Source organism: Gossypium arboreum, chromosome 11 (assembly GCF_025698485.1).
Source record: "Gossypium arboreum isolate Shixiya-1 chromosome 11, ASM2569848v2, whole genome shotgun sequence".
Lineage (NCBI taxonomy): Eukaryota > Viridiplantae > Streptophyta > Magnoliopsida > Malvales > Malvaceae > Gossypium > Gossypium arboreum.
In genome coordinates this window covers 13,738,653-13,810,741 of record NC_069080.1, presented here as the reverse complement: position 1 = coordinate 13,810,741, position 72,089 = coordinate 13,738,653, and the positions used below count along the sequence as shown (strand labels likewise).

General features: G+C 32.1%; 5 protein-coding genes and 1 long non-coding RNA gene across 9 annotated transcripts; 3 read left to right on the top strand and 3 right to left on the bottom strand.

The window, feature by feature from the left end:
• Positions 1 to 16,378: 16,378 nt before the first annotated feature.
• On the bottom strand, positions 16,379 to 19,109 carry LOC128284288 (uncharacterized). Of its 2 annotated transcripts, XR_008274676.1 has the most exons (5): positions 18,761 to 19,109; positions 18,299 to 18,422; positions 17,859 to 17,940; positions 17,616 to 17,665; positions 16,379 to 16,769 (listed from the first exon to the last, which is right to left on the bottom strand). It is a non-coding gene; the product is annotated as an uncharacterized LOC128284288 (long non-coding RNA). The 2 variants fall into 2 exon arrangements; XR_008274677.1 differs by lacking the exon at positions 17,616 to 17,665 and having other exon boundaries at positions 18,761 to 19,107.
• Positions 19,110 to 44,363: 25,254 nt separating this feature from the next.
• LOC108472772 (mavicyanin-like) lies at positions 44,364 to 45,362 on the top strand. The gene is made up of 2 exons (XM_017774329.2): positions 44,364 to 44,710; positions 44,828 to 45,362. Exons 1-2 carry the CDS (start codon positions 44,542 to 44,544, stop codon positions 45,220 to 45,222), a joined length of 564 nt encoding a protein of 187 aa, XP_017629818.1. The 5' UTR covers positions 44,364 to 44,541; the 3' UTR covers positions 45,223 to 45,362.
• A 3,469-nt stretch (positions 45,363 to 48,831) lies between these two features.
• On the top strand, positions 48,832 to 51,065 carry LOC108472690 (probable inactive patatin-like protein 9). Its single transcript, XM_017774241.2, is given in 2 exon segments — positions 48,832 to 50,351; positions 50,545 to 51,065. Coding segments are annotated over 2 exon segments (1,170 nt in total). The 5' UTR covers positions 48,832 to 49,416; the 3' UTR covers positions 50,780 to 51,065.
• Positions 51,066 to 60,053: 8,988 nt separating this feature from the next.
• Positions 60,054 to 64,040, top strand: LOC108473699 (DAR GTPase 3, chloroplastic). Of its 2 annotated transcripts, XM_017775407.2 has the most exons (9): positions 60,055 to 60,367; positions 60,473 to 60,601; positions 60,688 to 60,804; positions 60,915 to 61,058; positions 61,153 to 61,239; positions 61,589 to 61,704; positions 62,123 to 62,304; positions 63,248 to 63,305; positions 63,570 to 64,040. In XM_017775407.2, the coding sequence occupies exons 1-9, from the start codon at positions 60,209 to 60,211 to the stop codon at positions 63,688 to 63,690; spliced, it is 1,113 nt and encodes a 370-aa protein (XP_017630896.1). In that variant the 5' UTR covers positions 60,055 to 60,208; the 3' UTR covers positions 63,691 to 64,040. The 2 variants fall into 2 exon arrangements, with proteins under 2 accessions (XP_052877809.1, XP_017630896.1); XM_053021849.1 differs by lacking the exons at positions 63,248 to 63,305; positions 63,570 to 64,040 and adding an exon at positions 62,632 to 62,711 and having other exon boundaries at positions 60,054 to 60,367.
• A 138-nt stretch (positions 64,041 to 64,178) lies between these two features.
• On the bottom strand, positions 64,179 to 66,071 carry LOC108473701 (cyclin-P3-1-like). The gene is made up of 3 exons (XM_017775408.2): positions 66,057 to 66,071; positions 64,985 to 65,392; positions 64,179 to 64,714 (listed from the first exon to the last, which is right to left on the bottom strand). The coding sequence occupies exons 2-3, from the start codon at positions 65,383 to 65,385 to the stop codon at positions 64,468 to 64,470; spliced, it is 648 nt and encodes a 215-aa protein (XP_017630897.1). The 5' UTR covers positions 65,386 to 65,392; positions 66,057 to 66,071; the 3' UTR covers positions 64,179 to 64,467.
• Positions 66,072 to 69,459: 3,388 nt separating this feature from the next.
• Positions 69,460 to 71,854, bottom strand: LOC108472713 (uncharacterized). 2 transcript variants are annotated; one of them, XM_017774265.2, is made up of 5 exons: positions 71,504 to 71,854; positions 70,562 to 70,993; positions 70,365 to 70,448; positions 70,206 to 70,277; positions 69,460 to 69,792 (listed from the first exon to the last, which is right to left on the bottom strand). In XM_017774265.2, the coding sequence occupies exons 1-5, from the start codon at positions 71,555 to 71,557 to the stop codon at positions 69,607 to 69,609; spliced, it is 828 nt and encodes a 275-aa protein (XP_017629754.1). In that variant the 5' UTR covers positions 71,558 to 71,854; the 3' UTR covers positions 69,460 to 69,606. The 2 variants fall into 2 exon arrangements, with proteins under 2 accessions (XP_017629754.1, XP_017629755.1); XM_017774266.2 differs by having other exon boundaries at positions 70,562 to 70,987; positions 71,504 to 71,851.
• Positions 71,855 to 72,089: the final 235 nt, after the last annotated feature.

Genomic DNA, 72,089 nt, shown 5'->3' with positions numbered 1-72,089 from the left:
TATGTTGAGAAAATAGGTATATCAATGTTGAATTTATATGAAATATGTGCAAGTATACTAACAATGTTGTTGTTTGACGCTTAGACAAGTGTCAAGCTATTAATTGAATGGTAACATGTTTAATTATAAGAAGCATTGAAATGGTAAGTACTTAGATGAAAATATAATTTAAGATTTTGCAAAATTTTTTTTTATGATCCCGATTTTATTCCGGTTGGTTTCTAATGTATGTTTTGGGCTTCGAGGGCCCAATAGAGAGACATTATGATTATTTTCAAAAGATGAATAATAAATGACTCAGAATTATCTGAAAATGTTCATTAAACTCCGGTAATGCCTTTTACCCTATTTCAACAATGGATACGGGTAGGGGGTGTTACAATAATTACAGGGAACCCTCTTGCTGTCCTTGTAGGGAAAGGCTACAGGTTTCTGGATTATGACCCTCTATGCAATTTGTACTCCGGCTTCATTGCTCATTGGCTGTGAAATAATAATCACTGAATGGTTGACCTTATGGACATTCTCCGTTGATCTTTCCTCTGAGGCGCATATATCTCATTCTTCTGAGCCCTTAACCTCCTCAGAAAATTCAATTTTCTTATTATTTATCAGATTTTGTACTAGGGTCCTGAATTCAATGCACTCTTGAATTTCATGACCCTGCTTAGCATAGAACTCATAGTAGTTTCTTATCCCTTCGAGTCTCTTTTCTGAATCTTATTGTATTAATCCTCCTTCTACCAACTTTTTCCAAACCCATCTCAGTGGGGGTTTTTACGTCTGCCACATCAATTTTGGTTTTTTTCCCTCCATTCTCAATTATCGCATTTAGCCCTTTATCAAAATGACTGGGTAATGGATTTCATGCCACATTAGGTCCTGATGGGTCGTCAAACTTTACAATTCCCATCTTAATGAACCTTTCAATTACCTTTTGGCATAACTGTAAAGAAAAACCTCAACGTTTGGGGGCTTTTGGTTTTATGCCCTTAACCATTTTATTTTTTGATTAACACCCTCAACGTTACGATTTTTTTAGAAATCAGTCCACTTTTAACTGTCAACGTGAGTTGACCATTAATTAAATTGTAGGTTAAAATAGTGGCCCATTTGGCATGCCACATAAGCACACGACGTCATATATGACGTCATCTATTTAACTTTTTTTTATATTTTGTTTTCATTTTCTTTCTTCTTCCTCTTTCTCTCTTCCCCTGCAAATCACATCATCGAATGATTCTTCTAAAACCTAAAGCTTTAAATTTACTCTTTATCACCACCACTACAATGGCAAATTTCAAAGAAATGAAAAATTTCTTCTTCATATCACCAAAAGAAAAGTAAAAAAAAAAAAAAACCCAAGGAATGAAGATCATCAACATTTTTAAAGTTTTCAATCTCGTCCCATGTTTTCCTATCAACCCTTTCATTAACCATAGCGGCTTCTTGTCCAATGGATCTTAACTATGTAAGGAGAATCTCATGCAACTCAACTCTTTGCCATGATTTTCACCCTTCAAATTCAACACCCAAAGCTGAAATCTCGAAACAAAACTGTTGTGTTTCACTGTTATCGATTTTCGGCATTGGATTAGCCAAACACATTAAAAAAACCAGTCTTTTTCAGCTCCCTGGTTTGCCCACTTTCGTTTCATACCTCCATGATTTCCAATCCAAGCTCTATTTGCTTTCTCTCCTTAACGACGCCGTTTCCCTATGTTTCGAGTCGACCTTGATCTTTGTGGCGAGATACAAATGACTAAAGATTGGGTCGCTAAATTTGGTTAATCCACGGTGTTAGACCAATGTTGCAAAGCTGATCTCGATGATTTAATGGCATGTGATACTTGCTTCTATGCTGGTAACGAGGTTCATTCATGGTTACACGGTACTGATTGTTTTAATGGCTATTGATGGTAATCGCTTACATCGTACTGATTGTTTTGATTTTATTGTTCTTTATGCTGTTGGGATTGTAATACCCCGAAAATTTCTATAGTAAGATATTATCATTGATATAGAAAAATAAGGAAACAAGTGACAAAAAGGGAAGATTTGAGTTATGACGACATTGGGAAGTAAATTATGATATCTTGATTTAGGAAAGGACTAAATTGTAAAAGTGTAAAAAGTTTTATTGCCTACGAGTAAATACTCAAAACTTGAGGGGTTAAAATGTAAATATGAAAAAGTTAAAAGGCCAATAGTGTAAATATTTTAAGGGTGGAATGATCTAGAAACTAAGGAAAATGGATGAATTAGGACCAAATTGAATAGGTGAAGAGTGATGAGGGACTAAATTACAATTTTACCAAATTAAATGATGACTTAAGGATGAAATTTTAAAAGATAATAAAGGGAAAAATGGTCAATTAGAAGAGAGAGAAATCTAGAAAGTAATGATGATGTTGATGATATTTTATAATTATTTAATTAAGATAAATATTATTTTAATATTTTAATGAGATATTTTACTATTTATTATTAATTTATTTAATATATAAGGAAGGAAAGATAAAGAATTTCTATCATCTTTCTATCCATGCAATTCACATTAGAAGAAAATAGAAGAAAGAAAGTTTTCTTTTCTTTACAATTTGGTCATTCCACCAAAAAATCCACTATTTTCACTTAGAAATCAAAACAATTTCCTTAGTTATCAAGAGAGAAAGATGACAATGAGACTATGAGAAGCTAGAATATCAAGTTCAATTCAAGAAATAGAAGATGGAGGAGAGAGAAATCAAGTTAAAGATTGAAATCAATGAGACAAGGTAAGAACATCAAGATTTCAATATATTTTTAAGTTTGATACTATTGAAAAAGCATGGAAATGATGTTAATGTAGAGTTTTATTATATAAGGTTCTATGTTTTTGATATGTTGTGAAGAGAAAATAAGAGAAAGTAATGTGAAATAGTGCAGAGAAAGAAAATAAAGGTGTTATAAACATGGTAAATAAACATCTTGCACTAAAACAATTTTGCATAACAGCAGTAGGCTAAATTTGAAAAATCACCATAAATTTTGGAAATCGAATTAGAAGATGAAAAAAATATGAAATTAAAGCTTATTGAGTCTAGTCTCTTATAGAAGAAATGAAATTGTGGATTATGAGATATAATAAATTGGAAAATCATTAAAAATTGGAGAAAAATAATTAAGGGCTTAAATTTATATGTTTAAAATCCTTAATAAGTTTATTTTCAAGAAAAATAAGCAGGAACATCATCTGAATTTTGTACGAGGAGATAATTAATTCTTAGTGAAGAACGGTCGGAAATGTCAAACAGTAGAATAGGGGTAACTTTAAAGAATAAACTGTACTTATTCGCTCAACCAAAATTTTTTAAAATTTTATGGTAAGAATATATGTGAATCTAGTTATAGGAAAAGTTAGCATATATTAATTTGAAGTTCTTTATCTTAAGATAAAAATAATTTAGTGACTATGACACGGATGGACAACTTTGAATATACATATAAGTAAATAGTGAAATTATAGGTAATGTTACTTATGAGCATGTTATATACATTAAGGATGTGGAATGGAGAGGAGGAGGAGGAAAATATATATGAATATTCAGCTAGTATGGTTAATTTGCATGTTTTAGGCTCAAGGACTAAATTGAATAAAAGTAAAACTTTAGGGGCAATTTTGTAAAAATATCAAAAATAACCAAATTGAAGGGAATGAATTATTTTATTATCTAAATTAATAAATTGAATGAAATTATTAATTTAAGATTGGGTGAAAATTGGGAAAATGATAAATTACCAAAATGCCCCTAAATCTTAGTATTTTTGCAATTTAGTCAGGTAGGTTCATATAACTTGAATGAGCATGTAAATATGTCAATTTAATTATTGTATTGTATTTTATATGATGTTTGAATTGAATATATGAAATGTATGGATGTTGAAATGAAAGAAATAATACATGTTTTGAAAATACTTGGAAGGGATAAAATCTGTTTGAATATTGGGTTCCGGATGGATATAGGTGATTTCCCAAATGAAAGAGTTCCTACATGTGTTGCAGAAATAGATAACCTGGATAGTTAATCTAACAAAAGCCTTCTCGAGAATATAAAGTGGATAGGATTCGTTCCTGATTCACTATAATACCTCAAAGTGGATAGGATTTGTTCCTGATTCACTATGGTAATTTAAAGTGAATAGGATTTATTCCTGATTCACTATGGTAACTTAAGGTGGATAGGATTTGACCTGAAAAGGTAATCCTGATTCGCTACGATTACACGATATATGATTCTTTATGATAACTTAAAGTGGGTAGAATTTGACCTGAAAAGGTAATCCTGATTCACTACAGTTACATGAGATGTGACTCGAGAGAGTGCTTGATGATTAAACGTCCTAAGGGCTATTTCTGAATATGAATTGATGGAATATGGAAATGTACGCTTTGAGTGTACTATTGAAAAATTATCGGAACTCCAATGATTTAACGGATAGAATATTTGATATGATACGAGAATTATAATATGAAAAGGATGTTACATGAAACATGAAAATGAATACTAAATGATATAAATTAATTGAAATTCTTCTAAAAATTTCGGTAATGCCTCGTATCCTATCTCGGTCTCGGGTACGGGTACAGGGTGTTACAGAGATTACTTGTGCTTTTTCTTAAACATTGAATCAAAAATCTGGTCCTAATAACAAGCATTCAGCTCTTCAATGATGTGATTTGCAGGGGAAGAGAGAAAGAGGGAAGAAGAAAGAAAATGGAAACAAAATGAAAAAAAAAGTTAAATAGATGACGTCATATATGATGTCGTGTGCTTATGTGGCATGCCACATGGGCCATTATGTTGACTTATAATTTGATTAACGGTCAACTCACGTTAACAGTTAAAAGTGGACTGATTTTTGAAAAAATCGTAACATTGAGGGTGTTAATCAAAAAATAAAAAGGTTAAGGGCACAAAACCAAAAGCCCTCAAATGTTGAGAGTTTTTTTTACAATTATGCCTTAACTTTTTAAAAGCGGTGCAGTTCTCGGTTGAGTGTCCCGTGATTCTCGTGTGGTACTTGCATTGATAATTCACATTGTACCATTTAGGGAATGGAAGTTGCTTAGGTTTCAAGTAGAAAGGGGATACTACATGTGCATCAAATAGACCTTGATACAGCTCCCTATATGTCATCGGGATGGGTGTGAATTGAAGCCTTTTTGTATTTTTCCCCGGGTTCAATTCTTGCCTTGGGGGCCTTAATAGCTAGTGGTTACTGTCATTGGTAGGCCTACAATGATTAGTTTTGAATAACCCTTATTATATCTGTCTGCATTATTCATCTCATTTTCCTTCTTCCTCGGGGCTGATCTTTTGGCACTTTCCCCCACATTTATCTTACCACTTATCACCGTGTTTTCAATCATTTCACCAGACATCACTCCGAGAAGCTCTTAGTAGCACTTCTCAACATATGGTTGATGAACGGGGCTTTTAAAGTGTTGATGAAAAACATTGTGGTTTCTTTCTTTAGAAGAGGTGGCTGGACTTGCGTTGCCACCTCTCTTCATCTTTGGGTATATTGCCTGAAGCTCTCACTTGCCTTATTCTCCATGTTCTGCATTGTGATTTTGTCGGGTGTCATGTCCATCACATGACTATATTGCTTCATAAAAGCTTGCGCTAAATCTTTCCATGAATTAATTTTGGTATAACTCAGTTGGTTGTCCCATTTAGCTGTTGACCCAATCAGACTGTCCTGAAAGTAGTGGATTAACAGTTGGTCATTATTGACGTATCCTGTCATCCTTCGGCAGAATATAATGATGTGAGCTTCAGGACAACTAGTCCCATTATACTTTTCAAACTCTAGAGTTTTGAACTTCGGAGGGAGCACTAAATCTAGGACCAAGCTCAGGTCCTTAGAATCAATTCCACAATGATAATCAACGTTTTTCATTGCTCTGAATTTTTCTTCTAACCATCTGCACCTATCTTCCAGTTGCTTTGGCAGTTCCACTCTTGCTTTTTCCATTTCTGCGGTATCATCTAGATCAGGGACAACAAAATTGGTTAGATTATCCCCCGGATTGGAGCCTGAGCCTGTTTGGTAGTTCATTGGCATCGAGGTACCAGTTTGATACTGTTAGGGTCTGATTGTAACGGATACCCTACGTGGGTACGCCTCTGGTTTTGCCTGGGTGTTTATCAGGGAAAAACCCAAGGAGTAAATAGGGTCCTCATTATCATCCCCTGAGTTGACCGTAGTGCTCTTCCCTTTTTCACATTCTCTAGCCAGCAACTGCGCCAATGGGTTTATCATACTTCTTTGGGATTCCTGTATCTGATCCTTCATATCCTATTGTACTTTTGCTAGTTGTTCTTGCAGTTGCACTTGAAACTGATCTTGCATATCTTTTTGAATCTGTTCTAGCCTTTCCAATCTTTAGTCTATTACTTTGGTTTTGGCGCGAATACTGTAACGATGTTCGGTTGGTTGACTCTTGTTGGTTTCTAGATTAACTGAAATGAATTTGTTTAATTAGGGTCTTTTTGTGAAATTTAATGCATATGATGCAATGTAATGCAAATGCATGAAATGAATGCAAAAGGAGGCATTGACTCTGATTCAATTCTATTAGAACAACTTTATTAGAAAACAAATTTCTTTACATAAAACGGATTACATATACGGCTCTACCCTAATACTCAAAGCCTTAACCTTCCTAAGAAGCCAAGCTAACTCCTGACCCCTATCCGATTCTGATTCATACTTCAAGCTTAACATGTCAGCCTGAACTGCTAGAGTTTGCAAATGATCAGCCACCTCTTTTATTTGAGCCACAGCGTCACCCATGATATAATTTCTGTCCCTAACCTGACCTTGAGAACGGTGGATTTGCTCCTTCCAATGTTTGTTATTTGCTTTAAGGAGTTCAACTCGGAGTTTACAATTTTGTAATACAGTCTCGAGCTCTCCAATCTTCCTTTTCAGCTCTTCAATCTTATCTAGGCTCGCTTTCATTTCAATTACGGAGTTGAGACTACGATACTGATGAAGTGACTTTTCTAGTTCTGCTACCCATGTAATACACCGAAAATTTTTATAGTAAAATATTATTCTTGATATAGTAAAAAAAGGAAATAAAGTGATAAAAAGGGAAATTTTGAGTTATGTCAATATTGGGAAGTATATTATGATATATTAATTCAAGAAAGGACTAAATTGTAAAAGTGAGAAAAGTTTTGTTGCACAAGAGTAAATATTCAAAATTTGAAGGGTTAAAGTGTAAATATGAAAAAGTTGAAGGACCAATAGTGTAAATATTTGAAGGGTGGAATGATCTAGAAACTAAGGAAAATGGATGAATTAGGACCAAATTGAATAGGTGAAGAACTATAAGGGACTAAATTGTAATTTTACCAAATTGAATGATGACTCAATGATGGAATTTTAAACGATAATAAAGGGCAAAAGGGCAATTGGAAGAGAGAGAAAATCTAGAAAGTAATGATGATGTTGATGATATTTTATAATTAATTAATTAGATAAATATTATTTTAATGAGATATGTTATTATTTTATTATTATTTATTTAGTATAAAAGGAAGGAAAGATGAAGAATTTTCATCATCTTTCCCATGCACTAACGTGAGAGGAAGAGAGAAAGAAAGAAAGTTTTGCTTTCTTTACAATTTGGTCATTCTATCAAAAATTCACCATTTTCACCAAAAAATTAAAAGAATTTCCATAGCTACCAAGAGAGAAAAATGTTAAGTAGTCTATGGGAAGTTACTATATCAAGTTGGATTCAAGAAAAGGAAGTTGAAGGAGAGAGAAAATAAAGATAAATATTGAAATCAATAGAACAAGGTAAGAACATCATGATTTCAATATATTTTTAAGTTTGATATTATTGAAAAAAATATGGGATTGATGTTAATGTAGAGTTTCCTTACATATGGTCCTATGTTCTTGATATGTTAGTGAAAAGAAAATAAGAGAAAGTGATGAGAAATAGTGTAGAAAAAGAAAATAAGGATGTTACAAATATGGTAATTAATATCTTACACTAAAATAGTTTTGGACGGCAATAGTGGTCTAACTTTGAAAAATCACAAAAAAATTTTGAAAATCGAATTAGAAGTTGAATAAAATATGAAATTAAATTTTATTGAGTCTAGTTTTTCATAGAAGAAACGGTTCCAAGCAATTAAATTATAAATTGTGAGATATAACAAATTTAGTTAGACAAGGTCAGAATGATTTCGGGTTCCACTGTTCTAAATTTGGAAAATCATAAAAAATCAGAGAAAAAAAATTAGGGACTTAAATTTATATTATTAGAATTCTTAATGAGTATATTTTCAAGATAAATAAATGGGAACATCATTTGAATTCTGTACGAGGAGATAATTAATTTTTAGTGAAGAAGGGTCGAAATTGTCAGACAGCAGAACATTGGTGAATTTAAAGAATAAATTATACTTATTGGCTAAATAAAAAATTCTGAAAATTTTATGGTAAGAATATATATGAGTTTAGTTTCAGGGAAAATTAGTGGATCCAAAGTTGGAGCTCTGTAGCTCAAGATAAAAATAATTTAGTGACTATGACACGGATGGATAGCTTTGAATAAATTTATAAGTAAATAGTAAAATCATAGATAATGTTACTTATAAGAATGATATATACATTAAAATGGATAATTTGTATGTTTTAGACTCAGGGACTAAATTGAATAAAAGAATAACTGTAAGGACAATTTTGTAAAAATGTCAAAAATGACCAAAATGAAGGAAATGAATTGTTTTATTGGTTAAATTAATAAATTGAATGAAATTATTAATTTGGATCAAGATTGGGTGAAAATCGGGGAAAATGAAAAATTTACCAAAATGCCCCTGACTCTTGATATTTCTGCAATTTTGTCAGGTAAGTCCGTGTAACTTGAATTATATTCTTAAGTACTTGAAATGTATGTTATTGATGTGAATATGATTTAAATATCTCTTGTATGAAAATTGATGAAATATTGATATATTTGATAAAAAGGGGAGGAAATCCCGGTTGAACGAAAAGGAATTGACCGTAAAAAGGATCTAGCCCGGACGGGTGATCCTATCCTGATATAGCCCTCTCGAAGAATACGTGTAAAATGGATTTAGCCTAGACGGGTAATCCGAATTATGGTCTGAATTTAGCCTGAACTGATAATTCAGATCCAAGCTCATTAGAGTAATTGTCGTTGCAGGGGATTTAGCTTTGGTGGTAATCCCGACAATACTCTATGAGTTTATATTAAAGGGATTTAGCTCGATGGTAATCCATTGTAAGGATGAGGTTCGCGGGAGTGTGCTTTCTGAAATGAAATATGTAAGACCATGGTTGAAAGATACCATGGAAACATGATATGAAATGTGTAAGACCATGGTTGAAAGATACCATGGCAACGTGACATGAAATGAATAAGACCATGGTTGAAAAATACCATGGCAACATGACGGGAAATGAATAAGACCATGGTTGAAAGATACCATGGCAACATGACGGGAAATGAATAAGACCATGGTTGAAAGATACTATGGCAACATGACATGAAATGAACAAGACCATGGTTGAAAGATACCATGGGAACATGACAAGAAATGAGTAAGACCATAGTCGAAAGACACTATGGCATCATATCAAAGATAAATAAGACCGTCGATGGGAGACGCTGTGACATCTGTTAAACAATTGATATTTAGGTAATATGTATCAGATGACGAATAGTTATACGAAATGGTTGTGTGAAATGTTTACAAGAACTGGTCATATGGAAATATATGTACAAAATAGTTGCATGAAATAATTATGAAGACAGATAAATGAAATAAGTATAGGTACATGAAATATAATTTATGTTTGATATAAACTATTACCGGAATAAATATACATAAAATATATAGAAATGGTGGAGCATGAAATATTGATATAATGAAAAGAATGATATATAATTATGAAGAAAGCGGTAAGAGAATGAGATGTTTCATGACATTTACATATATGATTATCTTTGATATGTTGATACAAGGAAATTATGTAAGTTAAGACAATTATTAAATTGAAGTGTGACATGTTGAGAAAATAAGTATATCAATGTTGAGTTTATATGAAGTACGTACTAGTATACTAACAATGTTGTTGTTTGATGCTTAGACAAGTGCCAAGCTATTGATTGAATGGTAATATATTTATTTATATGATGCATTGAATCGGTAAGTATTTAATTGAAATTTTTTTAAGTGATCTGCAAATTTTAGTAATGCTCTGAAACCTATTTCTGCAACGGATTGGGTTAGGGGTGTTACAACCCTGGTTTTTAATTTGACATTTTCATTTTGGCTTTCCGATAGGTCTCTTTCTAAAGTGTTTTCTCAAACCTGAGCATCTTGGAACTTTCTTTCCTATTGATCGGCTTTAATCTTTTCTTCTTTGATCTCTTGTCGCCATTACTCTGATATTTTTCCTAGCCCAACAGTCCTCATCGACAAGCGCAACTTTTTGTAATCCGTTTTTAGACTGTCTAAATCTTCTTCGGCCTTATTCTTTCCTTTTCTCAGTTTATAGGTGTCTAGCTTCTAGATGTCAACATCTAGTCATAATTGCATCTTTTCCTCCTCCAATTGTTCTATCTTCTTTCCTGGCTCCAAATTCCTCTTTTCAAAATCTTACTTGATGATCTCTAGCTCAGATGGAATCACTTACACGTACTCTTCCAATGGTCGAGTGTCTTCTTAATTTGGCACAGGGATGTTGTCATTGACTCTTTAACCCCACCACCAATTATATTCGGGGGTCATCATCGGACCTGCAGCAAATCTTTTCATTCGGCAGGTTTGGTTCCTGGCGTTAGACATTTTTAGAACCATTTTCTTGTAGTTATCACCCTTATACGAAAACTCACACTAGGTCAGCCCTTGTGTTGCTAATATGAACTGCCTCAATCTATACTGCCTCAACACGAGTAGAGGAGCATATCCAATAGCTCCCCAAATCCCAAGTAGAGAAACCCAGTCGAAACCTCCACACCGGTATAGAATCTCATTGGGGATCATCCAAGGTGCTCTCCATTCGATGTCATCATCTTGGAGATTCTAGAGTATCGCCATTATTTTTCTTTCGAAATGTCAACTAGCCTCGGTGTAGCCACTAATTCTTTTAATGGAGAGTAGTTCTCGAAGAATACTCGATAAGAAATTTTTTCTACCCTCTAAAAGTGGCTATGAAACCATGCCAACAAGAGTTGCGCACATCCAATGAATCTTCCTTCATCGGCTCTCCGGCATGCATTCAAAGATTTAAACATTTTGGCTAAAATTGCAAGAACAGGCGTGACTCTTTTATCAAGTCTGTCGAACAAATCTGAAACTACCTCATCCACATGCCCTAGTACTTTAAGGAAAACAACCAGCCCGTAAATGCTGAAAGCAAAGACATCGACCGTTTTCTTCATATCTAGGTGTGTCAAAATAAAATCTCGTAAACTATTCCAAGGGATACATTTATTATCTCCCTTTTGTTTGATCGGGGCTGCAACCTATTGTTCACTCATTCCCGTGATATTCATTAGTTTCTTTAGGAATATCGGAACATTGGCGGCTCTGGAATAAACCTTGTTGGCTCAAATTTTCAGGGAACAAAGTAAGGTCGTGTATTATTCCACAGTAGGTACTAAATCCACCTTTTCAAAAGTAAAACAGCTGTAGGCGGGATTCCAAAATTGAGCCATATCTTGAAACAAATGCTTGTCCACATTGATATCGAGTAGATAGGGCAAATCACAATAATTATAATAAAATAACTGTTTGATTTCATCATCCCATTAGACCCATATCTCTTTCAATTCTTAGAGATTGTTCTGGGTCATGCTGATACGAGTGAAGTCCCACAATTTTGATATGTACCCCTCCGTCAGACTATCACCTTTCTCTAATTGCGTTTTCTCGAACCATATTCAGGCAACCGCATTATCTTCCACTTTATCAAGAAATTCATTCTCCATGGCAAACTCTCTATTTAGTAACTGAATATGAATCAACGCCTTTTTTATGATGAAAATGTCATGCAATCACAGTCAAAGCAAAACAAAACAAGTCAGTACATTTTATACGAAGTTAAAATTTAAAGCAAGCAAGAAATAATAAATAAAGCACCTATTTGGGTGACCACTAAGGGTTCGGTGTGGTTCTACCTAGGGTAAGCTCTTAAGGCTTATTATATGTTGTTCAGTTTTAACGTAAGGCTACCTGAACCGACAGATTCCTCGATCCTCAGCCATTATAGGCTCATATGGACCGAGTTCAGTTCAGGGGAAAACAATTCCCTATGGCTTTACGGAGACGAATATCTCACGAAGACATAGATACGGATGTATCCCAAAAGTGATCTACTATCCTATACGGAGGTGAAGACCTCACGAAGGAATAGTTTCTCACTCCCGCTTAAAAAGGTATAACCGACCGGTTATGTAATGCAATATGCAAAAATATATCCAAAAACTTGAACCAATAAAGCAAATATATCAAAATAATGCAAACCATAAAAATAAAATGTAACGAACGGATCGTAAATTTAAACCAAAATATCAATTTTCGACAAAAAGACAAGAAATAATCAACTCGTGGCTTGGCTCTCTTATTTTGTCCCCAGTGGAGTGGCAAGCTATCGAAACCTTTTTTTTGAAACCGACTTTTAGTTTAAAAAAAAGGGATCACAACCAATCCTTTTTATTAGGTGTGATTGAGTCACCTCGTAGTTTGATCATTTTAATAAGATGTTCAATTTATTAAAACAATATTTTACGGTCTAAAAAATCCAGAAAACGGGTTCGGGAGTCAGTTATGTACGAAGAAGGATTAGTACTCTCGTAACACCCAAAATTGGTACCTAATTAATTAATTCATGTTTTAGTGTCGAAAGTTGAAACTTGGAATTTAAAATAAGATCCCTCTTTGGACTAATGGTAATTTTACCTAAAAATTGCTTGAATAAATCGAAAAGTATGTTTAAGACTCTCTCATCTCGAGGCAACGAAATGTCACATCCCGTAAGTTAGGATATGACACTTTGAATAATTGAGAATAAGTTTGTCTTTATTTTTTATTTGAAATCTTATATATTTTAATTTTGAAAGGATATTCAGTTATTCAAGTTCAATGAGAAAATCGAAACTCCATAAGTTAGGGTACGATTTCTCGAATCTTCCAAATATGGAACATTGCCTTAATGTTGAAAATTTCCTTTTATGTACCAGGTAAAAATTAATGTGACATAAATTGATTATAATAATGGTAATAATGTTAATAATCAAATTGCAATAATAAGATAAATAAAGTAACTTAAAATAAAAATGAAAATGGAAAATGCACAATTTAAAAAGATAAATAAACATAACATGAAGATATTAGAAATAATAAAACAACAAGAACAGCAAAAACATTAGAATTAAAATAATAATAACAATAATAAAAAGCATAAAATTAAAAAAAAAGTATGAATAATCTATTTTTTATGTAAAAGGAAGAAGAAATAATAATAAATAAATCAAATAAAAAAGTTTGTGGAAAGGTTAAAATAAAATAGATTAAGGATTAAATCAAGGTTAAAGTGAACTTAAAAGCAAAAATTTAAATAATAAAATATAAAATGAAAAAGTATTTAAAAATAAAATAAAATAAGGATTGAAATTGAAAGCCAAACAAAATTTTAAGGGAGGAATCAGGAATTAAAATAAGGTGAAGGACCCAATCGTAATGCACGAATAAAAAGGGGGACCAAAAGGGAAAATATTCCTTGCTTTCAGAACGCACAGTTCCAATATGGACTAAAATGAAACAATGCAAAAATCACAGGGTAAAATTAAAAAGCAAAAAAAAAAGAACAGGATTAAATTAAAAATGGGCAAAAACGCAGAAGGACCAACCGCATAAATATCCCTCTGAGGGAAAAAACACGCGGACCTTAGCTTAAAGCCAGGTCGGGTTTCGGGCCTTTAGCAAAACGGCGTCGTTTTGGCAACTGATGCTTAAATCCAAAACGGTGTCGTTTAGACCCTTATATAAATAGCAAATTTTAGAAGAAAAAAAATTTTCCCTCTCATTTTTCCAAAAAAAAATCTGAGAACTTTCTCAGGTTGTCTCTCACTCCCCCCTTCCCTGGCCATTGGAGTCACTGTCGGCCACCGTGGCGACCGCCGGTGACCGGCGACGGCGCCGCCATCCACGGTGGTCGAAAAATTAAAAGTGTCATTTTTTGTTGCCTTTCGAATCTCTGAACCTATTAGGCGTCGTTTTTAATCGAAAACGACGAACCTCTACCACCAACGGTGGCGAAACGCAAAGGGTCAGGTAACTTTGAGCCCTTTTTGTATTTTTTATTATTTCTTTTTTATAAGTGAAAAAGAAAACAGAAACGAAGAGAAAAAAAATCATCTTTTTTGAATCTATTTCTTTTGTATTTAACCTTTTTTTTGTATTTGATTTCGTGTTTTTTTTTTAAAGGAACCCCTTCTTACAATAAGTTTTCAGGCTTTTATAGCCGATTTAAATTTTTATTTTCTTCTACTGTTTCAACTGCTCGTTTGGTTTACGTCTTTTCTTCCTTTTTCCTTGCAATCGACGGTGGCAAAACAGTTGGTGGAGCAGGTGGCGGCAGAGGCTTACGGTTAGGGTTTCTTCTTTTATTGAAACTAGTTTAGTTGTTGGGCCATGTGGGCCACCAGGGTTTTTTTATTGTTGGGTCATTTAGACTCTTGTAATTAGGCTTGCTGGACTGATGTAATTGGGTTAGCTTTTTTTTGTAAAAGACTATTAATATTTGGACCCTTTTTATTTATTTTTTGTTTTGGTTTTCTGGCAGGCCGGGCAAAAATGGCCTACTACAATTACTTTAAGCAAACTATTAAATGATTATCATTTATCAAAAATATCATCAAACTATTGGTTTTTTTAAGTAATGGTAAAGTTGACATCAAGTCCTTTCCATCAAAACAAAAATGAAATAATTGCACTTTAACCTGTATACTTTTTTTTAATTTATTCAATTTAATCATTGAACTTGTTACTTAATTTTTAGCCTAACTATATGCGCTGGCTAATAATTCTCTACGTTTTTATGTCTGTCAGTTTTCTCTAAAAATGATTACAAGTTCTTGTTTCACAGACCAAAGTTTCATCTATTTCACTTTCTCAACTATTCTTTTGAAATCAATGTTTAACTCGATTTTCTCTCTCCTTTAACTTCTATTCTCTCGAATCTAAATTGATATTCTCATTATCTATAGTCACACTATCACTTTTCTCTCTTAGTGATTATGGAAATTCCTTAAATTCCTAGGTGAAAATGGTAGATTTTTAATGGAAGGACTAAATTGTAAGAAAAGCAAAATTTCCTTTCTTCCCCATAAAAGTAGCATGAGATGGAGAAGACAAAAGATAATTACTTTTCATCTTTTCCCATTTCTTAACCATTAATTTATTTAATAACTTATGTAACAATAAATTAATAATAAAATATTCAACCAATCATCCTTCAACAATTTTCATCTTTAAGTACCGTTTGGTTCACTGCAATGGAATAGGGCTGTAATTGAATAGAGTTGTAATCAGTAATTCAATTATTTGGTTGAATGGAATGGAATGGAATAGAGCTGTAATAGCATTCTTTTGTTTAGTTGAATGGAATAGATGTTGTAATATTATAAGGAAAAAGGCTTAAATGACCAAAATATCTTTAGCGAAATTTTTTAGGTAGATAATTATTGTTATTGTTATTAAATTTTAATAAAATTATTATTAAATGTATTTTATTAAAATAATAATAAATAATTTAATCATATTTGAACATAATTATTATTAAATTTAATTTAATAAAATAATATACAATTTAATAACATTCTTAATATCATTATTATATGAATTAAAAATCATAATATATAATATTATTAAAATAATATATAATCTACTTTATTATTTATAAACGCATTACAATTTAATGTGCTAAGAGCAGAGGATAAGTTAAAAATTATTTTAAGGTTAAAATTGAATAATTAAGTTATAAGAGATCAAATTATAATTTTATTATTATATTAATTTATGATTTGATAAAATTTAAAAGGTTTTACAACAAATTTACCATTTTAAGAGAGTCAAGTCTTCATGACTTTATTACTATATAAATTTGAATTTATTCAAGGAATACCTTTGCATAATATCTATATGAGGAATATATTAAATCCAACCAATTATAAAACTTACAAAATTATATTTCAACAAAATTATCTGAAATTCATTAAATCCAACATTTTTTTTCATTTTGTCAATTTCATTTTTAATCAAATAGCATATAGTTAAATATAGATCTTTTAAGAATTTTGTAATAAAAATCTCAAAAATATTGAATAGACCTACTTTAGATACATCATACATACCCTACTCAACACCTACAATTGAATGAATCTAAATAACATAAATCATAGATGGTGTAGATTATGTTGAACTCAGATAACAACTTATTCAAAGTATACTTTGCATCCACGTCATCAATCTCTCTTTCGTTTCAGCTTCATTGAGAGACTTTGATATTGATTCGAATAATTGCTTATTCAAAGTATACTTTTCACTGTTATCAATCTTCAGACATTCCTCATCGTAAATTTTCCTTTAGTGCATCTGATGCACACTCTTACGCTTCTGAAGGAGCAACCACATTTTGTCTAATTCTTTTATAATCCAAAGTACCTGAAAATAATACAGTAAATAGAACTTGTTCTTGGAAGTCACACTTTCAGTATATCATCACAGAATAGAGACCATTATTATGGCTCAGCCATTGATTAAGGCATCTGAGCCACTCTCGACTCTTGGCACATAAGCAAAAATTTAATAAAAACTTAACCTTATGAAATCCATCGTTCCTGCAATTATAGAAATTTAATGATACAAAAGAACATCAATGAAAAATTTACAGCTCACTTGCAAAAGAGTTGGGGCACATAATTTACAAATTTCACCTAGATTTGATGAAATGAACAAAAATTTCTACTTACACACAGCGTGAAATATATTACCACCAAGATTTGATTAGTCAAAGCACACATATAATGATCACTATGATCCAATAATATATAACCAGCTTCAAACCAGAAATAATTACCAAAAATTGATATAACTATTAAGAACCTTGGAAAAACTCAAGCAAGCCATTAACCTGATGCAATAAATAACGAAAAAAATACAACAAATAATTCCTACAAAATTAATTATGGAAAAACCTCATCTATAGTTATAAGGAGGGGAAACAACTTTCAGTAAAAAAATTAGCACAGATAGTGTTTAAAGATGCCACAGCAAGGAACAAGGATGAAAACATTTGGAACCTTAATAATTATATCTGTATGATAATACTTATAGAAAGGAAAAGGTTGTATATTTTCCTCCTTCCGCATCTCACTTTAAACTCAAACATTACAAACAAGACATTGAAAAAAAGAAGAGCACAAAGTGAAAAATTAAAGGTACTTATCATATCATTTACACAAAGTGACTCTTCTTTGTATGACATACAAGCATAAAACAGAGACTTACCCAAGCTGGGAATCCCATTTTGGCAGCATTAAAGCAAGCCTTTCTGTAAACTGCATCACTCATCAGAATAAAAAAAAAGGCCATTTACAGAACCATCTATAAAATCAGTGTTGTCAAGAGCACAAAAAGTACCCTAGGCACTAGAACCTTTATATTTGTCAAATGCAAGCAGCAAGTAAAATTGTTTCCAAGATCATTCAGTAGAACAAGAGAAAGATTACTCAAATCAGAGTAGGAAATTACCCTCATCATCAGAAGAACCAGATTGCTCAACCACCTTAGTACGTTTTCCAACCTTTTTAAGCCGCTTAAACAGTTCAGTTTCCTGAGTAAATTTTCATCCAACAAAGCCATCAGGGAAAATCATGGATAGTGTAACCTCGGCAGCTCATATCAAATGTCAAACATAGGAATTTTTCTTAAGAATGCTAGAATATCTTACAATGATTAATAATACAAATGATAGCAACGAATAAAATTGAGTCTATGGATCAAGTTCGATGTTTAGTTTTGGAAATTGACAAATGCCTAAAATTATGTTTTCTTGAATCAATTCACTATCATCATCATATAGAATAGGATCCTTCACTCATCTCCTAGAGAATTAAAAGCCAGTAGCACTTCATAAATGGCAAAGATAGTCATAAGAGTAAAATCAATCAACATTGGGATATAAAGTTTACCTTTTCCCTTTTTCTTTTTCGTCTTCTTACTTTTCAAAACTTGATCATTTTCGTCTTCCTCCTCCTCTTCATCATCCACTATAAACCCATCACATTCAAATTGGTCCAAATTCTCTGCTCATCCCTATAAACACAGATTCAGACAACATTATACATGAATAAAGAACTTTAAGAAAAATAAGATTCAGAACAATGAAAATGTAACCCAAATTCAACTTTGGAAGATTTTAAGAGAGGAACGTTAAAAAAAATCCATTTTTCTTCAAAATTCAAGAAAATTATGGAAAATAATTACTTAATGTGAACTAGATTTCTCAATATTCTTCTGGGTGATTCTTATAACAATGATAATTGAAAACAATTTCGAAAGAAAAGAGGAAAAACAAAACCAATAATACAAACATAGTTGAAATTATAAAACAAGAAGAGGAAGAAAAAAGGGGAATTTACAGAGGTTCTCACAAGGGAAATGAGGTAGCTTTACGGGGGCTGGGAACGAGTCGGAGAATCGATGGTTCTCAATGACAGAATCGACGGAGGCACAACTTTTACAACAATGACGAAATTGACGAACGATGGGTGAACAAATACAAGGTAAATTTGTCTGGGGGGAATTTTGCTATTACGTCAGTTGTTGAATAAGCTATTCTGAGCCCCTTCACCGAATGATGATTCGGTAAATTCGCCGAATGAAGAAAATGGCGAAGCAAACTATGGCTTAACTGTTCATCCAAGAATAAGGGGGGAATGGCTATTCTATTCCCTCCAACCAAATGTCGCCATTCAACATTCTCCACAATTCCTTCATTGAATCATCATCACTCAATTTGGAAAATTGGCAATTTACTCATACTTTTTTTTTGTTTGCTTGTTCAATTTGGTCCTTATTCATCCATTTTCTATTTCACTTTATCGAGAACACAATCTCGATTGATCACTACTTTTGTAATGCAATGAATTTTGCGCTGTTACATTTACTTAAAAAATGTTGTGCAAATTGGCTCTTTTGTTAAAAACTCACATTTAAAATGATGACATAGCTGACAAAGCAACTAAACAGTGAGACACGATGCGTTATGTGTACCTCATGTTACCATGGCAATATTTAAGAAAATTAAAAAATAAAAATCAATAATTTTTTAAAAACCGCGTCTAAAAAGAACTTTGATAAATGGTTGTCGAAGCTCGAATATAGGTTCATCATAAAGATATTTTTTAAATAATTATAAAAAGTATAAGGAATTATTTAAAATATCAAGAATTGTAGAAATTTATAAAAAATATTAAAATGTTAAAAATAAAAATATATATTTTAAAATTATTAAAATCAACATCCGAATGGATTTAGACAAATAATTGTCCAAGCTTGAATGATCTTGGACAACCATTTGTCCTAGTTCATTCTTGATTAGCTTATTAAATAATTATAGAAAATTATTTAAAATGATTAAGAATTATAAAAAAGTATACATAATTATTATTTTTAATTATTAAAACTATATATACACATATTGTATGCTTAAAGAATTCAAATATACATATATAAACACACGGGGCAAATCCAAAAAAATTTCAAGGGGTCAAAATTGAATTATAAATTTTGAGAGGTTAAAATATAGAGTTTATATGTATTAATTTATGCTTTCATGATTTTTGAAGGGACTAAATAGATTTTTTTTCATTTTGAGGAGGCCAAAGCATAATTTTACCATATATTATTTTATAATTTTACCATTTACAAGGTGATAGAATTGCAATTTTCCATTTTTCTTGCATTCATCCTTGTACGCACACATGCAGGGGCGTAGAAGGGGGTTAGCAAGGGCATTCACCCCTTGAATTAATGAGAAAATTACTTTTTAGTCATTCTCCAGAATTAAAATGTTCAATTTAACCATTTTAACCTTTGATTAAATGGAAAATTCTAGTTTTAGACCTTTTGAAAAATTAATAATTTAATTTAAAAATTTTAATATAAAATTTTTAGTTTTGGCCCTCAAATTTATAATCTTATCTCGCCCCCTAAATAAAATTTCGACATCACCCTACAAACATATATCTTCTTAATTGAGTTAATATTTTAGTTAATTAAGTTGATGACTCATATTTTAGTATTTTCTTATAATTCTTAGTATTTTGTGTAATCTTTTATAATTCAAATATATATATACATGTATATATAGTAGTAAACTTTCATAATAATTTTTTTATTTTTAAATTAATAAATATAATTATTAATAATTTTCTATACTTTTTATAACTATTTAATAATTACTTAAAGAATCACTCTAGACTTAGACAAATGGTTGCACATTTGTCCAGGTTCATTATGAACATTGTTTTTAATAAATTTTAAATAATTTTAAATAATTCTATAATTTGTTATAATTTGTTATAATTTTTATTTTTCATATTCATCTTAAACGTGACTTTTTAAATAATTATTAAAATATTTCATTTTATATTTTGTGATTTTTAAATTTTAAATATTTACTAACGTGACAAAATGTTATATTAATATGAAGTACATATGGCATGCCATGTGTTGTTGTCTAGTTTCTCCATCAGCCACATCATCACTTAATAGTAGAAGCAGATGGAATTTTTAACCATGGTAGTTGGTTCCACATTGATTCTAGATGCATTGGCAGATGTGCACCTTTCCAATGCTAAACCGGAACACCCAAAACCCTTTTTATGCACCAATGAAAATTCTGGTCCATATTGTTAGAATTTATAAAATAAATCTACAATATAACTTAATAAACCAGGATCTGTCATGTCAAATCATTAAGAATAAATCAAGAACAAAACTAGATGCGGAAGCGTACCTGAATCCATGGATTCCTTGAAACTTTCTGGAACTTGGGGATTTGATCTTCCAAATTAGCACATAAGAAATTCAGAGAATATCTGCTCTCTCTTTCCTAATGATGGGATATTAGAAAAGATATCTTGTGTATAATTTGGGGACCATAACCTTAATATTTATAACCTTAGCATATTAGTTCTAATCAAATTCTAATTAGCCCATCATTAATTAGAATTTGATTAGAAGAGTATCTACACATATTTGACCCATACTTTATTTAATAATTAAAAATCCCAATAAAATTCTAACCAAATTAGATCACTTTTAATTTGGGCTAACCTATCATGATAGTAAATAATAACATGTAATTATCCTTATTATATATGTGATGTCCAATTTTCCAACAATCTCCCACTTGGACCACATATATATACTAATTACTTTATAATTACATGTCATTATATAACCTTAGCTCAAAATTTTACTATCATATCCAAAAAGCATTCCGTACAATCTCGTCCATTAATTATGTTAACATAGAACCAAAGTGACTTTCGTTACAAATATCGTAACTAAATCCATCCATGATCATGTATATTAATACAACCAAATGACATAGATCAAGTATGGATGTGTAGCATGGAAATTACATGCAATATGATCTAAACATGTCTATTTCCAACTGGTCCTCCTTAAACTTAAGTGAGGTCAATTTCAAAATAATAAACAGAGTGAATAAACTGAATACTTCATTTCTGATCAGAAAATAACCAAATACATAAATGTCTGAAATATGAACTCCCACTAAATCATGATATCCTTAAACAATGTAACACCCATGTGAGTAGTGTGCTCATGAAAGACCTTGGGTGGTAAACCTTTTGTGAACGGATCCGCTATCATGGAGTTTGTCCTAATATGCTCTGTGGATATTTGACCATTTTGCACTCTTTCTTTTACAACTAGGAACTTTATGTCAATATGCTTTGACTTAGATGAACTCCTGTTGTTATTGGAATACAGCACTACTGACTTATTGTCACAAAATAATTTGAGTGGTCTTTCTACATTCTCCAAAATGCGCAGCCTTGTGACAAATTTTTGCAACCATATTCCATGGTTTGATGCCTCATAGCATGCTACAAACTCTGCTGCCATAGTGGACAAAGCTACAAGTGTCTGTTTGATATTTTTCCAAGATATAGCTCCTCCAGCTAACAGGTAAATATAACCTGATGTAGATTTCCTACTATCTTGGCATCCAGCGAAATCAGAATCAGAATACCCTATGACCTCTAAAAGATTTGATCTCTTATAAGTAATCATGTAATCTTTTGTTTTCTGAAGATATCTTATAACCCTTTTGGCTGCTATCCAATGTTCTATACCAGGGCTGCTTAAATATCTGCCTAACATCCCAACAATGTACGTAATGTCCGAACGCGTACATACTTGAACATACATTAAACTCCCAACAGCTGATGCATAGGGAATCTTTTGCATTTCCTAAATTTTAAGGTTACTTTTAGGGCATTGAGTAAGACTAAATTTGTCTCATTCAGCGACAGGGGTGTCATCTGGTCTACAATTCTGCATGCCAAACCTTTTAAGTACTTTATCGATATATCTCTTTTGTAATAATCCAAGAATACCTCGAGATCGATCTCAATATATCTGAATTCCTAAAACAAAAGAGGTGTCCCCAAGATCTTTCATCTCAAAATGCTTGGATAAAAATCTCTTAGTTTCGTGCAATAAGCCTATATCATTAGTAGCAAGCAAAATGTCATCAACATTACTTACTCCCATTGAATTTGTGATACATACAATCATCAACAATATTCATCTCAAAACCAAACGAAACAATTATTTGATGAAACTTGTGGTACCATTGACAGGAAGCTTGTTTGAGTCCATAGATGGATTTTGTCAATTTACAAACCATATTCTTTAAGTCTTTCGACTCAAAATTTTCTGATTGCACCATATAAATTGTTTCTTCAATGTCGCTATTAAGAAACGCAGTCTTAACATCCATCTGATGTAACTCAAGATCAAAATGAGTAACAAGTGCCATGATTATCCTGAAGGAGCCTTTCGATGAAACTGGAAAGAAGGTCTCTGTAAAACTAATGCCTTCTTTCTGAGTATATCCTTTAGCTACAAGACATGCCTTATACCTTTCCACATTACCATTTGTATCTCTCTTGGTTTTAAATATCCATTTACAACCAATTGGTTTTGCACCTTCAAGTAATGGGACAAGTTCCCAAACTTTATTGTCTTGCATAGATTTATACTCATCTTTCATGGCATCAATCCACTTTTGAGAATTAGAACTTTTCATGGCCTGATGAAAGTTGATTGGATCATCTTCCATCATTCCATTATCATCCTCATGTTCTTGGAGAAATACAATATAATCATCTGGAATAGCATTTCTCCTTTATCTTGTGGACCTCCTTAATGGCACTTGTTATTGAGGTTGTTGAGTTTGTTCTTCTAAAACAATTACCTCATTTTGAATGGGAAGTTGTTCAACATTGTCTTGTAGAGGTTCTAGATTCACTTCTTGATCAATGATAGGTATAAGAACCTGAACATCATCAAAAGTGATAGTAGGAATCGATTTAGAATCCAATTCCTCCTCAAAAGCAATGTCTCTAACCTTATTTCTCCATCCAAACTCAACATCCTCAAAAAATGTTGCAGTTCCTGTCTCAAAAATATTCCTTATTATGAAATCATAAAATTTATAGCCCCTAGATCGCTCAGAATAGCCAATAAAGTAGTTGCTTACTGTTTTGGAGTCCAATTTCTTTTCATGTGGCCTATAAGGCTTTGCCTCAGCTGGACATCCCCAAATGTGAAAGTATTTTAGACTAGGCTTGTGACCTGTTCAAAGCTCATAAGGTGTTTTTGCAACTGCTTTATTGGGTACTCTATTCAGAATGTAAGCTGTTGTCTTTAATGTTTCTCCCCAGAAGGATTCAGGTAAGGTAGAATGAGTAATTATGCTCCTTACCATATCCTTAAGAGTTCTGTTTCGTCTTTCAGCTACACCATTCATACTTGGTGATCCTGGCATGGTGTACTGTGGGACAATACCACATTCCTCTAGGAATTTCGCAAATAGTCCTGGACATTGTTCACCTGAGCCATCATATCTACCGTAGTACTCACCACCACGATCAGATCTGACGTTTTTGATTCTCAACTTCAGCTTTATAAGTTTTGAACACGTCCAAAGACTGAGATTTCTCATGAATGAGATATAGGTACCCATAACGTGAGTAGTCGTCTATGAATGTTATGAAATATTGTTGACCATTCCATGATGCCGTAGGGAATGGCCCACAAATATCTGTATGAATTAATTCTAAGACGTCTGAAGATCTGTTGGCACCCAATCTCTTGGTTTTGGTCTGTTTTCTCTTGATGCAATCGATACAAACATCAAAGTCTGTGAAGTTAATGGACTTTAAAATACCATCAGGCACAAGGCGTTCAATTCTAACTTTTGAGATATAACCTAAGCTCCTATGCCATAATGATGCTGAATTTTCCTTATTTAATTTGCGTTTAATACCACGTGATTCCACATGTAAGGTTTCATTATAGGATGCAACTGTTTCTAGCAAATAAAGGTTGTCATAAGTATTTAAATAACCAGTTCCAATAACATTTGAATTTAAAGACAAATTAAATTGATTGTTTCCAAATGAACAATAATATCCAAATTTGTCCAACGAAGAAACAGAAACTAAATTCCATCTAAATGACAATACAACAAAAGTGTCTTTTAAATCCAAATAAAAACCAATTCCTAATAACAACCTAAAATGCCCAATTACTTCCACTTCTACCGATTTTCCATCGCCCACAAAGATGTATCTTTCACCATCACTTGGCTTTCGGTAACTCAGGCAACCCTGCATAGAAACACTTATGTGAATAGTAGCACCAGAATCTATCCACCAAGTGTTTCTAGGTACTGAAGCTAAATTAATCTCAGAACAGACCAAATTAAGAATTATACCTTTCTTTACACGCCAAGCATGATATTTAGTACAATCTTTATTTACATGTCCAGACTTATTACAAAAGAAACAACTCTCTGTGGCTTGTTGTTATTTCTTTTGAGCTGGACCCTTAGCAGTTTCATTATGATATTTTCTTTTCTTGCCCTTGTCCTTAGGGGCATTGGCAAATGAGCACTTTCAGACTTATCAAGCTTCAACATTTCTTCCTCTTGCACACAATGAGAAATGAGCTCATTTAGGGTCCATTTCTCCTTTTGACAGATATAACTAATTTTAAATTGGTTAAACTGTGCAAGAAGCGATACCAAAACCATAAGAACAAGCGATTCCTCAGAAAGCTCAATCTTAAGTGCCTTAAGTCTTGAAGCAGTATGGAACATCTTCATAATGTACTCTCTTATGTTTCCTTGACCCTTATACTTCATAGACATCAAAGAAGTCAAAAGAGATGCCATCTTAACCTTATCGTTTTTAGCAAAACGTTTCTCAATTTCATCAAGGAAACCTTTGGCTTGAATAATCTCTTCAGATTCTGTGCCCCTAAAGGCTTTTGGAATGTTGTGTTTCATGATCATTAGACTCAAACGATTTGAACGATCCCATGTAACGGCCTAATTTTCAGTGGTGTCGGAAATGGTGATTTGAGATCACTAAATTTGACAAATAAGATTGAACAAGATAGTAATTTAATATTTATGAGTCAAGTAAGAATTTAGAAGAATTTGTGAAATGGTGAAATTAGTGAATTAAAAAAATTTATTAGGTCAAACGGGTCAAAAATGAGGTATCGAGACCTCAAAGTTGAAAATCGAGCTATAAATATTTTTATAAATATTTATGGAGTGTCATTGAGTTAGTATTAAAGTTTCGTTAGAAAATTTTAACGTTTGGATGGCTAATTAATTGAAAAGGATTAAATTGAAAATAGCACAAAATTTGTTAAATTGTGAGTAAATAGCTTAAGTATTTAAAAAGATGGATTTAAAGAGCAATTAGACCCAAAGGTTAATGGCTGGACGGTTTGGGTATGAAATAAGCAAGAAAACAATGTGAACAAGGGGCAAAATTGGAAATAGATAAAAGTTAATAGTTAAATAATGATGTAATTGAAAAATCTAGACATTTTCTTCATAATTTCTCAGCCAAAACGCCATAGAAGGTCTGGAGAAAGCTGGTTTTTCATATTTTTACATCATGTGAGTCTAATTCTTGCTTTTTCTTGATACTTTTTATGTTTTTATGACTTTTACAATTAGGTCCACTTGTAGAATTCATTAGTTTTTGATTTTATGGGTGAAATTGGAAGTTACCCTGGATGGATAAGGGAATTTTATGATGAATTATTATGAAATTTAAGTTCTAATTTCATATTAAGGTGGTTTTATTAAGTGATTTTAATAGGAAATGATATTTAGGACCTAATTGTGAAAAAGTTGTGAATTGAAGGTTGCTGTTGAAATTCAGAATATAAAAGGTTTTGAAATAGTTTATAATGATAAAATAAAGTGTTAATTGAGAAAAATTAGTTCAATTGATGGGTGAATTGAGTAGGGACTAAATTGTGAAAACTGTAAATTTTAGGGTAAAAGTGCAATTTCGAAATTTGAACAGCATAAATTGTGAAGTGAAATAGAAATCAAATAAATGCTAATGAGTAGAAATATTTTATATTATAGATCAAGAATCCAAAGAAGAACGAGGAAAAGAAAAAGTTGCGGAATAGTCCCAAAATTTCAATATCTTCTACAAATTAGCCGGGTAAGTTCATATGGTTGAAATTAGATGTTTATTTGTGAATGATTGAAGTATTTAATGTGTTATTATATACGAATTTGTTGTGGGATTGTGTAGATTTTGTTAATGAAAGAATAAATGTGGAAATGCAAATTAGGAAAAACGCAGGATTGAGTACGTTCGTATCGTGACGTGTGATGAATTGACGGATAAGACCATGGTTGTTCCATGGCAAAGTGTGAAATGTAGGTATGGTATCATCCATACTGAGTTGTGAAATGTAGGTATGGTATTATCCATACTGAGCTGTGAAATGTAGGTATGGTATTCTCAAATCCATACTGAGTTAAGAAATGTAGGTATGGCATTTCCCATACCGAGTTAAAAAAATGTAGGTATGGTATTTCAATGAGGAAAACCATACTGAGTTGTGAATCGTGGCATTGAGCAACGACGTACTCAATTTCGTAAGTCGTTTCCTAATTTGATTATAAGAAATAAAAGAGAAGTGATCCAAATGAAAGAGATTGAGTAGTTGTTACTGTTGAGCTCAACTATGTGAATTATTATAACAATGGTTGTGAATCGCAGGAAACTTTAGTAAATGTTTTGGTATTGTTTGGAAATATTATGTTTGGTAAGCATTACTTTTAACCTATGAACTTACTAAGCTTCAATAAGCTTACTTGTGTGTGTTTAATATTTTTATGTAGATTGACTTGAAGTGAAGTGGGTAGATCGGATCAACACAACAAAGCACACTATCCAGATCAATTCCGCTAGCTTTTGTTTTATGTTTGAAGATTTATATGGCATGTATAGAGTTTGAATGAATTGAAGTAAAGATGTTATAAACTAGTTAACAATATTTGTACTAAAATAGTTTTCAGTAAGTAGCAGTAGTTTGACTTTGAAAAATCACTAAAAATAGTACAAATGGAATTAAATAATGAATAAATTATGGAATCGAATCTCGATGAGTCTATTTTCATATGGAAGAAGCAAAACAGGTATATGAGCTATATTTTATGAGATGTTTAAATTTTTGTTAAACAGGGCCAGAGCAATTTCTGGATCCCCTGTTCTGACTTTGGAAATTCACCATAAATTTTACAAAGATAATTAGAAGTCATACTTTATATGTACAGATTCCTTATTGAGTCTAGTTTTATTAGAGACAAACGGAATAGTCATTGAAGCTCTGTACAGAGAGATATCTGATTCGTAATACACAAAGGTCAGAGTAGTCAAACCCTGAAACAGGGGAGATTTTAAATAATAAACTGTACTAATTGGCTTGACCAAAAATTCTAGAAAAAAATTGGTAAGTAGATATATGAGTATAAATTCATAGAAAATTTACTGATTTGGATTTCGAGTTTTATAACTCGAGATATGAATTATTTAGCAACTATGACACAGTTGGACAGCTTGTCTGAAAAGTGTGATATAAATTGTTTGAATTTGTTTAAGTGCTCAAATAAGTTTAGTAATGCCTCGTGCTCGACTCCGGCGACGGTCTCGGGTAAAGGGGGTGTTACATTTATTTGTATCAGAGCCTAGTTTAGTCGATTCTCGGAACGAATTTGATGTGTAAAGTGTTTAAAAATACATGCCATATAAATCTGTGATAGTGTGATGTGAATGATCCGATCTAATTACTAATTTTTGTTATAGATTGTAAAGATGTCTGATAGACCCGATGGTGCTAGTCAGGAAGAGGAAGTTAATAGTAGAATAGAGACTTCTGAGCAGGGAACAAGTGGTAATGTCCCGATTTCTTTGATGAGAGAGGAAGAACTTAAAAATATGATTTACGGATTAATGAATCAGTGGTATCATGAAACAATACAAGGAAGAAGTCGAGCACAACAACCTCCTCCTCCCCTCTTGTACCACCAGTTACAACCCCGGTTGCTCCTCCTTTAATAGATGAATCTAGCAAAAGAACACCAATTGAAAAACTCAGAAAGTTTGGAGCTGAAGAATTTCGAGGGAGATCGGACGATGATCCGGTTAAAGCAAAGTATTGGTTAAAGAGTTTGGAGAGAGTTTTTAAACAGATGATGTGTTCTCCGGAGGACTATTTGGGATGTGCAGTTTCGCTATTGAAAGAAGAAGCGTATAATTGGTGGGAAACCATTGAGGCAGTGGTACTTGCAGATAAACTTACAGGAATTCTTCCAAAACGAATTTAAGAAGAAGTATGTGGGAAAGAGATATTTAGATAAGAAGAAGAGAATTTCTTGATATTCGACAAGGGAATAAAACAATGGCGAATATGAAAGAGAATTTGTGTATCTCAGTAGATATGCTCGGGATGTTGTACCGACAGAGGAAGAAATGTGCATTAGATTTGAAGAAGGGCTTAATGATGAAATCAAAATGATGATTGGAGGTACAGAGATTCGAGAATTTGTGATTCTCGTCGATCGAGCTCAAAAGATGGAAGAAGTGTATAACGAGAAAGATGCAAAGAGAAAGAAGAGGTAAAGAGGTATACAAAAGAAGTTTCTCTAGACCAACTTCGACTTTTTCGCCAAAAGTTCGAAATGATTCGTCGACCTGTTATAATCCCGGAACGATCGAATAATAGTAAAACGACTCAACAAGATGTCGGAGTAACTAAGAAACCAGCAGCTAGTGTTAGTAGTGTGCAAAATATTCGAGACTTAGATGTAAAAATTGTGGTAGATTTCATATTGGTGAGTGTTGGGGAAGAGCCGAGCTTGCTATAAATGTGGTGGAACTGATCATTTTATTCGGGATTGTCCTCAATTATTAAAGAAGATAGAGAACAAGGGAGAAGCAAGCAAATACTCCTCGGAAAGGTAAACGTTCAGGTCAAAGTAGTACTCTGGACTGTTCATTCGAACGAGAGATCTGCAGCCCGATCGAGACAAGAGTACCTGCGTACATATGCTATCCGCAAGGAAGAAGCTTCGCTCCGGATGTGATAGCTGGTAATTTCTATCTTTTGATGATTCTGTATGCTTTAATTGATCCCGGATCTACACATTCATATATTTGCACCGCATTAGTGTCGAAAAGAAAATGACCGTTGAGTCCATCGACCTTGAATTGCAAGTCACTAATCCACTAGGGCAAAGTGTGTTGGTTAATTTAATATGTCGGAATTGTCCACTTGAAAATACAAGGTCGTGAATTCTCTGCGATTTAATGTTGTTACCTTTCCGAGAATTTGATGTTATTCTTGGAATGGATTGGTTGATTGAACACGATGCCATAGTGAATTGTAGAGAAAACGGATTGATTTAAAATGTCGATGGGGAAATAGTTTCAGTGAGTTTGGGGATAAAAGAATGATGTCGATTATTTCAACCTTTACATTTCGAAAATTGATTCGGAAAGGTAATAAAGCATTTCTAGCTTATATTCTTGATACTCGGGTTCGAATTGAAGATGGAACAATTGTCGATTGTTAATGAGTTTCTTGATGTGTTTCTGAGGAATTACCGGTTTACCCCAGATCGTGAGGTTGAATTCACAATTGATGTAATTCCTGCACAGCTCAATATCAATAACACCGTATAGAATGGCACCAATGAGTTAAAAGAGTTGAAGACACAGTTGCAAGAGTTATTGGATAAAGGGTTCATCGGATCGAGTACATCACCTTGGGGCGCACTTTGTCTTATTTGTGAAAAAGAAAGATGGTTCGTTGCGATTGTGTATTGATTACGAGCGGTTGAATAAGGTAACAATTAAAATAAATATCCATTACCTCGTATCGATGATTTGTTTGATCAACTGAAAGGTGCTGCAGTGTTCTCAAAAATAGACCTTAGATCCGGGTATTATCACCGAAGGTTAAAAAGTGTGATGTGCCAAAGACGCTTTTGAACTCGGTATGGTCACTACGAATTTTGGTAATGCCTTTTGGTTTAACGAATGCCCTACTGCATTTATGGATTTAATGAATCAATTTTTCAGTCTTATTTAGATAGATTTGTGGTGGTATTTATTGATGACATATTGGTCTATTCAAAGACGAATCCGAACATGCACAGCACTTGAGAATTGTACTACAGACTTTGAGAGAAAAACAGTTATATGCGAAATTTAGTAAATGTGAGTTTTGGCTTCATGAGGTTGGATTTCTGGGTCATATTATATCAGCTAAAGGAATTCGTGTGGATCCAAGTAAAGTTTCGGCAGTGGTGAATTGGAAAACACCAAGAATGTAAATCAAGTCGAAGTTTTACGGGATTAGCGAGGATACTATCGCCGTTTTGTAAAGAATTTTTCCATGATTGCTTCACCAATGACTCGTTTATTACGTAAGAATGTTGAGTTTATGTGGTCTGATGAATGTCATCAGAGCTTTGATTAGTTAAAGAAAATGTTAATAGAAGCTCCAGTCTTAACTCAACCAGAATTAGGTATACCGTATGTTGTGTACAGTGATGCATCTTTAAGTGGTTTGGGTTGTGTGTTAATGCAGTCGGGAAAGGTAGTGGCTTATGCTTCACGGCAATTAAAACCACATGAAAAGAATTACCCTACACATGATCTTGAGTTAGTGCAATTGTTTTTGCCTTAAAAATTTGGAGACACTATTTATATGGTGAGAAGTGTTATATGTATACGGATCACAAAAGTTTGAAATACTTAATGACTCGAAGGAACTGAACTTAAGACGAGAGGCGGTGGTTAGAGTTCTTTGAAAGACTATGATTTGGTTATTGACTATCATCCGTGGAAAGCTAATGTAGTTCTTGATGCCTTTGAGTCGAAAGTCATCCTTGTTTGCACTTCTGCAATGAATGCTCATTTGGCTCTTAATGAAGAAGGTGTTGTATTAGTAGAATTGAAGGTAAAACCAATGTTTCTTCAACAAATTCGAAGCTGCAGAATGAAGATCCAAAATTGGTCTTTGAAACGACAAATGGTTCGGGATAATTTAGATTCGAGTTCAAGATTGATGATGAAGGTATATTGCGCTATCATAATAGGATTTGTGTTCCCAATAATTCGATTTAAAGAATGATATTCTTTCGAAGCACATAATAGTATGTATTCTATTCATCCGGTAGTACAAAAATGTATGGTGATCTGAAAAAGACATATTGGTGGCTGGTATGAAAAGAGAAATTTCGAATTTATTACAAAATGTTTGATTTGCCGCAAGTTAAAGCGAGCATCAAGTGCCAACGGGTTTATTACAACCCATTATGATTCTGAATGGAAGTGGGAGCATATTTCAATGGATTTTGTGTCGATTGCTCGTGACTCAGAAAGAAAGATTCGATATGGGTGATTGTTGATAGATTGACAAAGTCAAGACACTTTATTCGATCGAATAGATTTTTCACTTAATAAGTTAGCGAAATTGTATGTGTCGAGATTGTGAGACTACATGGAGTTCCAATATCTATCATTTCGAATCGGATCCGAGGTTTACTTCAAGATTTTGGAATAAATCGCAAGAAGCCTTAGGCACCAGTTGAATTTTAGTACAACATTTCATCCTCAAACAGATGGACAATGAGAGCGAGTGATTCAAATTTTAGAAGATATGTTAAGATGTTGTATACTCGAGTTTGGTGACGTTAGGAAAGGTATTTACCGCTGGTGAGTTTGCTTACAACAATAGCTATCGGTCTAGTATAAAATGACACCATTTGAGGCTCTTTATGGTAGAAAATGCAAGACTCCATTGTGTTGGTCTGAATTGAGTGAATCAAAATAGTTGGGGTTGATTTGATTCGAGAAACCAAGAGAAAGTCCGGATTATTCGAGATAGTCTAAAAGTCGCTTGGATCGTCGAAGTCATATGCGGATTTAAAACGAAGAGACATAGAATATGCAAGGGGTGATCGAGTATTTTTAAAAGTTTCACCATGGAAAAGGGTGTTACGATTTGGTAAAAGGAAAATTAAGTCCGAGATTCATAGGGCCATATGAAATTGTGGAAAGGGTTGGTCCTGTGGCTTATCGTTTGGCTTTACCTCCGAACTTGAGAAGATTCATAATGTGTTTCATGTTTCTATGCTAAGACAAGATAGGTCGATCCTTCACACGTAATTCCCATACCGAAATTGAGCTTCAACCAGATATGACTTATTCGGAAGAACCGGTGAAGATTTTGGCTCGTGAAGTTAAGGAATTGCGGAACAAAAGAGTACCATTGGTTAAAGTATTATGGCATCGACATGGTATGGAGGAGGCAACCTGGGAAACAGAGGAGTCAATAAGATCACAATATCCAAATCTATTTTCAGTAACAAATTTCGAGGACGAAATTTTTAAAGGGGAGAGTTGTAACTACTTAATTTTCAATTGGTGTCGGAAATGGTGATTTGAGATCACTAAATTCGACAAATAAGATTGAACAAGATAGTAATTTAATATTTATGAGTCAAGTAAGAATTTAGAAGAATTTGTGAAATGGTGAAATTAGTGAATTAAAAAATTTATTAGGTCAAGCGGGTCAAAAATGAGGTATCGAGACCTCAAAGTTGAAAATCGAGCTATAAATATTTTTATAAATATTTATGGAGTGTCATTGAGTTAGTATTAAAGTTTCGTTAGAAAATTTTAACGTTTGGATGGCTAATTAATTGAAAAGGATTAAATTGAAAATAGCACAAAATTTGTTAAATTGTGAGTAAATAGCTTAAGTATTTAAAAAGATGGATTTAAAGAGCAATTAGACCCAAAGGTTAATGGCTGGACGGTTTGGGTATGAAATAAGCAAGAAAACAATGTGAACAAGGGGCAAAATTGGAAATAGATAAAAGTTAATAGTTAAATAATGATGTAATTGAAAATCTAGACATTTTCTTCATAATTTCTCAGCCAAAACGCCATAGAAGGTCTGGAGAAAGCTGTTTTTTCATATTTTTACATCATGTGAGTCTAATTCTTGCTTTTTCTTGATACTTTTTATGTTTTTATGACTTTTACAATTAGGTCCACTTGTAGAATTCATTAGTTTTTGATTTTATGGGTGAAATTGGAAGTTACCCTGGATGGATAAGGAATTTTATGATGAATTATTATGAAATTTAAGTTCTAATTTCATATTAAGGTGGTTTTATTAAGTGATTTTAATAGGAAATGATATTTAGGACCTAATTGTGAAAAAGTTGTGAATTGAAGGTTGCTGTTGAAATTCAGAATATAAAAGGTTTTGAAATAGTTTATAATGATAAAATAAAGTGTTAATTGAGAAAAATTAGTTCAATTGATGGGTGAATTGAGTAGGGACTAAATTGTGAAAACTGTAAATTTTGGGGTAAAAGTGCAATTTCGAAATTTGAACAGCATAAATTGTGAAGTGAAATAGAAATCAAATAAATGCTAATGAGTAGAAATATTTTATATTATAGATCAAGAATCCAAAGAAGAACGAGGAAAAGAAAAAGTTGCGAATAGTCCCAAAATTTCAATATCTTCTACAAATTAGCGGGTAAGTTCATATGGTTGAAATTAGATGTTTATTTGTGAATGATTGAAGTATTTAATGTGTTATTATATACTAATTTGTTGTGGGATTGTGTAGATTTTGTTAATGAAAGAATAAATGTGGAAATGCAAATTAGGAAAACGCAGGATTGAGTACGTTCGTATCGTGACGTGTGATGAATTGATTGGATAAGACCATGGTTGTTCCATGGCAAAGTGTGAAATGTAGGTATGGTATCATCCATACTGAGTTGTAAAATGTAGGTATGGTATTATCCATACTGAAATGTGAAATGTAGGTATGGTATTCTCAAATCCATCTTGAGTTAAGAAATGTAGGTATGGCATTTCCCATACCGAGTTAAAAAATGTAGGTATGGTATTTCAATGAGGAAAACCATACTGAGTTGTGAATCGTGGCATTGAGCAACGACGTACTCAATTTAAATAAGCCGTTTCCTAATTTGATTATAAGAAATAAAAGAGAAGTGATCCAAATGAAAGAGATTGAGTAGTTATTCTTGTTGAGCTCAACTATGTGAATTATTATAACAATGGTTGTGAATCGCAGGAAACTTTAGTAAATGTTTTGGTATTGTTTGGAAATATTATGTTTGGTAAGCATTACTTTTAACCTATGAACTTACTAAGCTTCAATAAGCTTACTTGTGTGTGTTTAATATTTTTATGTAGATTGACTTGAAGTGAAGTGGGTAGATCGGATCAACACAACAAAGCACACTATCCAGATCAATTCCGCTAGCTTTTGTTTTATGTTTGAAGATTTATATGGCATGTATAGAGTTTGAATGAATTGAAGTAAAGATGTTATAAACTAGTTAACAATATTTGTACTAAAATAGTTTTCAGTAAGTAGCAGTAGTTTGACTTTGAAAAATCACTAAAATAGTACAAATGGAATTAAATAATGAATAAATTATGGAATCGAATCTCGATGAGTCTATTTTCATATGGAAGAAGCAAAACAGGTATATGAGCTATATTTTATGAGATGTTTAAATTTTTGTGAAACAGGGCCAGAGCAATTTCTGGATCCCTGTTCTGACTTTGGAAATTCACCATAAATTTTACAAAGATAATTAGAAGTCATACTTTATATGTACAGATTCCTTATTGAGTCTAGTTTTATTAGAGACAAACGGCATAGTCATTGAAGCTCTGTACAGAGAGATATCTGATTCGTAATACACAAAGGTCAGAGTAGTCAAACCCTGAAACAGGGAGATTTTAAATAATAAACTGTACTAATTGGCTTGACCAAAATTCTAGAAAAAATTGGTAAGTAGATATATGAGTATAAATTCATAGAAAATTTACGGATTTGGATTTCGAGTTTTATAACTCGAGATATGAATTATTTAGCAACTATGACACAGTTGGACAGCTTGTCTGGAAAGTGTGATATAAATTGTTTGAATTTGTTTAAGTGCTCAAATAAGTTTAGTAATGCCTCGTGCTCGACTCCGGCGACGGTCTCGGGTAAAGGGGGTGTTACATCCCACCTCTCAAAGTCCCTCTTAATATCAGGGGTGCTTTCCGCAGTGAGAGGTGCAGGTTGTTCTTCCCTTAGTGCAAGGTCTATGTCTATACATCCAAGCACTATAAATAAGTGCCTTTTCCATTCTTTAAAATTAGTTCCATTAAGCATGGGTATAGAATTTATATTAGCAGATATTGTGGCAGCAGAAGATGAATTAGCTGAATAGAGAATAAAAACAAGCTTCATAAGTAAACAATAAATTCAAGATAATGGCTAATCCCACCTCAAGATACCAAACACTACATTAATATCAAGTCTTTGGACTGTAATATTAACAGTAAGCGGTATTCTTATTGTAGCAATCAAACATTAACAATAAACTATGTCAAGCAATGAATTAATCTTTGGACTAACTTATTACTCACATAAAATACCTTATAATTGTCACACATTTGTCACCACAGATGTCGTTGTAATTCTGCCAAATATTAACTTACCTTTGGGTCAATTAATAAACATATGAATTACAAAAACATATAATCATCTTAATATTTCAAATAAACTAATCTACACAAAAGAGGTCATTTTGGCGGCATTTTGTTTCAACTAATTTATCTAAAATATTAGATATCCTTAATTAAAAGCCAAAATTTGAATTTATTTGTTCCAAAATATTTACCTTAATTTCATCTTTCAATCAAATTAAAAGATAAAACATATATATATATATATATATATATATATATATATTTATGTAATTTTCCAAAACATTAAACCAATCAAAGCATGCATATATTATATATTTATATAAACAAACAAAACATATATATGAATCAATTTCTATATATATATATATATATATATATATTTAAATGTCATATGGATTAAAATAATAATAATCACATGCATTGCAAATACACAGAACTGAATCACAATATTTTCAAATAAAGCTTAAAAACGTAGGTATCAAATAATATTACACAAATATTTTAAACTTTATAATTGAATCTATTAATTTGAAAATCACCCAAATTTTTTTATATGAATTCAAGATAATAAAAAAACTTTAATATAAATCTTCAAAAAACAACATATATATCTGAAATATAAAACCCATGAAATTTCATGAATCAATTATTCAAGTGAAGAACCTGAATCAATTCCCAATGATTCGATATGACGAGGCTCGGATGCCACTTGTTAGAATTTATAAAATAAATCTATAATATAACTTAAAAAATCAGGATCTGTCATGTCAAATTATTAAGAATAAATCAAGAACAAAACTAGATGCAGAAGCGTACCTGAATCCATGGATTCCTTGAAACTTTCTGGAACTTGGGGATTTGATCTTCCAAATTAGCACACAAGAAATTCAGAGAATATCTGCTCTCTCTTTCCTAATGATGGGATATTAGAAAAGATATCTTGTGTATAATTTGGAGACCATAACCCTAATATTTATAACCTTAGCATATTAGTTCTAATCAAATTCTAATTAGCCCATCATTAATTAGAATTTGATTAGAAGAGTATCTACACATATTTGACCCATATTTTATTTAATAATTAAAAAGCCCAATAAAATTCTAACCAAATTAGATCACTTTTAATTTGGGCTAACTTATCATGATAGTAAATAATAACATGTAATTATCCTTATTATATATGTGATGTCCAAATTTTCCAACACATATTGGTCACAGCCAACTTGTTCCGATCAATTTCGGTCGCATTGACTGAAACATAGTGCATCATTCGGTGCATGAATAATATTAAAAAAAATAATTGTTTACTATTATGCTAAAGTCTTAATTGGAATGTGACTAATCAAAAAACACTACATCGGAATGTAATGTTTAAGAAAAAAAGGGATATGCTTTCGCATTTAAAATATAAAAACTAAAATATAATTAAGAAAAATCCACTCACTTGATTATCAAAGGAAAAATATCCGTTCCACTTGACTTCCTTTTATAAAATAAAATAAAATAAAAGGAAATGAGCTAAATCCTTAAAATTTCATATTGAATAATGGATTTTTATTATCAATTTTGAATTTATTTGAAGAATGATTTTATTTATCCAGTTTGTTAACAAGTAATTTGTATGATTGATGAATATTTTATATTTGAAATTTATTTAGTTTTATTCATTTGATATTTTAATATATTTATATAGATATATTAAATATTTTTAAAAATTAATAAATTCAAAACGGTACACTAAAATAGATCGCTATTGGTATGTACCAATTTCAGTAAAAAAACAGTGCATCTACCAATGGGATACTTGACCACTTTGGTAGGGAAAGCAAAGTGCATCCAACTACTAGTACAAGGGGGCTCCATGATAGTTTTACCTAATCCTACTCATCTATTAATTTTATGTCACTTGCATAATCTTTTTAAATGAGTCAAATCATCACTTAACAACACAAATGGAATGAATTTTTAATAAAATAATCAACTTGAAATTTGTTTCTAACATATAGGGGCTTATTTGCCCCTTTTTTTAGTCGAGAGAGTAAAATACAATCCAACTCCTAATACAAAAGTAAAAAGAAGAGGGATAAATTCCAAAACTATACATGAACTTTGATTTAATGTGTAATTGTATAATGAATTTTATTTTTATGCAATTTTATACATGAAATTTTGATTTGATTTAATTCTTGTAAATTATTGACTCAATTATTAATATAACATCATTTTATATTTATATATTACATACATAAAAATCATATTTATCTAACATAAAAATCATATTTATCTAATATAAAAATTATTAAATTGATGTATTTATTTCTTTAAATATGCATGATTAAATCAAAATTAAAGTTTCAAATATATAGTTGAACCACAATAAAATTTAACATGTATATTACACCAAATTAAAGTTTATATATAGAATTATACATTAAATTAAAATTTACGTATAATTTTAATATTTATCTCAATAAAAATCATCATCATCTCTCTTTTCCCTTTTTAATTCTCTATGTTTTACTTTTATTTTTATTTTGAATTTCCCCCCAACAGTCTCCCACTCTTGTCGTTATTGACTTCATAACGATGGTTCACCGGGGATATTCTCAATATTTAATAGATCCTCGAAATCCTCTATTCTATTGGTTCCATGATTTGGATTATCTCATCCCCAATTTTAGGAGGGTTTTGCTTTTGTTTGCTTCATCTTATTGAAAGTCATTTTTAAAATGTATCAAAAGTGATCGAAACATTTGAAGAAAGTTTATGTCTTTGCTTTGGTTGTTTTTTAGGTTTAATGTTTTTGCAGAATTCATGTTTGTTTCACGATTTCTTTCAAAATTTATGATTTTTAAAAATAAGATTTAAATCTATACTCTTTCACTAGGAAAACAACTTGAGTTTGACATCGTAAAAAAGTAGAACCAACTTTAGATGAAGTAGAAAGATAAAAGAAAATCAATCTTTTAGATAATGCAAACACATTTTTTTTTTCAGTTCAATTATAAATATTATGTTGTCTAGAAATTATTTTAATGATTATATTTGTCAGGAGAGTTGGGTTTTTTAAAGATGAGAGAGTTTTGTTATTGTTGTTGTTGTCATCTTTAATTGGCTAAATTTGATAATAATAAAAAGCTAGTTTAAAAAGAAAGGTTTTGGGCCGATTTTTGAAATATTTAGAAATAATAAGTTGATTTTGAAAAGAGCAACAAAAAAATACGTCCTACAATAAGCACTTTTTGACTCATCTAACTATTTTGATTAGAGGGTTAAATGTTAATTATTTTATCTTTAAGTTTCTTTTTATTGTTGAGTAATTGGTTCAATTTATCTTCTAAAACATATTTGTATTTTTTATTTCATGTTATTTCAAACTTTTTTATTCTTAATTAATTTTTTAGTTAGTAAATTTATTATTTTTAATTTTTATTTGTAATTCATCTTTTAATTAATAAATCTTTTATTTATAAAATTAATAATTGTTGTCAAATATCATTATTTTAGTAAATATAATTTTTATATGTGTAATATTTATTTTTCAATTCATATCATGAGTATAGTAAATTTTAGTGTTATATATTTTTGTATATGTATTTGAAATAATTGTTTGAAATACTTCACGATAAACACAATGATATTTGAAATAATTAATTGAAATATTTCATATATAAAATATTTCAAATTTCATACCCACAATGTAGATGAAAAATTAAGATATTTGAAATAATTATTTGATTTTATAATATTAAAATCACCTTACAAACAATATAGGTGGAGAAAATAAATATTTCACATATAAATAGTATATATCAAAAAATTAGTTAATGTTTTTAAAATAAAATATATTTAACATAATGATAAATATCAATTTCACCAAATTTATATTTTTATTATATAATTGGCAATAATCATTTTATTTTATAATAAAATAATTATTAATTAAAAATATGAATTAAAAATAAAAAACTTAAATCAATATATTTATTAATTAAAAATAAAAAACTTGAAACAATATAAAATAAAAAATACAATAAAGCTTGAAACAAATGAAATAAAGATACGAATGCGAGTATGAGAGAAATCGAAGCCGAGACTTAAAAATAAATACACTAATATTTAACTATATGACTAGATGAGCTAATATATCAAAAAGAATTAGAAAGCACATCCTATAGGACACTTTTTCATTCTCAACAAAATCGACCTATGTTCCTAAATATCCCAAAATAGGCCCAAAACATAAAATTTCTTTTAAAACTGACTTTTATTATTATCAAATTTAACCCTCGGTTATTGTAAAAAATAATACTACTTATCTGTAAAAATATACATAAATAAAGATGATGTGGATTAACTTTTTCTGGTTGGGCCTGTGGTTTACATGGTAGGAAGTGCCTATTCATTTTTTACAAAAATAATAAATATTAAACTTAATGGTATAAAAGGTTTTCAAGAATTTTAAAAAATTAATTAAATTTTTTTAATTTTTACATTCAATTGAGTTCTTAAACTTAAGCAATTGACCAAATTAATAATTTAACTGATGTTAATCATTAACTGTTATCAAATCAACTAAAAATACAACATGTCAACATTAATTACTAATGTGACATTATTGTGTCATCAAATATAAAAAATAAAAATTATTTAAAATTATTTTAAAATTGAAATTTAAAATGAAAATTGACAAATTATTATTCAATTTAATTTTAATTTAGACACCTAATTATCTAGATTCGTTCTAAAATTATAAAAATATAAAATATAAAAATAATTAACGTTTTAAAATTTTTCTAAAAATAAACTAATTTTTAACAGTGATGATTAAATTTATAATCGTTAAAAATAAAAATAAATAAAAATTATAAATTATAAAAATAAAAATTATATAAAATTAAAGAATCATTATAAATAATTTCTTTTCATATCAAATTCAACCATAATCGAAATATGAAAAGTTACTCTGAATTTGAATAAAATAAAAATCAATAAATTTACAATCCAACCACAATTTTCATTCTAATATCACATTGCTTCTTTTCGTAATAGATTAGTTGACTTTAGATTTAATTTATTTTTATTTTTGGTTTTATAGTTTTTATGTTTTTTATAACTTTGAATGATTTTTATAAGTTCTAATACTTTTTCATTTTTATATTTTATAAATTTTATGATTTTTATAATTTTAGAACTAATATGGACAAAGGAGTATCTATTTTCGAGTAAACCTAGATAAAAATTTATCCATATTAATTTTGAACTTGAATTTTTAAAACATATGCTTTTGTTTTCTTGGCATGATAGTGCCAAGTCAGCAACTAATGCAGATGTGGCAACCATTAACGGTCACATCAACAATTTCATTAGAAATTAATAGTCAACATCAGTCAAATGATTGATTTGGTCAATTTTATAAGTTTATAGGCTCAATTGAATGCAATAAAGTTGAAAGGGATTTAATTATTATTTTTAATTCTTGAGAGCCTAAATATTACTATAAAGGTATTTTGGTTTCTCATATTTTTATATAAAATTTAGAAAATATATATAAAAGACATCATGATTTTCAATTTCTCAACTTTACTCTTTCAACTAAAACCTTATAAATTTTCTTCACCCATATCATATTATGGGTGTACCATATCTAGTATTATTAAAGCATTTGTTTATTACAACAAATTTACGCTTTGAAATTCATAATTTCTTATGTTCAAATCTTATAATGTGTAATTAATCTTTTATATTTATTTTGAATTCACAAAAGAAAAAAGCATTATCATAATGATATTTATTACTCTATAAAAGGATGAGACCTTTTAAATATAGTATATAGTATAGGTTTTTTGATACAAAGTTTAGAAATATCTATAACTCTTTCAAACCTTTAAGTAGGAGAATAAAATGTAATTCAACGCATTTAAATTCATATCTTATTACATTAATAATAAAATCGATTCTAATCAATTAAAACTCAATTAAGTAGTATATAATATAGATAAATTCACATGTGTATGTCTATTTATAAAAGCTAAAGTGAAACTTATTGAAAATATTTATATTAGCAAATTAATTAAAAAAGTGAAAAAACCACCTTCATGTATTTATTGTTCTTTTTTTTTTCATTTGCGCTCATGGTCATGGAAGATGATGATTAGTGATTAATGATGCTTTTGGCCCTTTAAATTTGTCATTAATAATAGAGGCAACATAATTGCCACCCATGCATGGAGCATAATTTTCGGGTGTTCAAATTAACAGGTGGCTTATAATGGATTTTTTTAAATAATATTGTCCATTTCCGGTTTAGTATATTTGTTTCAAGATTCCAATAAAAGAAGCTTTATTGATTTATTTGGTGAAATTAAGAGCACTTTTTTGAACATCTTTTTCTTTCGATAAGGACATGTTGGATGTAAAGTTAAGTGAAGAGTTAGATCGGGAAAATTCACATAATTTGCTTGATAACAAATTCAAATGAAACACCACTCAGGAGGTGTAATGCTGGTGGACAATTTCTTTGAACAAGATTGAAGGCTATTCTGATGACCAATTGCTATTATTAACCTTGCTTATCATGACTGAATTGCAAATAATCTGCAATTGTCAAATTAAGATAATCAGTTTCTTGGATTATAAACTTATCCTGTCTGAATTCCAGAAACCATATCCAGTTTGGTTTTCTTATGCAGTAATAGTAATTGCGGGAGGGGGTTTAGGCAGCAGTTGACCAGTGAGCAGGAAATTCAATTTCATTTATTGAAATAGGAGCGGAAATGATGGTTCTGGGTTGTGCCAGAAACAATAGTTGTATCCGTTGTTAAGCTTTTAACCTCCAAAACATGTAAACTCAACAATGCCTGTCTAGCTATCTATATGAAAGTCATAAACTGCTTAGCCCCAGTTCTTCATTGCTTTTGAAAAATGCTTTAGAAAAGTGCTGTAGAAAAATACTTTTGAGAAGTACTTTTGAGAAGAGCTTTGGAAAAATTTAAGTGTTTGATATTGCTGTTAAAAAGTACTTTTAAAAAGTAAAATGTCTATTTTAGACATGATATTATAAAGTAACAAATATGTATTTAAATAATGTTTAAATTAGTTAATATTATGATATTTTAGTAAAATATAAAAAATAATTTATTATAACTTATTGTTAATATTTTAATATATAATATTAATTTTAAATATTTCTAAGTAATTAATATTAATTATTTATTAAATTTAATTAGAATATATAAACTATATTTAAATATTTAAATATAATAATTAAATATTTGTAATTAGAAATTGACATAATTGTATTATTTTAAAAAATATTTTTATTTTTAATTAATACTTTTAACACATTTGTAAAACTCATATTAAATAATTAAGAAAGAGAACACAAAATAATAGCATCAAACACATTTTAAATCAAAAATAAGATTAATAAAATAAAATAACAGCCAAAAGTACTTTTTAACTGAAAAAAATTAAAATTTATTACTTTTTCATCTCTAAAAAACATCCCAAAAGTTTTAGTATAGTCAAATTTCTTCTCTGGTAACTCATTTACTCCAACCGTCCTCCATATCTGTTGAAAAACAAGATCGATTGCCATGAAAATCTGCGCTGCATCAAATGATGCCATGGCTTTTATTTTGTCCACAATGAAGGAAATCGAGTATAATGCACAGTGCCAGGACCGGAGTGAAGTGAGTGCTACTAATTAATCATTCAGCCACGGAAACCAGATGTCACCTTGTGGTTTGGTAAAACATTGCAGTGGACCCCCAAACCATTTATTGTGCTGGACTGACCTCTTGATGCCGCAATACCCTCACTTACTCTAACCTCATCATTCTTAAAGGTCCCCCACTTGAAAAGCCATTCAAATTTCAAAGTGCCAAATGTTTTACCATTTCCCAAATTCCCAGACTTAAATTCCCGTTGGAATCCTAGGGCTCAGAATCAGTCAAAGACATACATGTGCGTCTCTGATTTAATATGGAGAGTGTTCATAACTTTTGCACTTCATTAAAAGTAGCAGTAGAACCAGTAATTGTTTTTTGTTTCTTTAATGTCATAGGGATTAGGAAATCTTTTCATGTAAGGACTAGGATAGAAAATTTGCTTATATAAAGAGGTCACGCCTCGAGGTTTTCTTTCACAAATTTAACTACTTACTTTTATATTGCCAAGCTCTTTTGGGGTTTCCCCGCTTGTTCTTCTCTTAATTGCGTTCTATATTGAGGATGGCTTGTACTAAGAGAACTCTGGCTTTCCTTTTGATGCTGGCTTTTGTAGGAGTCTCTCTTGGTGCAGTTCACAAAGTGGGCGATTCCACCGACTGGACTAGTCTTGGGAATATTGACTACCTCAAGTGGGCTTCCACCAAGAATTTCCATGTTGGCGACTCTCTTCGTAAGTACTTTTTCTCCTCTGCTTCCCCCATCCAGCCAGGGGGGTTTCTCGTGTTCTTTTCCTACAACTAATGATGTTTAATGTATTTGAGAACTGACTACCCTTTTGACAACGCAGTTTTTCAGTACAACCCTCAATTCCACAACGTGATGCAAGTGACCCACGATGATTTCCAGTCATGCAACGGAACATCTGCCATCGCCTCCTACACCTCTGGATCCGACTCCGTAACCCTCAAAAGGCCTGGCCACTTTTATTTCCTTTGCGGTGTTCCAGGCCACTGCCAAGCCGGCCAGAAAGTCGACGTATTGGTCAAATCATCGTCCAAAGCCCCAATTGCAAGTCTTAGCCCATCCACTTTAGGTTCATCGCCTGCAAACCCACCTTCAGAAATGTTGGGTGCTCCTGGCCCAGCTCAGAGCAGTGCCCTGTCTCTCATCTCCTCCAAGAATTCCTTGGCATGGAGTCTTGTCGCGGTTGGCGGCGTCTTCGGTTTTGCCTTCTACTTCTAGGCTGGCGCTCCTTACAATTGTGGTTGTGTTTGGGGGTATATTGGGATGGCATCATCATATTTAGGTCATATGGTATTAATGGATTAGGTTTGCTTGGTTGCCAGATTAAGTTAATGTTTAATTCAAAAAAAATTATATAACTTTTACTTTTTAACCTTATCATTTGCTTTTCTCCATTTTGCGCTATTACAAAAAAGAAGCATAAAATTTTCTAAACAAAGGGACTACGTAACATACATCCATCGCATTATCAACAAGGGACTAAACAAGTCGCTTTTACAAACTTGGTCTTGGTTGGATATTGGGCTGAAAATATTAGAGATGAATTTGAATTAAAAAAAATTAAGTTTAATCTTAAATTCAAAGATTAATTTAGAAAACAAAAATGGGCACAAAAGTTAATTAGGTAGTTTGGAAAATTTTTCTACGGAGTAACTCACTCTATATATACAAATTAAGTTGTAATTTAAATTCAACTTATTTATCAAATTGTAACTTCACAATTGTACATTAACTATGATCACTCTTTCTACTAATATTTTTCTCTTAAAAGTGTAACCTCACGCTTGTATATCAACTATGATCCAAACTTGAAAGCTTAGTTACAAATTAAACGTTACAACAGATTGTTTATAAAGAATTTACAAAAAATAAATAAATAAAAAATCATAAGATGAACTATATTTGTGTTTTCTTCAATTATTACATAATTAAGTAAACAAGCCTTCTTTAAATAAGCATTGTAGTTTGTAAATCTCCGTTCGAACCTACATCCTCCTAAATTAATAACAATATCAATATCAATGAAGTTAAAAATGAATTGAAATCCATTTTTTTTAATTTCAATTATTTAATTACTTTTTATATACATATAAAAATAAATATTTTATTATGTACATATTAGTATCATTAATGGCCTGTTCCCTAAAAAAATTTTTGTCATCATTGACCAAACACTCACGCGGCATGCTATTAATTTGAATTTATCAATTTACTGTGATTTAAAAATAGAGGAACTTTATGGTAAAAAAGAAAAAGAAAGGGAGAAACTCACCACTACAGCAACCTTTTTGAAGGGCCATTAAGTCGACCTATGTGCAGCGCCGTCTTCCTTAGGCCCAAGAGCTAGTTCAAGCCCATCCTCTTATGGTCCATGCCTAACCCAGTTCAAAGCATTACTCTGTTTCTCCTTTCCCAGCCGTTGAGTCAGCTGCTTTTTTTTTTTTCGGGGGATTCTCCAAACACTGCAATGCCGATACGGGCAGGAGTTTGTCATCTACGTCCATGAAGCTTCCTGCCCCACCGTCCCTCCACCTATTTCCACACGCATCCCCACCTTTGCAGATGTTATGTTGCACCAATATTTACACAATTCCATTCTCAAATTGCTGACAAATTACCAAAAATTTACAGTTGTTGTACTAATAGCGCTTCATCACTCCATTGTCGACTTCCTAGTTCTTACCCTACATTACCACTAACACTTCTTCATATTCCATAATTCCATTGTCTGATTGCAGCCGATGTTTTTTTCTTATAATATTGAATCAATAAAAAATTGCTCATAATATATAGGCTTTATTCCAACTGAACAGATCTTTTAAGCCAAGTCCCGCTGAGTGGCAATTAGCTTGCTATTCGACTCTGGCCGCTCTTGTTCCAAAGGAAAGGCATTTCATAGTTGATTAAAGGATAGCTTTTACCTTTCACCAATAAAAAGGTAGCTTTTACCTCTAATATCCGTATAGAATAGTTTGAACGCATTTTATAGGGTGCCTTTTCCTTCTAATATTCGTGTATCACATTTTATTTGTATGTAAAGATTTTGTCGGTTTTAAAGATGTGGCTGTTGCTATAATAGAAAGATAATTATTATAAACTCATTAATAGAATTTATATAATGAATTTCTATTAAATAAAAAATAAGAATTATATGAAAAAAAGTGACAATTAAATCAACAAAATTAAAAGATGTATAGTAGGTGCATGTATTATTATTTTTATGTATATTTTATTTTATATTCTTTTACATGATTAATTATGAAGTTCGTAATTTAACAAGTTCAATTAATTAATATGAGTTATTGAATTAAAATTAATCATGTGTTATTAAATTCAAGTAATCAATTTATAATATTTTAAATTCATAGTAAAATATTTAATTAGAGAACTTAATGCTTTATTGAATTGATATCTTTAACTTCACTCATTAAAGATTATTTTATTTAATAAAATATGATTAATGGATTTTTAATTTAATTTTTAAACATTTTATTAAAATGATATTTTAATTGAAATCATTTTTATTTAATAAATTATAAGCAATAAACTTGCTTATATGAAATAACTTTAACTTTACTTAAAATTTTAGACAATATGCTATTAAAGAGAACTAATTTAATAAAGAATGTGTTTCATAACCATGATTGTTATAACGAGTGACTATTATAGAGAGAGCAAACTATATATGTTAGTTTCATTCCTATGTAATAAAGGAAAAATGTAATAGGTGTTGATTACAGTCAATAAGTCAAGTAAAGTATCAATCAATGTTAGCCTACTATAAAGGTTAAACCAAATGATGCAAGAGGTCAAATTTGTGTACAGGGAATCGAAAGCAAGTTGCCTCAAACTGATTTCCTTTCACAGACCTCTTTCATCATTTAGTTTGACCTATATAATGGATTGATATTGATTCATACCTAACTTGATCTGTTGACTGTGACTAATACCTTTCACATTTTATGCTATTTTTTTTCTTTTAATTTTTATTTATTTATTTTGGATTGATGAAACTATTGAAATCGGTTCAAGGAAAACCAATTTAACCCCATTCAAAACATGTATTTTAAAACATCTTATGGAAGGTGTTTTATTTTGATAAAAATAACCCCTTCAAAATCTTAAGTGGAGTGGCAAAACTAAAATAAAGTAGCAGGGAATCATGTAATGTACAACATGAGTTATAATTAACCAACTTCATTTATGGAGAGTTAGATGTTTATAGTTGAAGATTTGAAATTAGGGTAAGTGTTAATGTGAATTAAGAAAAGAATATTGAAGAATGCAGGTTTTTAATGTAAGCATAGAATTAGAGAATGAAAGAGATGACTGCAAAATGGGACCAATGTTAATAATGTGATTAGTACTATTTCTACTAAACTAAGTACCTTTTTCAAGGGTGTTGGCAAAGAAATTAAGTGTCCATCAAAACCATTTCCTACAACAAACAACAATTGAATGGAGTTTGATATACATATCCCAATGTTGATGGCCAAATTTATTATCCTTAAATGTCCTCAATAATTATAATTTTCAATTTCAAAGTAATCTATGCATTGTCTGCTCAATTAAATATACAATCTACTATTTAACTTACATCAAAATGAAGTATGAAAAACAAAACCAATGCCCCTCAAACCTCGACTCCATTTGCCAAAGGGGAAGCAATAAATATTAAACCGAATTATACTTGTGGAATTCTATTCTGTTATCTTTGATTTTCGTGTCGATTTTTTTAGAAGCAGAAATGCTGCCTGGTAACTATAATTTTTTTTCCTTTTCCAAAATTAGTCTGTAAGTTCTGCATACATAGGTAGGCTCTGTCTAATACAGATATTAAGGAACGGAAACCGGAAGTCGAGCCGAGTAAAAAGCCGAAGTTGGCGCTTCACATAATCCAATAAGAACACGTGCAAGAATAGTACAAACTCCAAACACATAAGACTTACAGTAAAACAATAAAAAAAAATGAAGGAAAAAACAAAAGAAGAAGTGAGGAAGAAAGAACGCTGCGTATATATAAACACTACGCCCACTACGGCAATTATCAAATCAAAGGCCGAACCATCCTCCTCCTGTTCATCTCCTCACTTGCCCGCTCATTCAGTCATTTCCCTTTTTAACTCTCTCTCTCTCTTCCAGGAGCCCACACAGAAAACCTCACTCTCTCAACTTTTATTCCTCAGTCTACAGACATATTAATTCCAAGCCAGAGTGATAGCAAGAAACAGCTTTGCAAATACTACAGTTTTGCTTCTCGCCGCCATTAATGCTTATCAGCAATTTAGCGTAAATAGAGCCAAACTCTCTTTTGCTTTTTTCACAGACTTTCAAGAAGCCAGCGAGCCCGGCCCCCATCCCAAAATCTTATTTCTTCGTTGACGTTTCCTACGAAGAGAGGAAGTGTCTAAAATGGAGCTGAGTAAGGTAACTTTGGAGATCTTCACCAAGCTGGAGCAGAAATGGCTATCGCACTGTGAATCCACCACTAAGAAGGTCCGGATCCTCAGCATTGACGGTGGTGGAACTTCCGGCATTGTCTCTGGTGCCGCTCTTATACACCTTGAAGACCAGATCCTCTTCAAAACGGGTGATCATCATGCTCAAATTGCCGATTTCTTTGACATGATAGCCGGCACTGGTGTCGGTGCTCTTATTGCTGCCACGCTCTCTGCCGACGATGGAACTGGGCATCCAATTTTCTCTGCTAGAGAAGCTGTCAAGTTCATCACTCAGAATAACTCCAAGCTCTTCAAAGTGAATAGACTTGCCAGAGTTCTTCACCGTCGGAAAAGATTCTCCGGTAAGAGCATGGATAAGGTGCTGAAGGAAATGTTTAAGAGAGAAGACGGAACGGTTTTGACACTAAAGGACATGTGTAAGCATCTCCTGATTCCTTGCTTTGACCTCAAGAGTTGCGCCCCTTTTGTTTTCTCTCGGGCCGATGCTTCCGAATCATCAAGCTACAACTTCGACCTTTGAAAAGTGTGTCGCGCCACGTCAGCCACTCCAAGCCTCTTCAAACCTTTCCCCTTGGCATCCGTCGACGGAAAGACCTCGTGCTCCGCCGTGGACGGCGGTTTGGTCATGAACAATCCTACTGCCGCTGCAATCACGCACGTGCTCCATAACAAGAGAGATTTCCCATTAGTTAATGGCGTGGAGGATCTGCTAGTTTTGTCGTTAGGCAACGGTCCATCATTGTGTGGAAAGTCAAAGGTTAGTAATAATGGCGAATGCTCGACTTCTTCAGTCGTTGACATTGTGCTTGAAGGTGTCTCGGAGACCGTTGACCAGATGTTGGGGAACGCTTTCTGTTGGAACCGTGCAAACTACGTTAGATTCAGGTATGCATATTAAGCTCTCTTTTTTCTTTTCCTTCTTAAGAAAGTTTTCAATCCGTGATTAAATAAGTTTGACTGCATTGAAGGTTTTTTTTTTCTTCTCAAAAGCCGAACCTATTTAAACCTTTTTATTTTATATTTTGGATGTTATTATAAGTTCTTACTGATCGACATTGGGTGGCTTGTGATGTGCAAGCAATGTGCAAGCAAACGGACTGGAGAGTGAAAGGATGGTGGGGCCGAGAATGGAGGAGGTACTGGAGGAAAGAGGAGTAGAGTCGTTACCCTTTGGCGGGAAGCGGTTACTGACGGGGACTAACGGACAGAGAATTGAGTGTTTTGTGGAACGCCTAGTTGCCTCCGGGAAAACCAGCCTTCCTCCGAGTCCCTGCAAGGAATCAGCCGTTAGTCCGCTTGCCAACGGCCGTTAAACTACTTTTTTTTTCACTCTTTTAACCCCTTGTAAGTTGTAACCAACCGACCCTTCAAGTTTTATTTTAACTGTCCCCACTTGGGAGTTAAAAGAAAAGGGTGGCAAGTAGTGGAATAATAATGTCTCCGTTGTGAATTAGTTAATGTTAGATTAATTAGTAGTAAGATAAGCCTGATATTTTGAAAAAAAGATAACCCTACTATATAATTAGGAAAATTAAGTAAATTATAATTGTGTTTTCGTCTGGTGGACGCTATGCTAAAATCTATGAATTTCTTTTTAAATTGTTCCCTTACAAAGAAAAGAATGTCAGGCGCAACTAATTGATTGTCAAGTATTAGTGTCATCATGTTTTCAACTGAAAATGTGCATTAAACCTAAAATTCTTGGCAGCATAGCTGAGAATTATGAAAAGAGAGATCTAAGCAACAGGGGATTCATGCCATGGTCATTGGTTTGTGAGGCAAAGGACCACACCCAGCGTTCAACATACAGTAGTAAAAGGTGGATCAACCAATCAAGAAATATCTTAGCATTGAGGTAAGTAGAGAAGGTGCAAAGAGCTCAACTACCATGAGTGACAGCTTGTATGATACAAGCAGCCAGGAAAGAGGGGATTCAAAGAGTAGACTGGGGTGGGGGCACAGTACTAGTCGTGTATTAAATTGAATTTCCCTTCTGTAAACGTTGTAGCTGTGGCTGCTGCAAACAGAAGAATAGACATGGAAAGAGAACCAAATCCTCTTAATACTTGGATGGATATCCAACACTGTCAAACCAAATATATATAAATAACCCCTTCTTAATATCAACTATAAAAAAGTTGTAGAAAAAGAAACCAACTTTTCTCCTCAATGATTTCATTCATAGCATGTTCCTCTGGATTTCATTTGCTTCACTTTTGGTAGGTAAGTTTGGAGGACTGCAACATGTACTTCTCTCTCTCTTTCTCTCCCTCAGTTAAATCTCCATGATTTAATTACTTTATTTTCATCGGTTTATTAATCTTACTGTTCAAATATACCCTGAATAACCCCTCTCATAGCGCTGTTCCTGGGAATTGATTACTTTACTTTACTGCAACATGTACTGCTCCTGGGACCTCTAATCTGTATATGCGTATAGTTATAATTAGGGAGGGGGACCTCTCTCAAGTCTCAACTCAACCAAAACCTTTCGACTGTTAACTGTGATTAAAATTAATTAACAAGGGATATTTTTCTTTCTTTAAGAAATTAATCCCAAGTTTAAATGATTGGTATAATTGATAAAAATATAGTTTAAATGCTTAGCCAAGGCCTTTTCAGCTGATAATAATAACTGGTTCCACAAAAACATTGGTTACCTTTCTCTACCAGAAGAAATTCAAAGTTGATAATCTCCTGCATAAAAGAGAAAAATGGATATTATTTACCTACAAGAGAAGTGAGTGACTGTTTTGTAAGCATTACTCTCCAAATTTCTTATATTTAAATAGGAAACTTCTTCATGTTACTAGTTTCACACAACCAACCATCCTTTTCCTTTACAATTTTCCACACTTCAAATAAATGTAAATTGCGTTAACACTCTATTCTCTCAAAATCTTGATCCCTTAGAATGGGACAACACCTGAATTTGAATTAAGTATCTTTTAAATAAAATCTTAATTTTAAGGAGATAATATTAAAATAATTTCTACTTTTAAATTTACTCGAAACTCATCAAACAAAATAAATATACATTTCTTGTATAGATAAATATCATGCAACCATGCTGGCTTGTTTGGCTATTTCCGGGTACCGCCTCCATTCTCCTAACTACATTTCTTTTCTTTTATATTCTGAAAAAAAATATCACTGTTTTAGTCCAAATCTACAATTTTAACATAGATTCATTTTTCCAAAAAATATCAGTTCTTTATAGCAAATATAAACCCTTACTCGATCTTTCTTTTGTCTACTGATTCTTTCAATTATTGATCAGGTTAATTTATAAGTCGAGAAAAGTGCCCACACCCCTAATTAATTATTAATTACCCACTATAAATTTACAAATAAAAAGTAAAAATGTGCAGAAGCCATGCACATAGCACTGTGGTAAAAAAATAAGTTTGGGTATTATATGATACCCTAGGGAAACTCCAAAGTTAGCACTTAGCACGTGGTTTTTAAGTCTTTTTAACTTTGCTCCCAACTAACATTATGGTTGAAAACAGCTTCAGAGTAGCTAGTAACTAACTAGGCATACCATACCATACCATCCCATTTTATTTTATTTTTATTTTTTTTTAACTTTTTCACTCTGGACTAAATTTAAAATTGAGTCTAATCGAATTGTTTAAATGAAAAAAACACTTCTTTTAATATTTTTTTACTTTCTTCATTCTTAAGACTCAAACCTAAAATCTTACCACATTACCATTATTTACCATTTCATTTTATTATTACTCGAGTCCATCTGCACTTAATTAGTTTAAGGGAAGTTAATTTGTTTTCTTCTTTTGGTAAAGCAGATTCCTTGACCCTTTTGTTTCCACATAAAGATAAAATAAGCTTAATTAACAACTATTTTGGTATTTTGGTTCTCCATCTATCTTCCACCCGGGCCCCCAATTTGATTAAGTTCTCCAACATCATGAAATTAAAAAAAGCAAAAAGGGTAAGGGAATCTAGAGTTTAATTGTCGATGTATAGCCTGTCATGCAAGCTAAGCCCAAATTTAATATTGTATTATTCACTGTTGGTGAGTGTGACCCATCCTATTCATTTGATGCAGACCACGTCATCTAAGAGTTTCTAATTTGATTAGTGAATGGGAAAGTGAATTGTGTAAGGTTGAAGTGATACAAATTTTCCATAGGAGGCAATTAAAGTCCCCACGCCCAATTTTTATTAAGACCTTATGTTTAGAATCCTTGGCCACCCAATCATTACTTAGCTCCTCCAACCTTTCTAGTATCTCGTTTCTTCGTCTAGACTAGCTTTAATAATATAATTATTGCCACCAACTTCGTTTTCATATTCAAGCCAAAGCGTATACACCGAATGCTTGGGAAATACTTCAAGCTAGCTACCGCTTAATGAGGTGATATACCTTTAGTTATGGAATTTGGCAATTATTGTGTAACTAACAAGCTTTCTAAAATATGTATACCGTACACTCTCAAGTCAGGATAGGACTGTGTCAAGCTCCACTTGGTGCCATCGGGTAAGTCATGCATAATGTCCCTGTAGGTTTGAATTGTCTTGGTAGTTCTCAGGTCTCTAAATCACTTGAATCTTGGTTTTTAATGTCCCTATACCAGAGCAAAAATCAACATACAGTGGCGGATTAGATCAGTCAGTCTTTATTATTATAAGAATCAATCTCATGACTCTTGTTCCATCATGTAAGGATTCAAAGAAAAATTAACCAAATATAAAAACAATTTAATTAATTACTACAATATAAATAAATTAATTGCGTCGTGTAGTCGTGATCAGCCATAGTTGATGATACCGGAACCGGCCAAGCAGCAATATCTAAATTCAACCTCCTTAGGAAAATTGTATGCATTATACGTACAGCTGCCCTGCCCTTATAAATGAAATCTGATACCAGTAGGTACATATAAGTTCAGATATGGAAGGTGTGGGGGGTATCAGTACTGGAGTACTGACTCACTGATCACCTAGCTTAGCAATAAAGCCAAACCCAATCACTCTCTCTGTCTCAGTGGTTATTTTTCATGTTAAGATGAGAGAGATATTTTAAGAGTCCTTCTCCGGACAGATAATGCCCATAAAAGTACGTACGATTACTATACAACCGCCCTCACTGAACTGCTGTGTTGTCAATTAAATACAAACAAAAAAGTCGAAATCAAAGTGACTAGGTAATGCATGCACTGCTTCATAATAACTCTTTGTTTTTCCCCCTACTTTTCTCATTATTGCTCTAAAGTTAAATATCATTATATAAAATTTAGTATACATATCCATATTTATAACTAGTAGATAACTAAGGAAACACTAATAAAACATACACTAGGAAGCACCGATTGGCAACAGTACTGCCCATTCCGCCATGTCTCTCCTCCACATATCTCAGTCCCAGTCTCAGTCTCAGGCATGTTATATTTATGTACTGGTATAGATTATGATAAGATTTTGTCTCCTAGGGTTAAGTTTCTTCTATACAATAACGACAAAATTAAACAAAATTACGTGTATGTATGTCTTCTTTCAAAGAGCAAAGCTATATATACATGCCACTCCTTTTGACTGTCGGATCCATAATACGAACCCTACCCTACCAACTCATTCTTGATGAATCAATCAAGCAGAGCATATAAATTTTATGAATCTGTTCCCTAAACCCACTTCAGGTTATCAACTATTAATGGAACTTTTTGTTTTTAGAAGTTTACTGATTGAATTAAGGAAAGAAAATCCAAGTCTAAAAAGTGGAGAAAGTGACCAGTCTGATCCTGATGAAGATTATAAAAAACATAGATGGGGTAGCATGTCATTTAGATGTTGGAAATCATTTTGGGTGTGGGAAATCGATTGTTTTGGTTTTTGTTTGTTTCTAATTCTTTGTCCATGGGAAAAAAAAGAGGTGGAAAACCCCCAACTTCTGTAAAAGCTACTTAAATGGGAATTTAAAATGCACTACTTGTTGGAGTCACGAGATTTCACAAGATCCTTGAGATATAGAACAAAATGTAAAACAACCACCACTAAAAAAGTTTTGTTTATCACTGAATTTCAAAAGTATTATGCTAGCAACAAAATATTATATACAAAATTATAATGTTACATGCAACTTTTCTGTTTTATTACATTTATGCACCTTAATAAGAAGAATGTGTACGATGGTGAACTTTTTTCCATTTGAGGTTGCACTATTGTATTCCGTTTTTCCTGTGATGAAATAAGCAATAGACAGAATGAAGAAACAAGAAGTTGAAAACTAATCCAATACTCTTATCTTGCATGAGACTAAGCTCTAGAATTTATAATATAAAATAGTAACTGTTTAACTAACTACAGTTGCTGAACTAACTAACTACTAACGACTTTCTATTCCTCAATATCCTGTTTGGTTCAACTAGAGTTTAATTTCTCATCGTAAGCTACGAAAAATTCCACGTACTAAGCACATGGATGAAATTGATCTCCGCTGATTAACATGCATCGGATCCTTAGCTTAAGCCTTCCAAGTACACCACATGGAAGCACTTGGCATCCATGCAGGGGCGGCGTGATGATAGACCCGCCTGCGCATCTGTTATTTTTCAACAATAGCACCCATATGCCCCCATTTTCCGAATTGCTTCATTATCACACCATAAAACGCAATCAATTACTGAACCCTTTGTTAAGACTTAACAAAGAGTTACCAGAAAATCATGTGAACATGTTGTACTTTGACTAACCCAAAACTAGCCCAAGATTCCCCCCAAAATTAAGCTGATGATCTAATTGGATGTTAGCGACACAAACAATTCAAACAATATTTGTTTATACTATGGTAGTGTAGCAAATTGCTACTAGGCTACTACTAGTTCCAAGGGTTTTCTTTTATGAGGTCTTTTGTGACACTAGACTGTACGGGTCACGTGGCAAGTAGATGTGAGCTAGATAGTATATTTTGTGAAACAGAGGTGGAGCTCGTGAAGGTTGTGGAGAAGGAGCTGCTATGGAATGGAGGATCAGACGTTGAAATCCCTTTGTTTTTTCATTGTTTTCCGAGACAAATACCTGGAAATGGTTTTTTGTCGCTTCGGTATGTGAAGAAAGAGAATTGGGGACTGTTGTGTAGGGTTGGTTTTTGATTGCTAGGGACATTAGATCATAAAAATAATATTAAAGTAGAAAACAGAAAACGACAAGATTCTAGAGCAGTGAAAAATGCATGGCAGGAAAGCTGTGATGGGAGAATCTTAAAAAGGGGTCCATCTCCTTTTGAAATACCATGGTAAGGTTCTTTTCCCTGTTTTTCTAACATCTCACCTTTTACACCCGTCGAGAACTACTCCTCCTTTTCTGCATGGTGAAGGGTCTTTGTGGTACTCCATCCGTGATGTATTATATTCTTTTCTTTTCATTTACGTTGCTGTTTGCAAGATTCTCATGGTTAGTTATAGCGTTAGGAAAATTGTTGGCTATGGAATATATAAAATATATCGCACCTGCCTCAGTTGAAATTGGGTTTTCCTTTTTCTATTGATAAAGCCTGAATGAAGGCCCAGTTCGTAGATGTCAAATCCCATTAACATTGGGATGTTCAAGTTTGATATCCTACTTCAATTTTCTTTTCATTATACAGTGTTGAAAGTTGAAACTTGTCCATGTGGAGGCGCCTTGGTCGGGGGCTGTGAGCCGTGGCAAGTGTCTTGCCCCTTGGTTAAACAGTTTAATTGTCATTGTTCGGGATAAGTGTAATTTGTTTTTTTTTTGTTTTTTTTTTCTAATAGTAACAGAAAGCTTGGAAATGTGCGAGGCAAAACATATAAGTTTATCCCATCTGACATTCATTTTCTGCTTTCTAGCCCCGTTCCAAATCTTAGAAACAGACTGCCTTGGAGCATCAGGAGAAAGAATCACAGTTGAAGCAAATTCCTCACCTTCAAAATCTCCATCAATACTACCACTTTGTTATTTTCATACTTCAAAAAAACACGGTGCCACCCAAAAGCAGCCCTCCTTAGCCAAGATGGCCCTTATATGCTGCATCATACAAGCTTACTAAATCTTTTAATCCAAGTCCACCTTCAGGTTTAGAGAGCAGATAGAGCTCCAACTTACCTTGCCTCCTTTTACAGCTTCATTTTCCCCCTTCCAGAAGAACCGGGGACAATATTTGGTTAATTAAATTGCCTACACTAGTAACTTTGTATGTTAAAAATGACTGATTGTATAAGCTGTAATCTACTTGTCGAATTATGAATTCTGGTTGAGATCTTTTGCAATAATGGAGCACAGTAATTTTGCGTAGGCATTGTTCTTCATTGCTTTTGAGATGAATATTTTCCTAAAAAAGTGCTTTTATCTGAAAAGCAATGAAAAATAACTATCAGTTTGGCAACTTTTTTAACTTAATTTAAGGTCTTTTTTACAGGTGAAAAAGCCATTTATTTTAGCTTTTCCAAGCCTAAAGTTCATTTGGGTTGGTATTTTACCGTTTTAACCTATCTTTTCTTCTCTTCTTTTCTAATTTTTCATTATGCTTTAGTTTATATTTTAATATTTAATTATTATATTTTAATATTTTAATATAATTTATATATTCTAATTAAATTTAATAAATAATTAATATTAATTATTTAGAAATATTTAAAATTAATATTATATATTATTTTTAACAATAAGTTATAATAAGTTATTTTATATTATTACTAAAATATCATAATATTAACTAATTTAAATATTATTTAAATACATATTTACTACTTTATAATATCATGTCTAAAATAGATATTTTATTTCCCAAAAGTACTTTTAACAGCAATACCAAACACCTAAAATTTTTAAAAGCATTTTTCCACAACACTTTTTAAAAGTACTTTTCAAAAGCATTACCAAAAACACCCTAAACCTTCTGATCACAAGTGGAACACCTATGTATCTTATATTCCACTCAAGAAATCATAGACAAAATTTCACTCTGTCAGGTACTAAGCTGCAAGTTGAGGTGAGTATCTATACAACGCTTCCAAAACACACCATACTCCTACTACTGAATCCAGGCTCCCATTAGTAAACGATTTTACATTTTTTAAAATAAATTTTTAATTATTTTTAAATATAGTTGAAGTATCAAATTAATTATATATTTTAATGAAGATAAAATGTAATAAGTTACATCACTTTTGAAAGTCGGTAGATTTAGTTTACCTAAACCAGAAAAAAATAAAGTGAAAGTTGCGTACTAATTTCTAGCTTTTCAAATCCTCTCTTGAAAAGAAATTCAAATCATAGGCAGGAATCTGTGTGAAACTCCAAAATGTTATCCTCTTCATTTAACATTGTTGGAATTGGTATTGGATTGTTTTCATGTATCATTATAGATTTATCTATTTTTTAAAATATTAAATATAATTAAATTTAATAATTTTAAATATACATATATTAATTAATTATTTAAAATACTCATCAATAAACTTTACAAATAAAAATTAATTAACAAAAAATATCTCACACATTAAACAATAAATTTATCCAACAATAAGATCATTCCATTTTAAATATATAAAATAAAAGTTTAACTAAAACATACATAAAATATTATGTTGGTCAAGAATTCAGATTTTTTTTCTTTAGTTTATGTGTTATATAAATTCTTTTTTTATTATTCATTAAATTTCTACTTTAAAATTTAAAGTTGCTCTTTACCTTAATTAAAATTCAAATCCTAGTCTTGATTAATAAAAATATTTAAGTTGATTAAAATAATAATAATTTTATTTGTTTTAATATTATTTATGCTTCGGTCGGTGCACATTATCTTGATCGATGCAACCAAAGGTTAAATGAGTTGGTGAAATTGGTATAGATTAAAATTTACACTGATGTGGAAATAAAAAGTAATCATTTTGGTTTGTTATTAAACGGTGCGTACCAGCCAATGTAATTATATTGGTTAAATGTTCTAGTTAGAGGTGCTCATGGGTTGGGTTGGATCTAAGCATGATATTAATATACTTTATGCTTGTTCAAGCTTGGCTTGACCTAAAATTTTGCCCAAATCTATTCATATTTGTAAAATACTAACCCAAGTCCATTTTAGACCTATCCATTTTATTTTTATTTTTTAAAAAATATTTATATTATATTATTTTAATGTTTAATAATCTTATACATTTTTTATTTATTGGAATTTTTTGTATAATCATCTTAATATAATAGAAAATATTATAAACTTAAAATGAGTTGGGTTGGTTGGGCTCGAACTTTGAATGTTTAAACCTGAGCCCAATTTATATTTTAAATAAACTTATTTTTTTCTCTATCCCATTTTTAGACTTAATATTTTAACTTAAACCTTTTTAAATTTCAGACTGAACCTTCGGATATGGATAAGTAGCCTCTGACCATTCTAGTTGTGTAGCTACTCAAATTTTTTTCCCCAATTTTGTCACAACGGATTAACGATGGCTAACCCAATGAGTTGGGGCCTAAAAGGCTTCAACTAGTATAAGTGGTCACAAATGACTGACATTGGAATGGCTTTGTTATGGGGCTTTGGCTGAAAGCCCGAAACAGGAAACCAGCACCATGGGACTGGGACACGTACTATGGTTTTAAAGTACCTTATCTTAAATAAAGGATACTAAAATTCACTCCAACTCCCGCAAATCATCGCTTTGTTCATTAAGATTACCTGAGCTAAGTAACTGACCTGAAATTCCGACTTACCTAGAGGGATCTCCAATTAGAGAGAAGCTGTTTGTGATACGCAGATGACTTTACAGCTATCAGGACGGTGGTTACTGCCGCGTCCGCATGTCTACACTCACTCAATTCACTGCCGAACCTCTCCATACCCAAATCCCAAATTTCCTCAAACGAGAGCTCTCTCAGCAACAGCTTCTCTCTCCTCGCCTCCACCCACCATTCAGGCAAGCTTATTTTATACCCATAACATAATCCATGGTGTCATTGTTTTGTTTCTGTAATTCTCCCTTCATTTATTCCCGGACTTACTCGCTGACAAGGCGTTGCAGATCGTGGGTGGAAAAACACCAACATGGCGTGAAAACGGGAGTGTGACTGAGGCAGTTGAAGATGAAATTGATTGGGCTGAAATGGATGCTGATCTTTACTACTGGACCAGGGCACTGCGTCCAGTCCAGGTATGCGTTGCTGCTTACTCTCTTGTTAAATTTCTGCTGAGCCTTAAAAATGATATTGAATTTATCTTTTGGAAAATGGTACACAGTGGTATCCTGGGCATATTGCAAAAACAGAAAAAGAATTAAAAGAGCAACTCAAGTTAATAGATGTGGTTATAGAAGTACGAGATGCTAGAATTCCTTTATCTACTACACATCCTCAGGTTAGCCTTTTCCACCATTTGTTTATTACATGTTTAGCTGAATGACCACTCTTGCTTTTGCCTGCTTGCCTGTGTTAACTTAGTATGTGCTGAGTTTGCTATGCCCACAGATGGATTTATGGCTTGGTAATCGAAAGAGGATTTTGGTTTTGAACCGGGAAGACATGATATCCACTGCAGATAGGAATGCTTGGGCAATGCATTTCTCAAGGCAGGGAACCAAGGTTGTCTTCTCAAATGGGCAACTTGGAATGGTATATGAATCAAATATTTCTATTTTGACCCTTTTACTTTTGTGGTTTTAAAAATTGTTTTGGTAAGTTACTTATCTGAATTTGGCAAACTCAGGGGACTATGAAGCTTAGTCGATTGGCAAAGTCTTTAGCAGCAGGAGTAAATGTTAAACGTAGAGGCAAAGGTCTCCTTCCTCGTCCGGTGGGTTTCACTGCATTAGTTGCATGCTTGTATCTTCTTTCTTGAGTCGTGTCTTAGCTTCTTTGGTCACTTTATTTTTTGCATGTTTTTTCTGTTTATTTCGTGAACTATATTATGCAAACATTGGTTTGGACTGTTGACAAGTTTTATGACTAAGGACTGACTGTGATGAATTTTGTTCAATAAGCTGGTTAACTCCTACTGGAGTTGCATGAGTTAGGTGTGTAGAAATGGTAGACTTATTTAGATAACCTCTGTCATGTACCTATATATCAGTATTGAACCCATATTCTAAAGCTTCATATCAAATGTTAATATAAATGTTGGTGGCTTTTAAAATTTTTTCCAGGTTCGAGCTGGAATAGTTGGGTACCCAAATGTTGGGAAGTCATCTTTGATCAACCGTTTGCTAAAACGAAGAATGTGCCCAGCTGCTCCCAGACCTGGAGTTACAAGAGAACTGAAGTATGTATTCTTTTGGTTTTTGTTTCTTAACTGTGATATAGATGTGAAATTAATGAGGAAGAGGAAAGGTAAGGGTTTAAAGAAGCAGATCATTGAAAGATTTTTGAAAGTTCTAATCTTGCACTGTTAAATCCTAAAAAGTCCTGAGTTTTGTTGTCGTTGACAATTACTGGGTTTCTTTTACAATTTTTCTGTGGTTAGAAATTTTGTTTATTGTATGCTATAATGATTTCTTTTTCCGTTAAATGTACTATAAGAATTTCAGAATTAAAGTGATCTGTTATATCCTTTCATCTGCATAGAACAACATTTCCCTTTTGTTTTTACAGAACAACATTTTGAAATTTCCTTTAAGCTTGACATGAAACAGCATCTTTCAAATTACTCATAACTTTGTAACTTTTACTTCTTTTGAAAGATGGGTTCGGTTTGGGAAAGATCTCGAGTTGCTGGATTCTCCTGGGATACTCCCAATGCGAATTAATGATCAAGCAACTGCAATAAAGCTTGCCATTTGTGATGACATTGGCGAGAGGTCATATGACGTTGCTGATGTTGCTGCCATTCTTGTGCAGATGTTAGCAAAACTTCCAACAGTAGGTATGTAATTATGATCATGCATGACATTATTTGGTGTCATTTCCTTTTCCTTTCTGTCAAGAAAGCACTTTAGTTCCATAGCTTGGACTTTTATGCCAAATTGAATTGTGCTTCACAATTTCAATTTGCATCACATCACATATTTGAAAGCAATAAACTGAAAGGCTGGTTAATATTGGCATCTTCTATGTTAGTAACTGACCGCTAACAATAGCTCCTGTGGCATGATTATACTAAAATGGATGATGAAAACAAGGAACTAATAATCTTGTAGAAAAGTGATCTTGCTTCCATTTTTGTTTGATCAAGATGATGTAATCACTGTAGGTACTGGGGGACTATGAATAGATGTAGGAAGCTGAACTGAAGAAGCTAAGAGGATAATCGAGATTCAAAACCGGGACAGGGTATTTAATAGACATTTCATGACCGATAAGATACTTGTTTCTTTTTCAGGAGGTATATAATGGATGCGTTTGCATTTTTTCCCCCTCCCTAAAAGCGTTTTTGTGAATAAGCTGATGGTTGTGTTTCTTATGCCATATATAATGAAGATTTTGAGAAAAAGCTGTAGTTTCCATAAATAAAAGTCCTCTAGTTATTTTCTTTGTAGACCTAAAACCCTGTATTAGGAGCTAAGGAAGAGTTGGCAGAATTAAATTATTTATTCCAACTGATAGAATTAACCTTGTCCAAAACTATTGCTTATTCTAGGCGGTAGAAATAATGCGTTACAAACAATGTGGTATACTGATTTGGTATTTGAAGAGCTTAATAAAGTAAATTTTCTGTTGATTTGCAATTCGGAATCGCACAAGTCTTGTTCTTTACATTTTTCCTTAAGGTTTTCTTTTTCCTAAAACAATTTATGATTGGAGTTAAAGCTTTAAACTTTTGGCTGAAACTAGCTGCTGCTAACAGTTTTTATTTTTGTGCTTGCCAGGGATGAAAGCTCTTCAAAACCGCTACAAGGTCGATGTGGATGGTCAGTGCGGTAAAATGTATGTCTTGATCTGCCACTTTATAATTTAACTTCAGAAAGATAGGCTGACGGTCTGTAAAATATTCTAGAAGTCCAATCAGGAAGAACAAATCAACAAAAATATATAGGCAATCATTGCCGTGATAATCAAATAAAAACCCAGTCTTATGCACACTGAGAAAGGATGCAGTTTCGGAAGCTTTTTATGGAGTTAAAACTCATCTGGACATTTCCTTTTACCTGAATCCCAAATTGGTTTGGTTGTTTATCTTCTGCATTTCAGGCTTATTGAGAAGTTAGCCCTTCGATTGTTCAATGGGGATGTCCACCAAGCTGCCTTTCGTGTCCTGTCTGATTTTCGAAAAGGGAAGTTTGGTTGGGTTGCGCTGGAAAGACCTAGATAATACCGTTGGATGTATGTTGCTATCAAGTCTTAAATTTTCTCAGCTCGAGTATACAACGGTGGACATAAACAGACACCAGAAGCTTATTGCATATTGATGATGGAGAAATGTGATGACATACAGAGTTTACAGCTATGTATTGGTGGAAATCATAACAGCCTTGATTAAATAGATGCTGCTAGGTTATCGGGAGCTTACTGAATGGCCTGAATTTGCAAAGGGGCCCTGAATCTGTAGATTCATGTGGTGTAAGATTGGGTTCTAGAATTTTCCAACCTCTTCTATTATAACCTCGCTGTATTTTATATTCATTTCAAATTTCATTATGTATAATCCTCCATTGACAAGAATTCTTTGTCGCTCGTTCTTATCATCTATGAGAATTGAACTGCAATGCAATAAAAAAATGCATATGGTTTCAGTTTTATCTCAATTTAACATTAAAAGGAAGGAAGATGGTAGGAAGAGATGCAAGCTATAACCGAAACTTGGAAAAATATGGATTGGGGAAACTCCAACCAATAAATTTGATGAGCAGCACAAAGTCAGCATTTAGTATACGACATGCCTTCTGCACAAGGAAGTTAGAAAGGTAAAAACACAAGGTGCAGGGAAGAAATAAACAAAAGCTTCAAAGACGGAAACAATCATGCCAACTGATGGCATAAAAATTTATGCAAAAAAAATAAGCTTGGTGTTCCTTGAAGAATCATCACTAAAACTACATTCGGCACAAGAATTGATAAATCCAAATTCTCTAGGACTCAGAATTTGACTTCATCTTGCAATTGTGGGAGCACACTGCGTATCACTTTTGCTGGGCCAACTCTCTTTAATCCCACAAGCTCGGATAGGCCGTTCAACTTGATTCCCTTCCTTTTGGAGTTGTAAACAGTATCTTCGAAACGTATTGATGCTCACTTGAAGTCTAAAATCTAGACTAAGCAAAAATTTCATCTCCAACCTGTTCAATTCAGCTGTGCTTATTCCTCCCACTCGGGCATAATATGCATTGTTGAAATACCTGCAAAAGACAATGAAATGAAGTGCTGCAAAATGGAATGTACTTTTCTTCTAACTGAACTTATACATGTTTATCAGTAAATTGTTGCGCAAAGGCTATCTAAGATAAACCTCTATATACAATCCTATTGGAGATATTTGTCTCCGTACAAATGCATAAACCCCAACCACCTACAGGAAAGGCTTGCATTTTCCACACAATAAACCCTAGCTTGTAAAACAACGAGAAAGAGTTCATTATCAATGAGTAGTTAAATTGGTTAACACTTACGTGTCATCAATAAATTTTGCTGCCACCATAACACTGGTAATAAGGAGTCGATGAACATTAAGGGAAGTCAAATGCATATCAGTTTGTTGACTGAACCTATCCAAGTAAATGTATGCAACAAGAAAGCACGAAGGACTGCACCGAGCATACTTGAAGATTCGATCAATATATTGTCGAATGCTTATGGTGGGAACTCTTAAGCCATGGAAGATTGCAATGTTGTCTTTAGCACTCGCTGTCTCTATTTGCATCTCATTCTTTTGGACAGATTTCTCAAGGAGTGAAGAAAGAAGTGTTAAAATCCGTGGAGTACCAATAGCTCCTTTACCTAATCTTTTGAGTCCCAAAGCAAGGTATATATCCGAATCCAAATCCTCGGTGTCAATTGCAAGAGTTCCCATAACTAATCTGAAATGCAAAAGATCAACATGAAAGGGCTCATTAGTCTCAACAGTCAAAAGAGTAATAAATGCATCATCATTTATGGAAACAGTTTGAGATTTCATTCAGTGCCCTCTGACTCTCCATTTTTTTAAGAGGAAGAACAGTAAAGTTGTGTGTGATCTAAAAGTAGCCTACATATATGGAGTAGGAAGCATTTTATAGAACTATTTGCATAGCCAGAAAAAGAAAGGTATCCAAGTTGGGTTTAAAAATGAAAACCAATAGCTTAGCTCCACATTGATTTTCTTTCTATCTTCGAAGTTAAGTATCAGATCCCAAATATATTGAAATACATTTAATAATTAAGTATTGCATAACTTTTTCAATCGAATTAGTTCTGTATCTCAAAATTCAACACCCAACAACCATCCCAAAGAAACAAATCGATTAACCAGCCAACCTACAGAAATGCCAAGAAATCCCTTAGCTTAGCTCGCAAAGATCCCCCTCCCCCAAAAAAAAAAAAAGAGAAATTAAGCAAAACCCCATAAAATCAGATCAGCAAAAAACACACTATTCATCAACCCACACCAAAAATCACAAAAGAAAAAGCTTTTGGGTGCAAATCATCTGACTTAACAAAACAGAAGAAACATGTCATAAAAAGAAAAAAAAAAAAGAAGCTTACATAAGGTTTAGAAGCCAGTTCCCAGTAGTGTGAATGGAATCGGCTTGTAGGTACAAAACCCGAGGAGATGGATGGGTCAAAACACCATAAAGCGAGAGAAAGGGAAAGAGAGTTTAGATAAGGTGTTTATAGGGTTTATTTGAAGGTAGGGATGGGTGACTGCTTGAAGGTTTCCAGGGACAGTGGGTTTCACGCGTAGCAGGATGAATCGATTAATTCCATCCTCCAGCTTCGTATTTGGAATCCCACGTAAATCATACTTAATTAAAAATACCTAATGGTTAACGTGCATGCTCTTTGTTTCACATGTTTATTTATTTTTATTTTTATAAAGCAGTATTGATTTATGCCGCAAGATTAGCCACCGCCACTAACCATCTTTCTCTTTTAAAAACAATCAATAACCTCTGACTTACAGCTGGCAATGTGTGGGTTCTCTATCTACATCAATTTATGTCACACTTCAATTAATATTCGACTTATACCACAACATTTATTACTTTGTATACTCTGCCATGTATTTATTATAATTGACGAAATTATTTAATTTTTATTAATAATTTAATTACGAAATTAAATTTATGTTAATCTGTCGATAAATATTTTAAATTTGATTTTGGAATTAATCATTATTAAAATTATTCCAAAATTCTATTTTATTGTATATATATAATTGTCGTATGTAATTATATTATTTTTAAACGTATTTAGATTTTGTTTTAAATTAATGCACAATGTTTAAAGTTGTTTACTATTTACAAGTTTTAATATTCTTATTGTTGTTATTATTATTAATGACAAAAAAACCATCTTTAATTTTTTATTTAAAAAAGAATCCACTTTAAATATAAAAATATATTTTTTAAAATTTAAAACTATCCCAAAACTCAAAGTTTTTACTTCTTTTATATAATATACATGTGAATATATATATATATATATATATATATATATAAATTATATATTTAATGACTTAATACTTCTTTTGGTGAGTATACTATTGATAAACTATCACTTTAGTATTATACTATTTTTTTATCCGTTTGGTCTTGTACTTTAATTTTGTAATCCCCTTATCCAATCTAAATATTTGTTAAAAAAAATTAAATCAGCCAATGACACGATACCATGTGTTAAGAAAAGTAAGAAAAATTGCTTCAATTTTTAAAAGCAATCATAATTTTTTTAAAAAGCCCAGAAAATCTTAAAACTCAGTTAAAAAAATTATAATCTATTTTGAATATTATAAACAAAAATTATGCAAAACTTCAATATATATATATATATATATATATATAAAATTTTTCATAAACTTTAAAAAGTTTGTTTGTTTGAAATTTAGATTTTAAAAAATATTATTATAAATTGTAAGATTTTTATGCTATTTTTACTAAAAATATCAAAATTATTTTAATATATTAAAGTTTTCATTAAAATGTAAAAAGAATCCTAAATTAAATAAAACCATTAAATTCTTAAAATTTTCTTTAAAAAAACATTTTTTTAATTTTATGATTTTTTGTTAAATTTTGCATACTTGTAATTTTAAAAATATTTTTATAACTTTTGAAAAATATATGATTTTTTAGTTTTATAATTTCCTAAGTTTCAATATTTTGGGGTTTTTTAATTTTTATGATTTTTTTATATTTTTAATATTTTTAATATTTTGTGTTTTTTAAGTATTTTTTATTTTTTTATTTTACATATGAGAGTGTCATTGGGTGGTTTCAATTTTTAACAAAAATTGAATTGAGGTAACAGGCTATACAAGATGAAAGTACAAAAGCTAAACTGATAAAAAAAATAGTACAAGTACAAAAGTGATAATTTAGCTACAATATAGGAACCCAAAGATGTACTAAAATATATTTAGAATTTTATAACATTACTATTGCATTGAATCTTGAATGATACAACACATCATGAATGATACAAAGAACATATTGGATTAATGATTTGAAAAAGTTGAAGTGGCATTCAAGCAAAGTTCTAGTACGTGGCTTTTGCTTACCTCTTTCCTTTGGGAGGAAAAGGCATTTATAGATAAAAGAAGGGTTGGAGTAGACCATTGTCTCATAATTATCTTCGCGTAGGGTCAATCTTAAGCTCAACATAGAAATTGGGTTAAATACGAATACCTTGAAGGTTGATAAGTCTTGAAAGTTGAAATTATTAAATGAGTTTGATGTGATGGTTGTTCTCGACTATGTCCTTTATGAGAAGTAATTTAACATAAGGGTACAATAAAAAATAACTAAATAAACTATAATAAAAATCAAACATTATGAGCACTCCAAAATATATTCAAAGCAGCCAGAATTAAATTTACAGAGCACATGATTAGACTTAAACTAAATTTAGAGATAAATAGTACATAACTTATATAGAGTAAGAATCAAACTTAGAGCCTCAATTTTTTATAACAATATCAAAACGATTATATATTGGGAAATCGTGGAAAGAGTCTTCTATTTCCACATTTGCATACTAGAAGCTAATTTACCTACAAAACAGTGTTAAATCTATACGTCGTTGTTTAGGTTTCAGAAGACTAATTCCACAACAGTCAAAAGTCACATTTCAACATCAAGGGCTGAAATTAGTTTGAACTTTTAGCCAGCACGGTCCTTTCTAGACAGCAGTCATCGGCTTTTCTGCTATCACTTTTCATTAGTTTCCGTACGAAATTTGTATGTTTCTGGTTGAAATTTAATTTATAGTTGGTGAGGCTTTAACTGAAAGCACACATAACCAGAATTGCAGAAGATGGGGAAAAGAATGATATTGATAATTAAAAGGTATATTCCAACGCAAGAAAATGAAATTACTAACATAAACACATACTGGCAGACAAAGCCTGTTTGATAATACAAATTATAATTATAAAGAATAAAGAAAGTATATAAGTCTGAAGATCATGTGACTTATTACACACGTAAATGAAATGCCATCGCAACTAAATTGTGGTAACTTCACTCAACTATTAACAGTTATTTGCAGAAAGTTCTCCAACACTTTAAAATGTAGAAGGAAAACAGTGCAACTAGAGACTATAACTTTTGTTGAAAAGTGGCCAACCCTGCATGCTGCAGCTCGTATACTTGCTGCAATAATAAGTTCTTTGTTTATGTTTGAGTGAAGCTTGATGTGTTTAAGTAGCTGAATGACTTTTTTCAGTGTACAAACAATGTTTCACAACTTACTAGGCTGATTAGTGATAGTAGTTGTGTTTGTTTGAAAAGATTCTCTATAAAAGTCATGTATTGCTATGATAATGGTAATGAAAATCAAATTTTCATTCATTGCTGTACGTTTGTGAGCGAGTAAAATGTTTCATGCATCTTGTTGCTTTGTTCTTTGTCCTGTTTTCTACTTTTGCTGCTGATAAAACGCCAGCACCTTTGTAATTAATAAAAGTTAAAGATAAGTGGTGAAAGCAAATTAGCATTACCAAACACAAATGTCGGAAGTTGGGATGAAACGATAACACCATCGACTTGTCAATTCCAAACCAAAACCAAGATAAAGAGCTATCTAAAAACAAAGCCTATTTCCCAGTACGAGGTTTCTTTCTTTTAGGACTAGCTATTGCCTCAACACCTCCATCCATTGAAGGAAAGGTCTGTGTAGAAAAATTCACTGCTGTTTCAGTTGATCTTGCCAAATTCGTCAACAATATCAGCTCCTTCATTTTCTTCAGTCCTTCAGAAGCTGCACACGCCCCATTATCGTACTGCACCCAAACACAACATCTTATAACTTCATATAAAAAGACTCGATTTTTAAATTTTCCTCCAGAAGCATCATGTATTTCATAACATGCCTAAAGGAATAACAGCATAAGAACTAGCCATGCGATTGCAACCAAAGCATCTAAACTGAATGCACTCATTTATTCCATCATGAAAAGATGAAATTTTCAAAAATTTCACATAGAAAGGAATTAGAAAAGGTCTCACTTCATCGTCCAGAAGAGATCCAGGTAATAACAACATCATGTACGTATCTAGTAGAAGAGCTAAGAGTCATCAGCACCCCCGGTATGATAAATTATCAAACAAAAACTTAAAAATATACTGTATAATGTGATGATAATAGTGCTCTTTGGCAGCAGATTTAAGCTAAGATAGTGTTACAGAGACATACTGCTTCAAGTTTACCGAGAGCTCGTTCCAACTTGAGAGCAAGCTGGTGGTTTTCATTTGTCAGTGCCTCGATCTGCATTCAAGCAAAATACAATTTAGGGGGAAAAACCATAACTTAAACCTTTAAAATAAAAGCTAATATAGCAGTGGAAAAAGTAACCTTCTTTTGTGATTCAAAATACAAGTTTCTATATCGGACATCTGCTGCCGTAGGGCTTCCAGTTGGGGAAGAATCCCTTGTAGCCTGTTGTAATTAATGTCAATAAAACAATTTATTAGAACAGGATTTCACCTTTACAAAACCAAATCATGATGTGCATAATGAAATTGACATAAAGGCAAAAGAAGCTTCGATACCTGGAACTTGAAGGTTTCTAGAGTCTTTTGTAGTTCTTCAATTTGTTGAAAAAGATAGTCAAATTTTTCTTCCATGGTCATCTGTGTCTGGATTGGCTCTGGTAGTTCCCCATCCTCATGATCGAGTGGCACCTCATCTTTCTCACCTTCACTTAGAGTTATCTCATCAATTAAACGTTCGATTTCCTTGTCTTGAGAAGGAGAAATCGTGGCTTGAAGGCGTTCGGATCTCCTAACCGCATAAAGAGTACCATGTTTCTTGACCTTTGTAAGTGAAGACAAATCGGCAGGATTTGTCTGCGTTTTAGGCAGTGATTCTACAGTCTTCAACGGAGGATTTCTTTTCTTAGGTTGCAAATTTGCATTTTGGGACAAAGGTTTGGAGCTTTCGGGTTGCTTTTCCACTCCTCCAGAAGGGTCCTTAGGCTGAAGCTTAGATTAGAACTTTACAATTAAAATGAGATAGAATCGTAGTATGGTTTCATTTGCAAAAGAATTTATTCTCCAAACGCTAAATTTCGTTTCCATTGCAGAACATAGTGGCAAGTAAAGGACAGGGCAAATTCAGATATTAGGAAAAATTATATGCAAAATTGAACACATATCACATACAACTGTTGTTTACAAAATTCAACATGCAACTTACTCCATGGATTAAAAAAAAAAAGAAAGAAAAGTAGATAACATTTTATGTTTTGGGCAGGAAAATCTCATAGAGCTTGCACCAGAAAAAGGGCCCTACAGCATCGGGAGTCGTTGTCACCATAATAAAACGAAGAGAAGGCACTTTGTTCTTTTGTCATCAAACACAAACCCTAACCCTAAACAACCTTTTCCTCTATTCAAATCAAATCCATATTTTATTTAAGAAAAAGTGAAGGAAGTCAGAAGGTTTTTTATTTATTTTTAAGGAACAAAGTAAAAGGAAGTTTGATTATTTACCATGGCCGTGGTACCCTTTCCTTGACGCTTCCGAGCTATAGGTTTCTTACCCATTTTTTCTTTCACACCCAAGGAACTTCCCACAACTAAACTGTTTCCCTTTCACAATGGAAAAAAATAATAATTAATCTTAAAGGCTGAAGTAGTGGAATTGCTTTCAAATTTATTAAAATAATTAAGGATAACTATGTGTTTGTTTTAAATTTAAAGAAATACTTTCTCATTCAACTCATCCACACAATATAGTAAAAATATCGCCAATAAAATATTTTCTTTCTGAAAATGCTAAAACAATGACCGTAGTCAAACAGTCTACCCTAAATCACCACTCATTCAACTCTTCTCCGATTGGTGGGTTACCCATTCTCTTCCTTAAAAAGAGGTTAGTGCTTGTTGACGAAGCGCGTTGATATTGCCGCCGCTTTCGGTGTCTACCATTTTTGTCCTTGCATGAAATTAAGTCATTTTCTTTTTACTGTTAGACTCTTTAGGCAAGGATGGGCTTGTTTTCAAAATGAAATTGACCCTGTTTATGGCAGATAATGTGTCACTGCATTCCTATCTTTTACTTGTTTATTGGAATCGG

Coding starts and splice junctions, on each gene's coding strand:
- LOC108472713 (XM_017774265.2), bottom strand. CDS start 71,557: ATGGGTAAGAAACCTATAGCTCGGAAGCGTCAAGGAAAGGGTACCACG. Junction 70,449..70,561: donor TAGAAACCTTCAAGTTCCAG/GTATCGAAGCTT, acceptor TAATTACAACAG/GCTACAAGGGATTCTTCCCC. Junction 70,278..70,364: donor ATTTTGAATCACAAAAGAAG/GTTACTTTTTCC, acceptor GCTTGAATGCAG/ATCGAGGCACTGACAAATGA.
- LOC108473701 (XM_017775408.2), bottom strand. CDS start 65,385: ATGGGAACTCTTGCAATTGACACCGAGGATTTGGATTCGGATATATAC. Junction 64,715..64,984: donor GCAAAATTTATTGATGACAC/GTAAGTGTTAAC, acceptor TGTCTTTTGCAG/GTATTTCAACAATGCATATT.
- LOC108472772 (XM_017774329.2), top strand. CDS start 44,542: ATGGCTTGTACTAAGAGAACTCTGGCTTTCCTTTTGATGCTGGCTTTT. Junction 44,711..44,827: donor CCATGTTGGCGACTCTCTTC/GTAAGTACTTTT, acceptor TTGACAACGCAG/TTTTTCAGTACAACCCTCAA.
- LOC108473699 (XM_017775407.2), top strand. CDS start 60,209: ATGACTTTACAGCTATCAGGACGGTGGTTACTGCCGCGTCCGCATGTC. Junction 61,059..61,152: donor CAAATGGGCAACTTGGAATG/GTATATGAATCA, acceptor TGGCAAACTCAG/GGGACTATGAAGCTTAGTCG. Junction 62,305..63,247: donor AGCAAAACTTCCAACAGTAG/GTATGTAATTAT, acceptor TGTGCTTGCCAG/GGATGAAAGCTCTTCAAAAC.